Below are 72089 nucleotides of genomic sequence, written 5' to 3'. Positions count from 1 at the left end.
GCTTGGGCACTATCCCTGAGCTTTTTCGCTTAAGGCTAGTGCTCTTTGAGCCACAGCATCACCATCTGGTTTTCTGGGGGTTATTTGGAAATAAGAGTCTCACCAACTTTCTTGTCTGGGTTGGCTTTGAACTGCAATCCTCCGATCTCATCCTCCTGAGCAGCTAGGATTACAGGCATGAGCTCCTGCTGTGATATCTTTGGGAGACCTTGAGATCCTCTTTGGGCCTTGTGACTGGGAATAGCTGAGATGGAGGTGGAGATCATCAGAAGTAGTTGTGCAAACTAAAACTACATTTGGGTAGTAGAATGAAAGGCAGTGATAACCTCGATTCCCTCTGGGAAGAGGGCAGGCAGATTCTTTCCTGGGGTCTGCTGATGGATGGCTCACCATGCTAACTACCACTTTAATGTAAGGAGCCATGACTAAGTGGCTTCCGTCATTCATAGCATTCACTGTGAGTATTGCACTCCAGATCCTTCCTAGGGACAAGACACCAGTGTCATTACCTCTGCAGACCTCATAAACATCAACTACTCACAATCAGGAGTTAGAAGTGAGGAGAAGAGAGATGTAGAATAAATTCACCAGCATAGAGAAAGAAGCACAGGTTCTCAACATTTGCTGTGAGCAATGGCCCCCTGCTGCAGAGGAGGCCACTTTAAGGTTGGAGACAAAGAGCATGAAACATATAGGGAGCAACAAATGGCTGCACACTTCCAGCCAATCAGATGGGCAATAGATATTTCAAGGTGAAGGAAGCAATGGGATTTGAAAGGCAGCTTGTGGTTGAGCCACATATACCATGGGAACTTTCTTCTGAAGGCAGCAAGGAGCCAATGAAGGTTTTCCCACTGTGTTTTAGTATCTCTAATAGCGTGACATTTCTCCCTGTGTTGGGAAGTGGGTAAGTCCAAAGGTGGGAAGGTGAATGAAGCAGCTAGTATATTGGAACAGAAGGGCTGCAAATTAATACCTCAGAATCTACCAATTTCTGTGGTCACCTTCATGACCCGCCAACAACCGGGGGCCTTGCAGATGGATGGGTTGGAGAAGAGGCTGGAACATCCTTGTGGAGGAAGGAAGGATCTAGCAAATATGAGAGAGAAGCCAGCAAGAAATGTTTTCAATCTCAGGAGCCGTAGGAAGGAGTCTGTCTCTCTCTTTCCCTTGACCTCTCTTTTTATCTGCTTTATTTGCAGCCTGAGTATCAGATTCTGCAAATGCATCAAGAACAAACAAACACACAAAAAATCAATGCAAACTAGGCAAGAGACCTTTCTGGGCTGGAAAGTGAAGATGGCAGTAGGTACCTGTTAATTCCCTTTCACGTGGATGAATGAATGGGTGGGAGTGGGAGTTGGGATATGTGAGCTTTAATGGAGCCTTCTTAGATCCCTTGAGCAAATTCATTAACAGTACTGAGCCATATTTCCCTGTCTAAACATGTGATGGTCACCATCTTATGATGCTGTGAGCTTGACTGACAGTCATGATAGAAATATCCATAGGGATTCAAGTGTCTGTCCAGAGCTGCTGTCTACAGCTCCCCAAAGCACCTTCTGTGTGTGAAGGGGGAACATGTCCATTTCTCAGTGTTCCAGATACTGACCTCTAGAACAAGACTCCTTGAGTCTAGGTCCTCAGTGGATCAGCACATGCAGTGGCCAGGGCTATGTGTCTCTCCCCAAAGAGCCCCAATGAATCAAGGGGCAGAAAGCTATGGAATTATCAACCCTGAGGTTGGGTACCATGGCACCCTATGGTGGCTGTGTATTTTTTCTGTCTGTCAGGTTCTGTCTATAAGAGAAGAGTATCTCTCTCCTAGCCAATGCAACCAAGTGTCCTAAGTAGGGTAGTGAAGAGGTGTGAGGGCTTTGGAGAAAGAGTACATTTGTTCAGGGCTGCTGTGTTTTGACATGACATGTCCCCTCAGAAGGCTCATGTAGTGAAGGTTTGGTTTCATGACTGCGTCAAGAGGGAGCTGAGCGCATGAGTAGGTTAATCCATCAATGAGTTTATACTGAATGAGCTACTAGGAAGTTAGGCCTAGTTGGAGGAAGTAGATTACCAGGTATGGGGGAGGAGGAAATGTGCCTTTCAAGGCTATATCTTAACTACTTCCTGTCTCCTCGCTGCCATCAGATGAGTAGCTGTCTTCCACCACACCCTTCTGCCATGATGTTCTTCTTCACCCCTTTCTACAAGCAACAAATCTTGCCAGACTGGCAAAGTGTCTAACACAAAGACCCATCTTCCCACACTCTAGCTCTGTGTTATAGGGAAGGTCATATAACCTCTCTGGTCCTCAGTTTCTTCTTGTATACAAAAGGATATGATAGTAACACCTGTAGCTTCAAATTGGTGTAAGCTTTAAATGAGTGGATGTAGTAAACATGAGCAATGCATACATATGTCTACTCATGGACATATAGATACATCCTGGAAAGATGTGTATTCCTACCAGAACTCCATGAATTCAGCCATGATCCTTTGTTCAAAATTACACCTTGCACCCTGAAGATCTGTGTGTGATACTGCTAGCTTTTGTCCAGCAGATATATAGTTAATGGCCAAAGGACTCTTTAAGTGGGGCTGGAGGCAAGGGGTACAGGAATCAGACAGATGAAAACAAGGACCATGCAACGGGTTGGAGCAAATGGGGGAGCAAATTCTGGGACAGGACTTGGCATGCAGGGTGTTTAGTAGAAAATGTTCCTGAGAATGAAGGAGTGGGCAGAGGGAGGAGGTGAGTTATTTTAGCCTAACAACAGCTCCAGCTGATGCTGATGCATGTAGCACATTGGGTCCCAGAGCCTGTTAGTGCTGTCCTGACCTAGAGAGAGGGCAAGAGGGCTTCCTTCTCTGTTGCATCAGACACAAGTGGATGCAGGGAAGAGGCATGGCCCCGGCCAAGACCATGCTCTTAAGCAGGCAGCCACTATCAAGAAGAACAGTTAGCTGAGTGCATCTACTGTCAACACTCCCAGCAGCTGGCAGAATAAACCTTTCATTCTGACAGGGCCTCTAGCTCAGTGGGGCTCTTTACAGACCAGGCCTGGTAGGAGATTGCAGGAGCCACATTTGGGAACCGTTTTCTAAATTTATTATTTTTTACAGTACTGGTGTTTGAACTCAGGGTCTTATGCTTTCTAGGCAGGTGTCTTTCACTTGACCATACTCCTAGTCTTTTTAAATTTAGGGAATTCTTTTTTCAGATAGGGTCTCATGCTTTTATGTTTTGGTCTAGGCCGCCCTTGAACGTCCCTCTTCTCTCTTCCTCCTTTATAGTTGAGATTACAGATGTGCAGGACCTTTTGTTGAGATGGGAGTCTTGCTAAATTTTTGCCCTGGCTGATCTCTCACTTTAATCACCTATGTCTACCTTCAAAATATCTGAAGACCTTCTATAATCATCTTTGCTGGCATCCATGCAGACTGGAATCAGATTCCTCAGCAGGGCCTGTGCTTGTCGCCATAATGGAGTCTGGTCTGTTATTATGTCTTTCCTTTCTCTCCTGACCCCAATGCTTTCCATACGAAGAGCTTTTCAGAGAAGCTTCCATACTTCTGCACTGTAGCATCCAATGTTGCCCTGCCTTTCTAGAGCTCCCTTTCTTATCACCACTTGGGAAACTCATCCTCATTCTTATAGATACAGCTTGAGCATTACCTCTCATGGTCCATTGCCTTTTGCACACCTCTCTCTTATCCATCCATTCTGTCACTCAATACATCCGGAGGCGGTGTCTGGAATGTGCTGGGCTTTCAGCTGTCATTTCCAATACCATCCATGCATGTGGCCCTCTACCAGGTAGTAAAGGTGAGGACTGCACTTGATTCATCTCTGTGTTCTGAACATCAGCTTCTTGTCCAATAAATAAAGACAGAATGCAGTGAGTTGAGAGCTGGGCCAGATAAAGCTACGCATCCCTCCAGCTACAATCACCTATGGTTTTATAGGTCTCAGGCTGATGGGACATGGTGGATCATGCTTTGTTTACTCGACATTGCTGAGCACATGCTAGGTCCTAGGCACTGTACAAAGCTTGAGAGGCAGTGATGTACCTGCTCTTGGAAGATGACATTCTGAATGGGAAGATACCTGAGATGGGACAAGCTTGCTTCCTCAAGAAAGACCCAGACACAGAAATAGAGGGACAGAGGATGAGCAAATGCGGACGTGGTACTCACTAGACACTGTGTTAAAAATGAACTGTACAACTGTGTGTGGGGACAGGAAGGAAAAACTGGGAGAGAGCAGAGGAGGGGTTGTCATTGTCTGAAAAGAAACGTACTCATTACCCGACTTATGCAACTGTAAACTCTCTGTATATCATCTTTAAAATAATGATAAGAAAACCTGCAAGTGAAAAAATACATTGAAATAAATATATACGAAAAATAAGAAAAGTTGCTGGGTGCTGGTGGCTCATGCCTGTAATCCTAGCCACTCAGGAGGCTGAGATCTGAGGATCTCAGCCAGCCTGGGCAGGAAAATCCATGAGACTCTTATCTCCAATTAACCACCAGAAAACTGGAAGTGGTGCTGTGGCTCAATTGGTAGAACGCTAGCCTTGAGCTGAGGAGCTCAGGGACAGTACCCAGGCACAGAGTTCAAGCCCCCCCCGCCCCCTCCCCCCACACACATACAAAGGAAAGTCCCAAAGGCAATGCCTGTGATTTGGGAGAAGGCTTGCTCCTATCAGTCTGGCAGAAGGGAACAGAGAAAGATCTGTGGAGGGAAGTCAGTGAGCTGAGACCAGGAGCATGGGAGGAATATAAAGATGGAGACAGGATGCTCTGTAGGAAGAATTAACAATTCACTTTGGCTTCCAATAATTAAGTTAATTTTCCCCTTCACACAAAACTGATCTAACAATCTGTGAACATCACCCCATGTTTATTTTTATGGAAAACAGGTAAAGGTAGATGTTAAGAGACAATGTCCTTCATAAACATAATGAGTTCCATAGGCAAATAAGCTAGGTAAACCTGAGCAAGGGTTTTCTCTGCAGGTCTTTTCAAAGCCTTTAAAATGTTGATGAAGAGAGAAAGAGAGAGAGAGAGAGACAGACAGACAGACAGACAGAGAGACAGAGAGACAGAGACAAAGATGACAGAGAGGTCAATGCATCTTGCTGAAATGTATAGCCCAAGGAACTTGGAGAATGCCTTTTCTCTCTCTGTCTCTGTCTGTCTATCTGTCTGTTTGTCTCTCTCTCTCTCTCTCTCTCTCTCTCTCTCTCTCTCTGAGGTGTCAGTGTAGGCACTCATAGCCAGAGAGAGGCCAATTGTTAGGGGTGCTAGAGTAAACTCAAAACCTCACTTTCCCCATCCAATGCTGTAAGGAAGGAAGCAGCAGGGCCTCCCCTTGGGAGAATGGGTGTCACTTCTTGTGCATCACTCCACAGGCAGGCATTCTTATCTCTGTAAATAGAAAACAAGGACAGACTCCCAAGCAAAAGCACTTGCTCAAGGTCACACAAGTAGCTGCCAGAGGATCAGAGCTAGAACCTAGACCTGTCCACCCCAGTGTTGGGGCTTTCTTTGTCCTTTGTAGTTATAGGTTGTTTGAGACAGAAGCATTCCAGATCATAGAAGCAGCCCTGCTGGTGGGAGCCCAGTCTTCACCGGTCTTTGAAGAACTCCCTGCTTTCAGAGCCTTCTTACTGACTGTGGGTGCAGTTCAGGACTCCATCCTCCTATCTTTCCCTCTCCTTACACCTCCAGGAAGCCTTCAGCATGGCAGGCCTACCTCTGCCTGGTCCTGTTTCAGGTAAAGGAATTGCAGGCAGATGCCAGCTTGCAAATAGAGTGGAGTTTTGAGAGTCTTTCTGCTCCGATTTCTGCATCGTCAGAGGCTGTTTTTAAATTTTATGCTTTCCGGTATTTTAGCATTCTGCCTGGTTTGCTTGCACACTTTACTGGACAATTTTTCAAACAGCGTGTTCAGTGTTGCCAGGTTTGGGGGCTGGGAAGTCAAAGTATTCATGTTGCTAGGCTTGGGGAGGTACACACCTCTGCCTACTTGCAGGAAGCCTTCCCCGATTGCACCACAAGAATGAAATTCTGCTCCCTCTTTCTCAGTCCCCAACATCCCTCAGAGAGGCAGTCTGGCCCAGTGTGAGCCTGTGGCTTCACTGCAAGCCGCTTACTTGTTGTGAGACCTTGGCCAAGTCACTGCACCTCTCTGTGCTTTTGTTCTTCCAGTCTGTAATGAGGGACATAATAATAATATTCCCTCTTTAGGGCCACTGTGAGAAGCTATTTCCACAAAGCATCTAGATAGAGCAGAGTGAGTGCCCAGTCAGCATCAGCTAGCATAAGCCTAATGGTTACAATGAGCTGGACACCTGCTTTATATCTAATGTGATTCTCAGAGAGTAAACAACTTCCCTGCTACCATATAGCAGATCAGAGGGGATCAAGAGTGAAATCCAGATCAACGAGACCCCAGTAACTCAGCATCTGTCCTTCCTAGCTTGTATGAAAGATATTTGAGTGAATGCTTTCTGTCTGAGGTGAGAATTTCAGTCTCTAGAAAACCGTTCTACTTCACCTTTATAACTCCCATAACTCCGCAGAATAAAACTTAGTTGCATAGCTATTTGTAGACTGAGAGGGTTTCTGTGAGGAAAGAAGCTAAGGTTTATTGAGGCCCTACTATGTGTCAGCCACGGTGTCAGATGTCTCTTCAAAATCTCCGGTCAGATATTTGTTTTACAGCCAGGGAAAGCAGCAGAGCAGTCTCTGAGCTCCAAGGTTAAGAAAGGAGATTAGATTCTAGATGACCTTTTAATGGCCTTTGCAAAGATACACTTAGAAGAAAATGGAATTTTAATGCTGAAAGGAATTGCAGAGAGGCAGAGATAATGCACTCAACCTGCTCTGTCTAGTGGAAGGCAGTGTGGCGGAGAGAGAAGTGAGAATAAAGTAGCTTTCTCTTTGCTGTAACACTTTCCAGCTGTGAGACATGGTGCTCGCTCCCTGACATCTCTGAGCTACCATGTATAATTCTGGCATAAGAGTATTCCAAGAAGAATGTCCAGAAAGTGATAGAGCAGGCAGATAGAGCCAAGGACATCTGCTATGGGAGAGGATGTGGAATGTAAAGGCAGGGAATGTAAAGGCTGCTGCTGCTGCTGCTGATTATTGCCAGTCCTGGGCCTAGAACTCCAGTCCTGGGACCTGTCCCTGATTTCTTATGGTCCAGGCTAGAGATCTACCATTTGAACCATAGTGGTTAATTGAATATAGGACTCTCATGGATTTTCCTGCCCAGGCTGGCTTCGAACTGTGATCCTCAGATCTCAGCCTCCTGAGTAGCTAGGATTACAGGCGTGAGCTATCCGTGCCCAGCAATGATGCTCATTATTAAGATGGAGACTTGGTGGGGGGAGGCTGGCAGAGTCAATATTTCTGATGTGAGATTACTAAACTTTCCATGCTCATAGCATTCAACTATTGGTACTGGGAGGGCATCAGATGGAGAAGGATGCCCCAAAGATATATCAATGGAGAGTCAGCAAAGGGCAGGCTAAGGCATGTGGTGAGCACCAAGACTCTCTCCGTATCAGGTGAAGGAATCCTAGAGCTGGGAAGGATCCTGGGGTAGGAAGCATATGGAAGTCAGGATGTCTGGCACCAGGGGGAGCCAGGAGAGGAGACTGGAGAGCTGTGTCTGCATATATGGAGCCCAGTGAAAGAGATGGTATCATGGATAACCTAGAGGAAAAAGGCTGTCTGAGAAGAGTTGTTAACTCTGAGAAAAGCAAGGAAAATAATCAGGTAAGTGGGAGATAGAGAAGTCGTCGTTGGCTTGGGTAGAAGAGGTCAGAGATGACTTTGGTAAGTGCCACGTGGGGTGGTTAGGAGTGGGGATGGCCAGGCAGGAAGACCTTGCAAAGAATTTGGTAAGAAGTACAGTACTAGCTAAAAGGAGTTTAGGGAGTTAAGTAGATTGTTTTAAGGGCAGGTGACACTAGGGCCCAAGTATGGTATTGTAAAGAAAGAAATGAGTTAATTTCAGTACAACAATGACTACACAGCACTGGAGAAAATAGGTGCCTGATAAATATAAGCTGTTGCCATCATCACCTAACTCATACTGATCGAGTGCCCTGTCCTGTAGGAGTCACTGATGTAGTCATTAGCTATAGTCACCAATATCTGGAAGATGATACTCGTTGCTTCCCTTATGGAGATGCAGGTCTACAAGACCACCACTAGCCAGGTTGTTGTGAGCAGAAGTGATGTGTGACATATCCAGGATGGAACCTTTTTATGGCCAGAGTGAGGCACTCTCAATGTCTTCCTCTGGTGATATAATTCTAGAAATGCATGCCAGCACAGAACCTTCACCAGCCTCAATTATCATGAGCAAGAGTCCTGAATAGTAGGCATAGCCAGGCTGCCTCATGGAAGGAAAGTCCATAGAAAGGAGATGAATGGGGCTTGGGTAATGGATAGGGCTTTGCTGTTCTCATCTTCCCCTGAAGCAGGAAGTAGACTAAATGGAAGACCGGCAGACAGACCTCTTGTATATGAGCATAAGCAAAAGAGTGTGCAAGAAGGTAGTCCTTGAATATTCTTGGAGCACCCTGAGCTCAGAACTCCAAGTGCCCCTATTTAGTGGACACAGCCTCCTCTCCTGGATGGAAGTGGCAAAGGATGATGGGTACTCACACACACTCCTTTCACACCATCCCTTCCAACTGAGGCCAATGTTCTGTCTTCAATGCAACAGACATCTTCCAGACCCTTTCCTTTCTCTTTGCCCGGCTCACTCTCTTGGTGATCTGGATTCCCATGAACTCTCCTGCTTGAAATGTGAAGTGCTGAGAAGTTTGGCCTGGGTGGGAATGCTTGTTAGGTAACTGCTCCACTTAACGTGTTTTGCTCCCACCTCAAGGCCTGCATGAGAGAGGTGTGAAATTGAGCAGTGCATTTCAAGCCCACATGATCTAAAATGTGTTTCCAATTTTAACGCGGCCTTATTTATACAATTTGCAGTTACTTTTTATAAACGAGAAGAGAATAGCAATGAGAATCCTCTTTTCTTTTTGTCTCTTACACAGACTTCTCAAAGTTAGGGCTCTGAATTCTCCCATCCTCACTGTGTCGTGCTGGTCCAGTGGCTAGAGAGGGACAGGACGTTTTGTAGGTTTGTGACATGGTGACCATTGTTCTCAGTATGGGGTGCTGATGTTGCCTCTGAGAACCTTCATTTATGATGGATATGTCCAAGTTTGTAATCTTTGAATTTCAGATGGGGAAAGTGCATTTTGGTTGGAGCCAGTATTTCATTAAATACTGATTGAAGCATCATTGCTAAAGTCCACCAGGGAACTTCATGCACACATTCATTCATTTCACTTATATGTATTGAGTACCTAGGACTAGTGCTACTACCTAAGGCAGGATGCATCCTGGACCCTTACAAGACTTATATTCTATGTGTCTTGGACCTACTCAGTATCCAAGTCAGCCACTAAATGTTTTTTACAGTCAAATTTATTCTACCCTGGTAACTGGAATGTGTTTGGGAAAACACAGAAAAAAGGTTTTGGCTTGTTACAGATCATGGATTTACTCAACAAGCCTGAACTCTGTGCTGGAGAAAGCAGTGGAGTGGAGAGATGGAGTGTGAGCTCTGGAATCAGTGCTGTGGGAATACTGAACACATGGCAAATGAGTTGAGCAAATGTTGGCAAGCGATTTCAACTCCTTGAACTCTACTTTGCTCATCTCCAAAGAAGGATACAGAGATGCTAAAAGTAGGAATGTACTGCAAGGACAGTAGCTTGTATTCAATAGAGGTAAGCTCCAGTGTCCTCCGTGCTGTCCTTTAGCACTGTGCTGGACAAGGTAAATGGATAAGTTGGAACTCAAAGCATGGCTTGTGAATTCCGAATGTGTCCTTAGTGCTCAGCATTGTACTTGGCCCACACTCCATATATGGTGAATAGGTACCACTTACTGACTCAATGAATATGGATGTAGAACAACAACAACAAGAAATCCAAGGTAGCAGCTACATTAATGCTGGTGCTCCAATGGTAACTACATGACTAGACCCAGGAAGAGGGAGGTGCATTATATATGATGTGGAGGGTAGTAGAGGTTGGAAAATAGGAGATGAGGCTGGCAGGTAAGGACAAGGGCCTGGAGGACTTTGAACTTGACTCTGTGATTCTGTGGGTATCACTCCTACTTACATTTAGAGGTGGAAAAAAAGTCAGATTTCCAGTTTACTAAGATCATCTGGAATGAATAGAAAGGATGCAAACAGAAGGAGACTGTTTCAGGAGGCCCAGGGGAGATAGCCATGCAGGTCAGGGAAGAGGAAACAGGGCTGAAGGAAGATCCAAGAACACTTTGAATTATATAGTCTCTAAGACTCAGCTGTGGTTCTATGGCTGGTGCAGGCGTGGGGCTTGGGACCTTCCAGGAACAAAGAGTCACCTTTTGATGCTGCCCCTGCTGAGGGTGATGGCCAGCCTCCTGCTTTTCTTAGTGAGGGCTGGGGCCACTATAGGTCCCTTCCAGAGGTCTCTGCTGAGAGCAGAGGGATCATTCTGCCATCCCTTTCTTCACCGGGCTGTCAATCTGGTAAACAAAGGTGTTGTCAAACTGCCTTATTGAGAAGTAGTTTAAATTAGCCTTGACAGGTGGATTAATAAATAATAAGGTCTGAATGGCTTTTAAAGAAATCAATTATACTATAAATTAAAAAAAAAAGCACGTGCTCTGCTCCAACCGAGTGATGCTATGGCATTCTTGAGTAATTCCAAATGTGCCCAAACTCCATTCCAGGCAATTTCATTATTGGGGAAATTGGACAGAAGGTATTCAATGGTGCAGAATGCTGTACATTCTGGAATAGCTAAGGGATATTTAGTGGGTGAGGAAAATTTGTGGAAAAGAAGAAAATTCACCCCCGTTCTTTACCTGTAATGAGTGGCATATAATTTGGGATTGATTCTCTTTGCATAAATTCCTGAGTTTGCCTGAGCTGGGAAGGCCCCCAAGGCCATGTGACCCAATGGCGCTCAACCCTTCCACACTAATATTTTGTGATGCTCCCTTTATGATTCTGAAATGGGATTCATAAATCCTATAACCTACCTAGACATCTCATTTTAAAAATCTATATAATGCACCTAACTGCAAAGTAAATGAAAAATAAAAAGAAATGTATAATAAGATGTGTGTTGATATTCGGAGGAGTGGATGGGACGGGGCTGGAAGACATTATAGCAGACAGATGATTGTTTGATGGAAGCTGAAATGAATGTGTGGAATTGGCCACTCAAATACAGGAACAGCATGGCCTTTGGAATTGTGATTTTTCTGAAACAGTGCAGATCAAATGAAACAAAGCAATCTCACCTTGATTTGCATGGTAGTTGCCTCCTGGAGAATCAGGTGCATATTAAATTTATGCAAAGATCTTTTCTGCTGTGAGAAATGGGGTTAGACTCTAGACCTGGATAATTGCATGAATTCTTCACTTACACATCAGGTGAGATGTTCTAACATTGAATGGAATGTTGTCTACCAGAATGCTCATTGAGCTTTCTGGTCGTTCAAGCTAACACCCAAAGGGCAGAGTATCCTTTCCATCTGTTAAGAGAATTAAAAATGCCCTGGGAATGTCCAAACTATTTTTTTCAAGGCAACACTAGCTGTATTGAGATTCACAACACTTGTCTAGTCTTCTTTCTAGACTAGATGGAACTAAAGAAAGCTAGAGAAGAAAAGGGAACTTACAATCCTGGGCAAGGAGGCTAAAGCCTATGGCTCCTCTTTGATGGACAGGAGCTGGCCTGCCTCTCACCCGCACTCGGCATCCTCAGAGGAAGGAATGCCTTTGTCACTGGATCTGGGGAGAGATTTGTTTGCCCAGTGGAAGCTCATCCCTGAACCTGACTAGTTGTCACTTCCGAGTGGATTCCGAGTCAGATTGCATATCACTGAGGTAAATATCCCAAATGGTTGAAAGATGGAAGATTTACCTGACAAATGATTTACAAGCTTTCAGTTCAAGGTTGCTTTGGGTCTGTGGTGAGGATGAACATCTTGGGAGTGGGAGCATGTGTCAGAGGAGGCTCTTCACCTCATGGCAGGATGAGAGGAAGAAAAAGGGGGAGAAAGTGGCCTTGGTCAAGGTGTATGCCTCCAATTCAGGTACCTGCTGATCTACCTCCTCCAATTAGGCCTCAGCTTACATAGCTCTGGCCCCTCTGAATAGACAATTAAAATTTGAAACTGTCAATGGGCCAAACCAATGATTAGGTCAGAGCCCTTATGATCCCATCACCTCTAGAAACCCAGAGCTATGTTTTACAAATCTTGTAGGCATCTCCCAGTCGTCCCACGAAGATGGCAGTCATGATTAACCATGTCACTGTGTACATTGTTTGGGTAAGACTCGACTGCATTTAAATGTATTGCTGAGAATAATAATAAACAGCTAGATGTTTCTTTTCTTCTATTGTCTTTTCTAAGCAAAAGCAGGTAAAGGAATTTGGATAACATTATGCACCTCATGACCTATGGTTATTTTGGGGAAACTACTGGGCTTTCCTTATCTTCTGGGTGTTTCTTCTGGTGCTCTGTAGATAGCGCTCAACTCTTTGACAGACGGTGAGGAACCATATTGGCCAGGTGAGACTCTGTGTCTCCAGAAGGCTCTGGCCAACTCTACAGGGTGATGGTTTCATCCTGAAATCAAGACAGCAGTCTTAGAAACATGGAGGGAAGTACATGAACTCTGCTGAGTTTTCAGGATGATTCAAGCATGTACAGGAAGCGTGGAGGTGGCTTGTCAAGAATTATTCTCAAAAGATCAAGGGGGGGGTACAAACAGGGGTAAGTATTTCTTATCTGAAACACTTAGGACTGGATATCTTTTCCAATTTTGGATGTTTAAAAAATAGTAATACTAAAAAATAATAAATACTAAAATAATACTACATAATAATAATAAAAAGTAATACTATATTACATATTGTATAATATGTATGTATAATATTACATCTATCTGTCTATATAAAGGTATCTTTGGGATAAGACTAAAGTCTAAACATGAAAGTTATGTTACATATACGCTTTATACATATGGGCTGACAGTAATTTCATAAGCTATTTTAAAACAATTTAAGCATGAAAGCTTCATTCTGTGGGATCTTCAACTTGAGCCATCACATCAGTGCTTCAGAATACCCATGCTTTGGAGCATTTTGAATTTTGGGGTTATGGGATTAGGGCTGTTTTACCTGCAGGTGGCAGAGCAGATCTCCAACCCATCTGTCCTAGCCTGGCTTCCTACTGCAGCGCCGGCTCCAGGGAAGACATAAGGAAGTAAGCAAGGTGGCTCTTATAGCCACAGATAGCATCACTGTCCTACAGAGGTTCCCTGTTCCCAGAACTCAGTGGAGCAGCCTTCTGTCCTTGAAGCCCCAGCTTAAGTCTTTCTCAGTAAGATCCTCTAGGGATCACCTCCCTGGGATCTCCTTGCCCCCAGGCTCACCCTTCCCATTCATATGCCATACCAGCTGGTGAAACTCTGACCCACTGATCCCTGACCCCTGACCCCTGACCACTGACCCACAGCTCCTTTCTTACAACCCCATGGAAGCTTCCTATCATCCATTGACTCAGGGACCACTTGTATCCTTTCTGATCACACGTGATGAGATTTTTCTCTGTCATTGTCTTAAGTTCCCTATTGCTATTATAACAAATTGCCATACACTTACAGGCCTCAAATGCAAATGTATTCATTTATAATTTTTAGAAAATGATTATAGGTCAGAAATGAAAACACAATTGGTCTGATTGGACTGAAATAAAAGTTTGAGTTTGGCTGCTGTCTTTTCTGGAGGGTCTAAGGGAAAAATTGTTTCTTAGCTTTAAAAATCATTTTCTTTCATATTAGTGTGTGTTAATTATACAAATAAAAGGATTTCATTATGAAACTTTCATACATGTATATAATATACTTTGATTATATTCAGTACTTACTTGATTACCTCTGTTGTTCCCTCTTCCTCCTTCCCCTTCACCCCTTCCCACTGGTTCTCTTCATCTTCTCAAAAAGCTCCCCGGTGCTTTCACATCTTTTCCTTCTGAATCCTTCATATGAGAGAAAACATGTGATAATTGTCTCTCTGAGTCTTGTTTCCTTTATTTAACATCATGATCGCCAGTTCCATCCATTTTCCTGAGTTCTTTTAGCTTCTGGAGGCCACTTCCATTCTTGGCTCATGGATCCCATCTTCCACCTTTAAAAGCAATCTGGGCACTGGTAGCTCACACCTATAATTCTAGCAATTTGGAAGGTTAAGAATGGGAGGAGTGAGGTTCCAGGCCAGCCCTGACAGAAAAGACCAGAAACTCCCCATCATTGGAGAAAAGCTGGATGCAGTTGTATTTGCCTGTCATCTCATCAACAATGGGAAGCCTAAAATGAGTCATTCACTGTCCAGGTACATACCTAGGCAGGAAGTGGGATCCTATCTTAAAATAACAAGTGAAAAGGCTGGAAGCATGGCTGGGTAGTACAGTACCTTCCTAGTGAGCACAAGACCTTGAGTTCAAACTCCAGCACAAACCCATAAAACAAACAAACAAATCTAACAATAGCCAGTGGAAGCTTTCCTATACCACATCACCTGGACTTCCTGGATGTTCCTCCTCCACTGTTAGAAAGCCATGTATGTATGTCCACACTTGAGTCATCAAGGATGCTCTCACATATCAGTATCTTGCCATGTAAGACGACACAGTCACAGCTTCTAGAAACTAGGCCTTATAATTCTTTTATTTATTTTTCATCAGTCATGCAGCTTGAACTCTAGGCCTGGGTGCTGTCCCTGAGCTCTTCAGCTCAAGGCTAGCACTCTATCACTTGAGCCACAGTGCCACTTCTGATTTTGTGGTAGTTAATTGGAGATACGAGTCTCACCGACTTTCCTACCTGGGCTGTCTTTGAACTGTGATCCTCAGATCTCAGCCTCCTGAGTAACTAGGATTATAGGCATGAGCCACCATTACCCGGTGACTTAGAATTCTTTAGGGGGCTATTATGGAGCCCTGACAAGGGCACCTTGATTTATTCAGTTGCTTGCTCAGTACTGCCTGACATAGTATTTGCATTCAAGAAGAGTTTATGGAATAGGAGAATGAATATAGCAAAAGCAAGAACTTGGGAAGCCTACTATATTTTAATTTAACTTGGATCATTTAGATATTTTTAAATTTAAAGTTCCAATTTTCTGTTAAATTTCAACTTCCCAGTTTGATTTTGAAACATCCGTTCTCTAGGATTCAGTGCTTTCAACCTGCAGAATGAATGTCAGGAACTATTCTTTAATTCCTGTTAGGCTCAGCACTTGAGCAAGGGCCTAGTGGGGTGAAAGTTAAGGTCTAAGATGAGTTATTCCATAGAGTTCCCAGGGCCTTTGGCTCCTTCTTAGTCACCCCGTACCACCTCTACGACGTGTACTTCAAGATCAGGAAGAAACTAGCCATACTGTCCATGTTTGCCACAGAAAGATGGAAGATTAAGTTCAAGATAGCTATTTTGACATTGGTCCTTGATGTGTGGTGTGTGATGTCAGACCATCAAGAAGTCTAATATTAACACGTACCCACTGTGAGTATCAGGGAAGGAGAAGGGCTTCATGCTAAGGCTGCATGATTCTGACTGGCCAACATTCTTGTAATAACTTTTCTTTATTCCTCTCCTTCTTAGCTAATTGATCTAAGATATTTGTATTGAAAAACTGACTTTACAGATTTGGGAGCCAGTTCCAATCTACTACACATCGGGTAATCATATATGCTGGTTTGCCTGGAAAAGTTCTGGATTATGCCTATGGTCTTGGTGTTCCCAGGTTGGATGATAAATTATACAGCCACCCTACCTATAAAGTTTATAGTTTATGAGAAAGGCAGGGAAGAGTGGCTCATATTTGACTCTCATGAATATAAAATTTACAATTCAGGATTTTTAAGGTTTGGGCCAGAGGGAAATAAAGGACATAGTGTCAGGATGTAAGATACTTTGAGTATCAATATGCATGGGATGTGGCGCTTCATAGATAATATCTCCTCTCTCTTTCTCTCTTACTTTTAAAGGTTCTATCCATTTGCCTCAAAGACATCGCCTTGGTTTTTCCATAACTGTAGTCACTTCCTTCACCTGTATTCCTTCTGTCTTCTTCTCTGGTTTTGTTTTGTACATACCTCATTTCTACCTTTGAACTTAGTTCTTCATTAGCTCATATGTTTATTTTTTCCTCAAAGCCTCTGCTGCGAAGAATCTAAGTCTCATTTACTATAGAATTTATTTTATGCATTTTTGTTTCCCTGGTGTCTAAGCCTTTTACATTTTGTAGTACTGAGGATAGGGAAGTTTCACTATGTGAGGCCCATACTTTAAATGATGGGTGGCTAGATGGTTGAAAGAGTGTGGGTTTTTTGTTAAGAGATAGAGGATTGGGAAGAGATTTAGAAATTACTGAAATCAAAACTTGTACATTATTTATGAAGACATTATCTGCAATGGACTGAGGCAAAGCCTTGCCTAATTTCTATTATTTGGAATAGACCCACAGGACAATGAAATCCACAAGGACATTTACCAATCAAAAGATAGTCTTTCAGGGAAAGATTTCTTCCATTACTTGTATCATTTGTCTTTCATTTACAGTTGTGCAAATGCTATTGTATTCATTTTTGTTGTTGTTGTTGTTACCAGCTGCAGAGTTCCAGAGACCTGATGGTTCAAAAACACAAAAATATAATCTCTCCTAATTTTGCAAGTTATAGATCCAAAGTCAAGGTGTTAGTGAGGCTATGTTCCCCATGAAGGCTGAGGAGAGATTTTCCTCCTGTTTGTTTCTAGCTTCCTGTGGTAACTGTCAATCTTGTAGTCTTTGATTTGTAGACACATCACTCCACTGTCTGTCTCTGTCACCACGTGGCATTCTTCTAGTGCATGTCTCTGGGCTTCCATTTTCCTCTTCTTAGAAGGACACAGGTGATTGGATTAGAGGCTACACCAATCTATTTTGACCTCCATTAAACTTAATTGTATCTGCCTTCTCTCCTTTCTCCCTCATTCTAGTAGAGGGATGCTAGGAATTTGCCAAATCAGGCTCAGTCCATTTGGCCCTGAGCAAGTTCCTATACTCTGCTTTTCCACTAGTCCACTCTCTGAGTTGTCAGTAAGAAGTAATGGACACAAAGCAACCACTTGCCAATGAAGAAACTGGGTAGAGAAGTTCCAAAGAGATGTCTAAGCATGTCTAATGCTTCTAACATCAAAGTCATTATTATTGCACTTTCATTTTCTCCAAATTTCCAAATCCTTTAAAAAAAGGATCCAAGGTACTGTGAAGGCAGGGTGGTGATTAGATTGACCTCAAAGAACTTCAAAATCATTGCTGCCAATCAAGTGTTACTCATGCCATTGGGCATATCATGGTTCAGACAGTTGCCATTCACCGATGAGAGGTAAAGATCATGAAAAATATGGTGGTGTGACATCAGCTGACCTAGCTCTGCTATCCACCAGAGGGTTTAGCCTCTGAGTCTGCATGTTCTAATCTCTGACATGGGCACTGGAACACTTATCATTCTCATCCCAAGTTTGCCATGATGATTGATTATGTGAACAGAGACCAGAGGAGGCAGATAACAGATGATATTTATAAGCCTCCAAAATCATCTGCCTATATGAGTTCTGGATATTTTAAGACAGAAGAAAAAGGACTACATACACATATGTACTGGAATTTGCACTTGGGCTTCATGCTTGCTACTGCAGGATCTTAACTCTTTGAACCATGCCTCTCCCCACCTTGATTTTTCACCTTAGTTTAATTTTCAGATAGAGCCTTGCAAGTTTTTTTCCAGGTCTGGCTGTGTCCTATGATTATGATCCTTCTATTTCTGCCTCCTGAGTATTGCTGGCGTGCATCACTGTGTCCAGACCTTAATGTTTTTCATTGGGAATGAAAAAGCAATGTAAGCTTTTAAGATTGGAGGCTCAGAGAGGTGAAATCTGCATTGAAGGTAGCACTCGTAAGCACAGGAGAATAATCATCATGCTGCCCCCATTTCTTGGTTGTCTCCTCAAATTAAGACAACTAAGTTGGCATTCCTCTCTTGCTGTGAGTCCCGCTGTCTTCCTCCCTTGCCTCTTCCCACCCTTGTTTGAGAAATTGCTGATAACAGGGGACGGCTTGGCTTTCCAGGCAGTGAGGCTAGAGTGAGTTAATGGGAAATCTGTCAGTGGTTTACTTCTGTGTTGTCTGGAATGTGAAGGAGGCTGAAGTTGTTAGCTGTAACACAGTTCTGCCCAGCTCAGGGGAAGGTGGCCAAGGCTGCAGCCAGCCAGCAGGGATGGTGGTGACGTCTGTTGGGGTCTTAAACCCTAGGCGAGAAGATCTCAGGCCACTAGTGTGTGTGTGTGTGTGTGTGTGTGTGTGTGTGTGTGTGTGTGTGTACATGTGCACATGCTTCTTTGTCTTGTTTCCCCCTGTCTTCTGGGATTCTTCTCCATGGGCCCACACATTTTAGAGTCTTCAAAATATTTCACATCTTACATTCTGTGTAATACTCTCAATAAGCCCCAGGGAAGTTGGTTTTATTTTCCCTACTTTGTAGACTTAGAGAAGGGGCCCCATTTGGGAAGGAATGTGCTCATCGTCAATGTCAGAATGTGGGAGTCTCAGGCTTTCCTCACCGCGGTAGCGGAGGCAGCCCTGTCCTGTGAGTACCATACCTGCAAGCCTGCCAAGAAGATGCCTCCCCATTCCTCTCAGGCACTCAGCCGAATGCAGGAGCCCTGCTCTCAGGGTTGACAGCTGTTTGTATATTCCCCAGTCCCACTTTTGCTATACCTTTTCTCTGCAAGAGTCACCATTCAACCTCATGACCACGACAATGATTTCTATTTATAAAACTAGAGCTGCTGGGAGCATGTAGCTGAAGACTGTAATCCTACCTAATCAGAAGGCTGAGATCTGAGGATTGAAGTTTGAAGCCAACCTGGGCAGGAAAGCCTGTGAGACTCTGATCACCAATTAACCACGAAAACAACAACAACAACAACAACAACAATAAATGCTGTAAGTGAAACTGTGGCTAAAGTGGTAGAGCATCAGCCTTGAGCAAACATGCTCAGGGACAGCACCTAGGCCCTGAGTTCAAACCCCTAGACCAGTACACATCCAAAAAAATAAAAAGAAAGCAACAACAACAAAAACTAGAGCTTAGGAGCAGATATTTATCTAATGATATAGCAGTCCTTAGAGAGACAAGGGTATATGGAAAGCATATTTGTTTTCAACACCTTGTGTCACAGAATTCTGAACCCTCCATACCTACTGAGGAGGAGAAGGCTCAATGGAAGGGCGGGGCGGCAAGTGATGCAGCCAGGATTTGAATGCAGTACTCAACTTGTATGCCCTGCACTGTACAGCTGCTGATGCATGAACATAGTTCAACTGAAAGGATGGTATCTAGAGAAGCAAGGAGGTGAAGAAATGGAGGATTGCATTTCATCTCAGCATTTATATTTCCCCAGAGTAGATCCCAATGCATTTCAGAACCAGCGCAAAGCACTTAATTGAAATTCGTAATTCCAGCCCTCATTAATAACCAATCTCAGGAAGCAGAGAGCTCCACGACCATTAATGATGAGCATGATGCAGACACGGGCCTTAGGAGGGGAGCAGCAAGTCCCTGCTTCATTTTACAGTTGATTAGAGTGAATTAAACTTTGCCCCCCTTGTAAGTTGTATATTTAATAGGAGAAGTTGGCAATATGTGAACTTATCAAAATACCACAGGTGCAATGGCAGGGCTCCAGCCAGCATTGCTCATCCTAAACTACGTGGAGACCCCATGGTACCCTGAGATACATCTCAGAAGATGGATAATTGAGTCTAATAAATCCCAGAGACAGGAGATCTTTGACCAGCTGGTTGCAGATTTGCAAGGATCCTATAAGGCAGATGAGCTGACCACAGGGTCCTCAGACTCATCACCATCCATAGGTGTGAGGGGGAGTGTCTCTGGTCCAGTTCTAGCACCCGGGGTTTGATATTACTGTTACACCATGTGTCCCTAGCAGGACTTCCTCTTCCTCTGGGACTCAATTTTGACATCTGTACAGTGAATTGACTAGGTTCAATGATGTCAGATTTGTGGTGCTGGGTGGATAGCTCCAGAGTCGAGTCTGGTAGAAATGCTGTTCCTTAGACATGCTGGTGGATAGTTGTTTGTGTTTCTCTTATTAATGTCAGCCTTCTGGACATTTTTCTTCTGTTTTGAACATCTCCATCACCAGATATGATATTTTCACATCTATTTATATGCAGCTATTTCATTTTCCAGCTATGTACATCTCCTGAACACTTTTTTCCTTCTGTGCCATCTACTTTTGGAACTCCTTCAGACTTTGGATTTCACCTCTATCTGAGATATTCTTATTTATCCTTAAACATCTATCTCAAAGACATGACTCAATTGGGACAAAGTAAAGAATCTTATACTTGATGTCTTTAGACACAGTTTTGAACCTTGGATCTAACACTTAGGACTTCAGGCCAATTATCAAAATTACTTTTTAAGCCAGGCACCTAGGACTTATGCCTGTCATCCTAGCTACTCAGGAGGCTGAGATCTGAGGATTGTGATTTGAAGCCAGTCCAGGAAAGAAAGTCCATAAGCTACTCAGATAAGGTCAAAGTGGGAAGTGGTGCTGTGGCTCAAGTTGTAGAGCACTAACCTTGAGCAAAAGAAGCTCAGGGACAGCATCTAGGCCTTGAGTTCAAGCCCCATGGCTGGCAAAAAACAAGACAAAACCCAAAACGCATTTTTGGTGCCACTATTGAGGCTTGAACTCAGGGCTTGGACTCTTTCGCTTAGCTTTTTCACTCAAAGATAGACTTTACCTCTCGTGCCAAGCACCATTTCCTGTGTAGTTAGTGGTTAATTGGAGATAAGAGTTTCACTGACTTTTCTGCCTAGGTTGTGTTGAGCTGCAATCCTCAGATCTTAGCCTCCTTAGAAGTCAGGATAACAGGTATGAGCCACCAGTGTCTGGCTATCAAAACTTTTGAAACTTCAAATTCATTGACTGCAAAAAATATATAGGTTCATCTATTTCAAGAGCTCGATGTATATGAAAAGCTAAAAAATTCTCTGCTTTCTTGGCATTGATAACATCTATTTCTATTACAGGAAACTGCAACGTGTTTTTATAAAGGACCACATAGTGAATGCTTCCTGCTATGTGGGCCATATGGTCTCTGATGCAATAACACAATGGAAGTGTTGTAGTCATATGTCATTAAGTTACAGACAAGATATAGATGAATACATGTCTTGCATTCTGATATAACTATTTACCAAAACAGGAAGTGGGTTGAATTTGACTAGTAGGCTACATTTTGTCAGCGCCTGCTTTCTATAGAGTTTTGAGTAAAGAGTCAGCAAATTCAGTAGCAACTGATGGCTTATGTGTTTATCTCTCCTGCTGGTTGTGCCTTCTTCGAAGACAGGGTCACTTCATTTTTTTCTACAGCTTTATGACTAGTGATTTATCACATTTACTTCTCTTAGCAATAGATTGACAATCTCTTCCTACTCTTGCTCTCCTCACTCTTCCCCTGCCTTCCTCTCCCCTCCTCTTTCTTCCCCCTCCTTTCCCTTCTCCTCCCCTCTTTTTCCCCCTTCTCTCCTCACACTTACCTTTCTTTTTCTTCCTCCCTTCCCTGCTTTTTCCTATCTTTTCTTCCTCCCCTTCCACTTCCTTTCTTTTTCTTCCTCTGCTCCCAACCTTGCTATTTCCTTTCCTTTACTTCCTCCATTCCCTAACCTCTAGTCCCTTTCTTTTTGAGAGAGGGATCTGCTATTTAGCTCTACTTAGCTCAAGCTGGCCTGGAACTTCCAATATTCCTTTCTCCTGGGAACTTGGATTATAGGTGTATGACATCCTGCTGGGCAATATCCCTATTTTCTAGTTGGGGAAGCAGTAGCACAAAGAGGTAAATGATTTTCTTGTTAAATGGTAGAAGCAGCTAGCTCCAGGGCTCTTATCTCAAGCACAACCCACAACAGAGGGACAGGAAGATCTGACAGTCATTAGCTAGCTGAGTACTGAGCCAGTCATGCCATCAATTTTTCCATCTTAAATTTTGTGGGTCTGGTTTTCAGGACCCAGAAACAGGACTTGCCATTTTTTTTCCCACTCCTTGTGCACATCTGCTCTGTTAATTTCTTCCCTGTTGGATTTGGCTCATCTCTCATACTTGGTCAGGTCTTTTTGGACCTTGATGGTTTTGTCTAATGTGCTTGTCCCCTCTGTGTCCTGCTTTGGAACTGACCACTGCTTTTTCCTGGAGTGGCCCCAGCCAGAGATGACTGTTAATTAATTTTGTATCAGTGAACAAAGACCTGGATAGAGATTGGGTTAGAAATTGTGCTGTTTTTTAGGATGATTTGCCAAGCCCATTTCCTGTGGATTAGGTCCTAAATCCCTATAGTTTAAAAACAACAATCTGTTTACTTGGCAACTGAAGGACTGAGAGCCCTTGAAATTCTGGTCCAACCCTGGGTACTTACGGTCAGAGTCAACAGTGTTTCGGCTTGATTTTGCAGAGGTGTAAGAGGCAGGCAGTGGAAAGAGAAATGTTGTACATTTTAGTTTTCATTTGTGGTACTTAGCACTTTGTAGAAAAAAGGGTCTGGACAAAGTGCTTATGCACTTACCTTCCTCTAATATTTCCTGAGAACCTCAGGGTATGGGACATTAGCTTCATTAGAGGTGGGGAAACTGAGTCATAACATCTTACCCAAGGTCACAGAGGTATTTAGAGGTGAAGCCCAATCACCTTTAAAGACTCTCATTTCAGCTCCAGTCAATCAGCTCTTCCCCTTCTCATCTTGCCTGCTCAGAATAGAAGAGAAAGGAGCCTGTGTCGACTCCACTGCTATTGGGGTGGGAGCTTGGCATAGATTTACTCAATGTTGTCCTGTGTTATGCAAGTTTCAGTAGATTTGGATGCTCCAACATCTTGAAATGACCATGATTTTATTTCTGGTTTTCTATCATAGGACATGGGTGTTCTTAGAGTTCTCAGGGCTCCCTCAAGGTTCCTGGACTGCTCAAAGAGGAGCCATGTTGAGTTCAGAGACATCTGACTCCAAAGACCGACTTCTCCTGGGGGGAGGATTCTGTCACCCTTTGGGAGCCTAGGAAATTTTAAAAAATAATAGAAACATCTATTCCTTAATCGATTGAGACATCTAATCTAGTAGACACATTTAATCCTGGAACGTTTTGACTTTCTGGAAGTCAAGGACAGAGCCTATGTGCATCTAGCTTTTTACAAACTGGAAGATATGGAATCATTCCAGATACCCCACAACGGAAGAATGGATCAAGAAACTGTGGCATCTATACAAAATAAATTTTACTCGTCCATTAGAAAGAATGATATTGTACCATTTGTAAAGAAAGGGGAAAACTCAGAAAAAAATACATTAAGTGTAGTAAGTCAAGGCCAGAGAGACACAGGATCCATTTTTCCATATATATGGAAGCTAGATTTACCTTATAAACTTAGAAGTAAATATGTTGGGTGGTATGCCACTGCAAATGAATATATTAGTGGAAATGTGGCAGATTCAAGGGAGCTCTCAAACCCTGTAATTCCTTAGAAATCCCAAATCAAAGCTCAGGAAAACAGAATACCAGGAATCAGGTACTTGAAAGGGGTGGAGGATGGGGTTAAGAAGAAAAGGGTAGATAAACGAAGAGGAGAAAAAGGGGAGAATGCATTTAAGAATCAAATATCTATCTTACAAAATTAAGAAGGGTGAGGTAGGGATGGGTGAGAATATTCAAAGGGGTGATATGGATCAAGATACACTGTATTTATAAACGACTTTGTTAAATGGCAACTAAAGAGAATTTTTAAAAAATTGCCTCAGGAGATTCTGATGTGAAACCTCTCTCTTAAAATTAGGATGGGGCTGAATAGGGTCTGTTAGGGTGCTAGTTATTATTATAGAGAAGTAGAGCTGAAACTGTGTCATGTTGATAGTGAAAGGTAAGGATGGAGGACCAGAGATTTATCATTCTAGAGCTGCAATGAAATTCAGGCTCTGAAATCAAGGAGGCATGCAGGTATGGGGTTCCTAATGTCCCGAAGGAGAGAGAACTAGAAGAGAGGTCTGATAGAGCTTCTGAATTTGGGATTAAGGTCTCAGACCTAACCCCACGCAGGTGGCTTCAGACCCTTACAAGCTGAGCTGTCTCAGTCAATGCCTGCAACCTCTTAGCTTTCTGTGCCCATATCTGCAAGATGAGGATGAGTGTTTGGGTGTTTGCCATAAGGCTGCTAGGAAGGTGGAGGAGTACATTGCTGATGTGAGGAAAGTATAGTCCATGTTAGCAGTCACTGCGCCTGATTGCAGGCCCAGGGTTTTCTCTGATACAAGACTATCACTTAGCAATCTGAAGACATTCCTGTTCCTCACTTTGACAAACACAAATCAAACCAACTCACCCATTCACGAGAGGCAGAGCACAAACTAAGCCAGAATCCTACTGTGCTTTTCTGCTGTGTGTCCTGTTGTGGAACAGATGTAGGTCAACTGTGATCTTAGATCAGCTCCCATGTTCCTATGAGGGCCAGAGGTCAGAATGGAAAGAATACAAAGGGCTCTTGGTCCTCAGGATGAGAGGCTGATGCTGCCTGGGGCCACTGGGCAGGGAGAACAACAGGAAAGTGAGGGTGGGTGAGATTGGCAGTCCTCGCCCAGGGTGGGGCCTCACTGCAGGCCGAGAGCTTTGTACGCATTATTTCATGCAATGTTTTTCTCACATTTCCCTCATTTAAGGAAGTTCTTTCTCCTGTCTGGCCTTTTGCTTTTTTGCCTATTCAACACTTCCATTTAAGAGAAAGAGGAGCAAACCTCTTATTTTTATTACCATCATACCTTTCTGAATTAAAACAAAGCAAACGACACAGTATTTAATAATATATGTGCATATTATTATATATGTACATATTCTGGTAATATAATACTTACATGGCATATGATCTACAATATAATATATTATATTGTATATTACATCAACCGGTTGATTTCTGAGGACAGTGAAACCTCTGGCAGGACAGTTATATCTTTACTCCTCAAAAATATTTATTGAACGGAAACTCTGAAAAGCACTGTGATGATTGTTGGGAAAACTATGGTCACCCATGGCAGGGATTAGTATTTATTCTGCACTGGCTGTGCGCTGTCTTCAGGGCTAAGCTTTTGGTGTGCGTTAGCATTCAATGCACTCCAATGTCCTAGGTTTTTGCTGTTGATGAAGAAACAGTTATGGAGAGGTTTCATTCTTTTTCAGGACCCCTGTGCCATAGCAGAATGAGGGGTGAGTGTGGTAGCCATGGCCTTTACCCCCAGGAACGCACAGCCTGATGAAAGGAGAGAGAGGAGCAAATGGTTTGAATGGTGTTTGGTTGGGAATGTAGAGATGTCCAGGAAGGGGGTCCAGAGGAGGCATCTCATCCAAAAATAGTGGCATTAAGGAAGACATCTTAAAGGCAGCAATGAGAAAAAGCATAACTAGGAAACAGGAGTTGTCAGTACCATTAGGAGGGTTGGAGGACTGGACCGGTGGGTTGGATGTGTCTTCCAGCCACAGGGCATGGGCACAATGCCTTATCAGGGAAACCACTCATGGAGCATTAACAAAATAACAGAAAAGTTCCACATGGTCCCAGATGTTGAGTGGGGGTGCACAGAGCACAGAGGCTGGTGATGGTAAGTAGGGACTAAGACAGAGGAAGGTTTTTGGAACCTGAATAGATTCTCACTCATAACTTGAATTCAGAGGAAGAGCTATGACTTGCGTCTGCCCACACCAAAGTGGGGCCCAGACATGAAGATCTTCTGCTTCTTCAAGGACTATTGGATTCTCATTTATTCTCAAAATTCTCTCCAATTACATTGTCATTTTTGTGTCACTTCTGGGCTGTTCATACAACACCAGACTAAAAAAAAGGGGGCGAGGCGAGAGAGAGAGAGAAAGAAGAAAGAAAAATACCCAATTCCAATAAAGAATCAAATTAGATGTTATTCAGCAAAGAGACAATTGGAATTTATTTCACATGGGTAAAATAAATTGGCTTCTATAATGGAACGAACTAGAGCCATTACTGAGAACAAGCCCCTTTTGTAGGAACACTTGAGTTATTGGGCCATAAACCCTGACTGCCTGGCTAGGGCCAAGCAAGGAGACATTCTGGATAGATGAATTGTCCATGTAACTGAAGCATTAAGCACTTCACACTTAACAAAACAGTTTTATACCATGGCCTAGTCTCTCTTCTACCATTTATTTGAGAGCAATCCCTATCATTCATTATTATTTTTTTTTAAAAATATGCACACTACCTTTGCAATGGGAACTGCGTGATGATGTATCTTGTTTGGGAATGAATCTGTACATTCTTGGCTCCCACAAAAAAAAACACTGCACCTGTTCTTCCATAAAACACTAACTTTTGTCTGTCTTGTCTTAGAGTTGTATATTTCATCTGTTTCCTTTAGGAGACTACGGCTTTCTCCAACAGAAGGGCTGCATCGTATTTTATTTTTCTCTGTATTCTCTCTGTGGCCCAGCACATCCTCAGAGACTACTTGCTCATGAAAATCTAGGTGCAGGGAGCTAGTGTGTAGACCAGGGAAAAACCAGCTCTGTTTATTTCCAGTTTTAGGACCTAACCCCCTTCCCGTGCTCCCCTCTTCCTGTGGAGCCCTCATTGAGCCTGAACATGTAGAGCCCTCTCCCATTCCTCTGTGTTCTAGAAGAAAGCACAGCTTAGGAAAACACCCAGCCTGTTCATTAACTCTTCGAATTGTGCCACTGGGGTTGTTTTCCATCTAACACAATGAGTAAGAATATGAAGCTGGGGTAGAAGGACCAACCTTGCCACTTACTAGCTGTGTGGCCTGAAGTAACTTACTCAGGCTTTCTGAGCTTCTGTTTCATCCGCTGTAGCAGGTTGGCTGTGAGGATTTTGTGAGATAAAGCATCTAAGTGCCCAGCTGGACCCGTAGCTTTAGAGATAGTGGTATTAACTTATCCAGATCATGTTCTGAACAGATAGGATTGTAAGATTACCTAAATCTCCAAACAGGTGAGAAGTCACTCTATGCAAAGCTTCGCCAAGCTCTCTGCTCTGACTTTTCCTCACAGGACCCTGGGGCTAAGAACGCAGCTAAGTCACACAAACTGGATCCAAGATGACAAGTGTATTATTTAAACATGTATCCTGAGGCTTTGAAATCAGGCCAGGATCAAGATTTTGAAAAAGTATGAGACTTTAGAAAAGTACAAGCGATTCTTTTAAAAATTATCTTTACGTAGCTGTATAAAGGAGTTTCGATTGAACGTGTCAGTTTATGAGTACAGTGCATCTCGATCAATGTCATTTCTTCCATCCCCTCAAGTTACCCAGTTCCATTTTCATTGTACATTGGATATTACAATTGTATTTACCCAACATTCCTCCCTCTATTTCTGTAGCACTTTCCTCTTGATTACCCTCCCAGCCTGACAAAACATGTTCAAACCTCCAGATATTTATTTTGTTAAACCGTAAATTATTGTTTCAAAAGGAGTTACATCAGTAAACTCTGCCCCTGCATATACTACACTTTAGTTAATTTGTTAGTGTACATATGTGTATGAGTCTGGATATGTTTGGACATATGTTTATTATTTAGATCTTAATACACATGAGAGAAAAACATGTACCTCCCTTTGTCTCTCTGAGCTCGACTTACTTCACTTAACATAATTTTTTTCAGGTCCATCCATTTCCTTGCAAAGGATATATCATTCTGATGGAAGAATGGAACTTATATATACATATATATGTATGTATATGCATATATATATAAAACAGTATTATATATAACAACATATTTCTTGATCAATAGTAGGGTACCAGGGCTGTTTACACAACATGGTCATGATAAATAGTACAGCAGTGAATGTAGATGTGTAAGTGTCTTTATTGTGTTCCAATATGTAATCTTTTGGTTAAATGCCCATGAGTGGTATTGCTGAATCATAAAGTAGTTTCAGTTTTTGGAGGACTCTTCAAACTGCCTTCCATAGTGGTTGCGATAGTTTACATTCCTACCAACAACATATTAAGATTTCCTGCCCCCCCATCACAGCCAGCATTTTGTTGTTGTTTGCATTCTTTTTTTTTTTTTTTTTCGGCCAGTCCTGGGCCTTGGACTCAGGGCCTGAGCACTGTCTCTGGCTTCCTTTTGCTCAAGGCTAGCACTCTGCCACTTGAGCCACAGCGCCACTTCTGGCCATTTTCTGTATATGTGGTGCTGGGGAATCGAACCCAGAGCCTCATGTATACGAGGCAAGCTCTCTTGCCACTAGGCCATATCCCCAGCCCCGTTGTTTGCATTCTTAATTATGCCCATTCTAACTGGGGTGAGATGGAACCTTGGTGGTTTTTGATTTACATTTCCTTTATGGCCAGAAACGTTCAGCATTTCTTTATATGTTTATTGGTTATTTTTACTTCCTCGTCTGAAAAGTCTCAAGCTACCTTCTTTGCCCATTTACTAATTGGTTTATTGACTCTTTGGGTGTTCAGTTTGTTTTATCTCCTTTTACATTCTGGATGTATGCATAGCTGCTGAAGATCTTTTCCCATTCTGTAGGCTTAGTGATATATCTTTTGCGGTGCAGAAATTTTTAGCTAGATGTGATCTCATCTTTAAAATTCTTTCTCCCATTTTCTGGGCCCCTGGATTTCTACTCAGGAGTTTCTTCTAATCTTATCCTTCCTGTAGTAGTTTCAAGGTTCTAGGTCTAATATGGAGGCCTGTGTTTCATTTAGAATGGCTACTAGTACAAAGTGACAGCTAAGGATCCAGTTTTAGTTTTCTGCATATGGTTGTCCAGTTTTTCCAAGCACCATTTGTTGAAATAGACTGTCTTTTTTCCAACATGCATTTTTGGCTTAGTTGTCAAACATCAGATGGCTGTATGTATATGGGCTTACTTCTGGGTCTTCTAACTGTTCCATTCGTCTTCAGGTGTGTTTTTGTGCCAGTACCAAGCTGTTTTTGTTACTATGGAGTCCCCCAAAGCTTTTGAAATTAAGAACATTATGGGAGAGAATACTTTGCAAAACTTTACACCAACAAAACAAAAAAATCTAGTGGAAGTAGATGCATTTCTCAATAACCTTAACGTACCAAAATTGAGCAGAAAATATAAACCATTTAAACAAGTAATGAAATTGAAATGACAATAATTAAACTCCCAACAAAGAAAAGCCCAGGTCCAGATGGATTCTCAGCCGAATACTTTAAGATCTTTAAAGAAGAACTAATACCAATACTCCTCAAAAATTTCCATGAAGCCAGCATTACACTCATCCCCAAACTGGACCAGGATTCAACCACTACAATGAAAAGAACTATAGACCAATCTTATTGATAAATATAGATACAAAACTCCATAATAATATATTCACTGACCAAATTCGGCAACTAATAAAAAATCATACACTACAATCAAGTTGGTTTCATCCCAGAGATGCAAGGCTGGTTCAATATAGGTAAATCAGCAATGATTTCCTGATTTACATAAACATAATACAGCACATGAACAGAACTAAGAGAAAAAAATCACATGATCATCTCAACAGATGCAGGAAAAAGAAAAAAGCCTTCTACAAATAATTCTTGCTTATGAGTTTTTACATAGATCCAAGCTTTAACTATTTTATCCCCCCTAAAAGTTTTCTATTGCTCAAAATTCCCCAATTCATACTACTGGACACTCTCACTGGACACCCACCTGTCCATGTTCAGTTAGGATTGCATATTAGTTAAGGGAATACAATTAGGTTCCAACCTGCTTGTCCTACGACCATGAATGATGGCTGTATATCTCTGAGGTTCTAGTTTCTTTGTTACAAGGCAGGATGGATGGGGTCTATGCCATGAGATGTATGATGGCACTGCCTTTTTTACTTCCCACAGAGGAGAGTTGCATTTAAACTCATTTACATTAATTTAAAAAGAGATTAGAATGCCCCCAAGGAAAACATCATTCCCAGTTCCCAGAAAATGATACATCCCCACAAGCTTCCTGGGCAGAACATATCTGCATCACCCAGAGGGCAGTGCAGTGGTGAGCTAACCTTTGTTTCGGTGAGTGTTCATCTTTATCCCTCAAAAGAAGAACACAGAGAAGCTAACTTGTTTATGTACTTTGGCTCCTTCTCCAAGGAGCTTAGAAAACAGTTGAGACACAATGAAATACTTTCTCATAATGTATAGGCAGGACCTGGACATTATTATCACCATTTTATAGCCATTAAGGTCCAGCGAGGTTAAATGATTTGCTCAAGGTCACCCAGCATGTCTAGCTTAAACCCCAGGTCCACTAACTTAGGATGACCCATTAAAACACTGTACCCTGTCCACCAAATAAAGAACCCTGCGCCAAACACTGATTGTTAAGGAAGGAAAATAGCTATTGAGCTACGGAAGTTGACATTTAGCCAGCCAGAAATCATTAATGTGGCCAGGTTTAAGGAGAGCTCTATTAAACTGTCCATCAAAGTCTTTACTCTTAAATAGATTTATTGAGAGAAGGAAAAGACCAGGGTAAAGAGAATACATTAGAAGTAGCTTTTTTTTTCTTTGTCTACTGGAAGTTCATGGTGAGTGGAGAGGAGAAAGATACCCTCAGAGGAGATTTGAAAGAAATGAGTAAAAATTAGGGTATTAGTGCCAGAGATGACCAGAATGCTGGTGATGAAGCCAGCTCTGTTTTGTCCAGATAGATTCTCTTACTTCTCTCAGCATCCAAAAGTTGTGAGGGTGTATTATGATAAAACATGGAGCCTGCCTCACAACCATTTCACAATGTGCAACCACTTGATATTATTATGATTACAATTAGTAGGAAATAACAAAAGGGGACATTGTATCCCAGAAGCTTAAACAATCCAGAGCAATCAACTAAGTCATGCCTAAAATAGAAGAGGAAAAAGCAGAGTCCAAAGTCAGCTTCATCATCACAGAGACTCAGAAACAGAGGAAGGAGAATGGAGAGACACCAGAGGAACAGGAGGAAGGGAGAGCCCTAGATAGAAAGAGACATTTAAAATTTCCCTTTCTAATGAGATTGTAAATCCCAGCCTTCCTTCTGGCATGGAATGCCTAGATAGTTAGGCAGCATCTCTCCTACAATGCATGCTAGCCACTGTCACATCTGCTGGCAGCTCACAAAGCTTCTGCCCAAATTGCCATCAGGATCATTTCCCTGATCCTCCTTCCATCATCTTTGTTTCAACACAGAAGTCCATTCTGATTGTGGCACTTTTGGCTGGCACATTTTATTCCTCATTCATGAACATGGCATAAGCTGCTAAGTGAGGTGCCCAGGTGAGGCAAGTGTGGTGACTGAGGTGGGGGCTATGGATACACCTAGGGAGACCCTTTGACACCTGGAAGTCAGAAGCAGGTGACATGCTCATAGAGAGTGATAGGACCCAGATCAAGGACAAAAGGAAGGAGGTGGTCATTGACAGAAAGGGGAATAATAGGAGCCCGGCACAGGGTTCAGATGGCTCCATAGAGATTCAAGTTGTTGGAGGTTGCTGAAGGTCTTCAGATTGACATTTGGGCTTAGGTTATGAAAGATATTGTGTATGCTAATCAGAAAGCTGAGACACTTTTTTTCCTGGAGGGCCAGTGAGGAGGAGTCATGGAAGAGTGTGTGTGTGTGTGTGTGTGTGTGTGTGTGTGTGTGTGAGAGAGAGAGAGAGAGAAAGAGAGAGAGAGAGAGAAATAGAGAGAGAAAGACATCATGGCAGATTGTATTTCCACAGTTCCATGAATACCCACATTTTGGAGGAATACAAGAGAAAGTAGACAAATGGCCTAGTGCCCTGAAAGATGGCATCAGCTGGAAGAGTCGCTTGAGTTCCTGAGGGACTGAAGAACAAATAACTTGTCCTCGAGGGTCAGATCCAGTGCCAGTTCCACCCTTCTCTCCTTTCCTGCTTCCTATCTCTCTTTCAATATTGACTTATGCATAAGTGTTCATGGTGTTTGGAATCCTTGCAGAGGAGCAGTGGAGCATTGAGGCATTGGACGGTGGGTCATAGGAAAGGATGGGATGATTACATCCAGGTTAAGAAGAGTGTTTCAGTGGATGTGGTACAAGTGGTGCTGGTTCTGTAGTTAGGGAGTCTGTCCTGGAGCCAGAAAGCACGAAAAGCATTTTGGGGAAAGGGGGTTGTATAAGCTAAGCTGGAGTAGTATATCGCAGGGCATATCAAACACTGGAGCTGTAGGACACAGTGGATTGTTTGCGAGACTAGCACTCTAGGGGCCTTGTTCTATATTAGAGGTGGAATTAGTCTTTACTCCCATCACTTTCAAGCTGTGTGAGCTGGGACAATTTATGTGACTTCTTTCAACTATGGTTTTCTTATTTGTGAAACTGGGGGGACTTGATGCTTAATTTGTAAGAAGAAAAGAGATAGTAATTGGAAAGTATCTAGCTCAGTGCTCATTCAGTAAATGATAGCTATTATTGTACTTATTTTTTATTCTTGGTGACTAAAGGTTCAAAATAGAATGTAAATTTGGTAGCCCAAAGCTGTTTCACTTTAAATGCCAGTTCTCATTGATCGGTCCTGGCTGTTTGGAACAGAGATTTGTGCTGAGATGTTTTGTGATGTTTTTTATTTAGAGCCCCAGGAAGAGGTGCTGCAATCAATTAGTAAGAGCTGAATAGGGTAGGCAATGGGAGTGATGACAACAGAGATGACCAACTCTAAAATAAATATTGTTAAAGAGCTAAGAGGTAAGTGCAGGGACTGCTGTGTAATGGGGATACACATGAAGGGGAACAAATTTTGAATCATTCTTTTAAGGATGGGCAGATATGGGACAGGTAGGAAGGGGTGCGGGGGGACGACAGTCGAGTGCAGCTGAATCTGGGTTCATTTTGTTGGCAACCTAACATTCAATAGAATAGGATCCTAGCATCACAAGCCAAAGGGTGAGCCATTCATCCCTTATCGACTGGCTGCAAAACAAACACATGTCATCTTTCTTGGCACTGCAGGATTGCTTAAGCAGAATGAGTGAGGAGGGTGAGAGGTATGTACTGTATAGAGCCCTTCCCCTCCCCCCCTCCCAGGTCTCTGATAACTTTCCGGAATGCTAAGCTGTTTATTTTGGGAGTCTTTAAGCTTAGTCAGTTGGTATTTAGAGACAGCTAGGAATTTTGGATTTCACTCCCCTTCCAATAGAAAAAAAAAAAAGAATGAATTTAAATGCCTTCCAAATACTGGTAAGTCAAATGAGGACAGCTTGGCACCTGTCAGATCTCCTCCCCCACTCTCTACCCCTCCCACAAATCTATGGAGAAACAGAAAGAACAGAAGAAAAGTAAAATCATAAATGCACTGAGCCACAAGTTAAGAGTTACTACGGAGGGTGCTAGACAATGGACTGTCCATATTAGTGGATGCAAAAAAAAAAGCACCATCAAGCCAGGCACAGGTGGCTCATGCCTATAATCCTAGCTACTCAGGAGGCTGAGATCTGAGGATTGCTGTTCAAAGCCAGCCAGGGCAGGAAAGTCCGTAAGACTTTTATCCTCAGTTAACTACCAGAAAACCGGAAGTGTCACTGTGACTCAAGGGGTAGAGCGCTATCCTTGAGCTGAAGAGCTCAGGGACAGCACCCAGGCCCAGAGTTCAAGTCCACCACCTGGAGTGGTGAGGGGGAAACACCATCAGAGCAGGGAGCTAAGGAAGCCAGCCAGGTCAATGCACAGCTAGAGTCTCCAGTCCAGTGTCTCTCCTGTCCTTCATTTGGGTCATTGATACAGCTTTTAAAAAGCTTCTAATAGCAATGGAATTGATCTGAGGAAAAGAATTAAGTTCTGTAAAAAAAAATCTTGAGGATAATGTACAGAAATGGAGACATATTAAGTAGCAGCATTTAAGTTTATAGTCACAACTATGTATGTGTCTAAGCTATACTTAGATACATGTTGATTATGTCAATCCTTGTAATTCTTAGGTTACAAAATAATCCTTAGTTACTGCCATGGGTTACAAGCCTTAGTCCATAAATTCTCATTTCCACCATGGACAGTCAATCTTTTTTCTTGTAGCAGGGGAGATCAAGTTGACAGTGGCTCTAACTTTCATCAACCTGCAACTCAAGAAAGCACTTGCCTCTCTGAAGGCTCCATGAGGTGTGATGTTTCCCCATCTCTTTGGCTTCTGTTCAGAAGCACCTATGGTCCATGGTTGTCACATCTCCACTCTTACCCCTCTGCATCCTGACTGTGAAGTCTCTTCAACACCGCCAACACTTCCATGCGTCTGCGTTCTGTATGCTCAGGTATTTGGAGTGTAGGGTTCTCACCCTAGCTCAGACATCTGGACATTTCCCTCCATTGTGGTTGTTGAGCCAGATCACCTTGGTGACCTTGATCATCCTCCCCTGGTCTGTAATTCTGCAAGTGCACTTGGGGTCCAATCACTGGACCCCATGTAGACTTCCTGGCTGGCCCCAAGTTCTTAATCATTCCTGATATCCATGCTGTTTACACTATTTGACTTTGGAATTCTTTAGCTAAAGACAGTGCATTATCCTCCTCTCTGCTACGTCTCACCTCCACCCTGGATGGCTTTGAGATCAGCCTTGTGACTTGGTTTGGCAATAGAATAAGGCAAAAATAATGGATTTAGGTTGGGTTTACACTCTTCTTTTTCATTCCCCTTCTGCTTTCCCCATCACTGAGAATACTTTTCAGCCTATCTTTGTGTTTGAGGAAGACAAGAGATACATCAACTCTCACCTGATTTGTAAAACTATGGACATGGGATCTTATTGTAATATGTCATTGGGGTTTTGTAGTTGTTATACAGCATTTGTGTGGTAGTGAATAACTGATACACGCCTACACTCAGAGTTTATCTCAGAAGGCTGAGACCTGGGAACTATAAGGTCTGTTTCTCCTCTGGTCCCTTCCTCTTGTTTTTCCACCAGCCTTTAGTCTTCTTTCTCAATCAAGGCCAAACTTCAAAATATATTTTTTTTGTTTTCTCTTTCTGTGATATGTGATTTCAACTTGTTCTGGTTTTGGGGATTGATGAACAAAGTTAATCAAATGCAGTTAATCTGGGACATCAAATAGTCCTCTCTTCAGTTTGTGTACACTTTGGATTTCTAATCACTAGTCTAGGTTATGTAGTGAGAAAAGAAATCTGTCTAGTAAGACAAGTAACATCTTGGCTTAGTCACCTTGCTTCTGAGGCTACTGCACCTGGAGGAGTATCTCCTTTACTAACTACCTGCAGTCTAAATGATGGACTAATTAGGGAGTCACCAGTGGCTCACACTTGTAATCCTAGCTACTCAGCAGGCTTAGATCTAAGGATCTTAGTTGAAGTCAGCCTAGGCAGGAAAACCCATGGGACCCTTATCTCCAATTAACCACCAAAAAACAAGAAGTAGAGCTGTGTCTCAAGCGGTAGAGTGTTAGCCAAGAGTAAAGTGTTCAGGCACAGTACCCAGACCCTAAATTTAAGCCTCAGGACTGGCACAAACACACACAAAAAGATAGAAGAGTTATGTGGCACAAAGTAGACCCAATGAGCATAGGGCCCACTATATCAGACTAACATCCTACCACAAATATGAATACACATGCAGTCTACATTATCATCACCAGCTCTGATTCTGACATCTGCTGAAGTTTCCACGGATGAAAGAACAGTGTATATATTTGTGGGATACCATGTGATGTTTCAATACACAAATATATTGCAAGTCAGGATGAATATACTTATCTCCTAAAGCTATGATCGCTTCTTTACATTGAAAACATTCAATATCCTTTCTTCTAACTAAAAATAAAATCTATAAATATCACCATTTTTATAGTTACCCTAATATGTAATGGCATAACGAACTTGCTCTTCCTAACTATAACTTAGTGTTCATCAATCAACTTTTTCCATTACTTTTCTCTCCTGTACTCTTCCCATTGGTTTCTGGCAACCAATTCCTCAGCCCTGTTTGTTTGTTTGTCGGTCCTAGAGCTTGAACTCAGGGCCTGAGCCCTGTCCTGGCTTCTTTTTGCTCAAGGCTAACACTCTATCACTTAGGCCACAGCACCACTTCTGCCTTTTTCTGTTTATGTGGTGCTGAGGAATCAAACCCAGGGCTTCTTGCATGCAAGGCAAGTACTCTACCACTAAGCCACATTCCAGGCCCCAACCAATTCCTATGAGGTCAACTTTCTGTGTTTCTCATATGAATGAGATCATATACAACTTGTCTTTCTCGCTTCACATGGCAAACTCCAGTTTCACCCATGCTGTCACAAATATTTCATAATATTGCATAATCTATCCTGCACAGGTACCACTTTTTAAAATTCATGTTGGATTACTGCTCATGGGCACTTACTGCATAAATGCTAACATGGCAGATGCTTTTTCTGTTGGTTTGGAACATACATCACATAACATTTTAACTGGTTTGATTAGAGAGCGGTGCTAGGTTATCCAAGCATGGGAAACAGCTAAACACTTTCATTTGTCACAGTGTTTTTATGTGGAATTATTAGCATTCCTGTTGTCCCTGTAAGACACATGAACAAAATGAACTGAGAGAGGTTAGTTCATGTGCCAAGGTCACACAGAAATTGTCTTGAAGGTTAAATGTGCTCTGGTACCTCAGGGCTGTGAGGGGTCTTAGAGAGCATGGAGTACAGTTGTCTTCACTCTTACCTTTATAAACGGTGCTCTTTTTCATACACTACTTCTCATGCATGTGCTTATGCAGGAATGCACTCATGGCTTCAGTCTCAACCATGTTTCCATGCTATTTTCCATCCTAGCTGTTAGTGCTCAGAGATCACAGGGTGACCTGGTTCACATATTGACCTGAATTGAGCCACAGTCATGTGATTACCCAGTAGGATACTAACAGAAACAACAGCAGCCAAAGCTGCTTGCCCGGTTGGGCTTGCTTGTCCATTTGCCATGTGGTAGACATGGCTGTACTCTTCTATGGGTTGCCTTAATTAGGCTTATAGAGGAGAGCCAGATCACTCCAGACAAACCAGATGAGATTAACCAACCCCATCATCCTAGCGCACACACACACACACACACACACACACACACACACACACACACACACACACTTTGTCGAATACTCTCATGATGATGAGTGAGCATGACCAAGACACAAAACTTCCCCTCTTCCATGTTGATGAGGAAGAATGACCACAAACTTCCTCATTTAGGCCAAGTGAACCATGGGATATGGGAGAGACCCATATTCCATGCTCATTACTGAAGTCACTGAGGTCTCATGGCATTTTTTGAACTAGTAACTTTGTGGCAGTAGTTAATTGACACAAACCTCATTGGGAAGAAACACATTGAAAATGGAGATTCTCTTGTTGACATGCAGGAAGGAATCCAAGAGCCTCAGCCACTTTCCATCCTTCATCCTGTGGCTAGTCTTGAAGATACGTGCTAGGGTTGGGACATCCATCCAGTGTACCCATCACTCTTAGTTCGTGTCATCTTCCTGGCTTTCAGTTGATCCCTTTTTTTTTGATCCTCACGTAAATGTTTGAAAATGTTTGAGTCCATCACAGTGCTTTGTTAGAACACTTCCTTCACAGGGAGATTATTCTTTCTCCATTTCCACCTTTGGAGAAACTATGACTGTTGATTGGCAACGATTCGATTCCTTGTTTCTGGAGCGTCCAGGACTATAATAGAATGGGGAAGGCTCACAGCAGGGGAAAAATGGTTTCCACCCTAGTTTATGCCACAGAAGTGGCTGACATCTTAACCACTGATTCCTCTTTTTTAGACTATGTGGCTATGGGCTTCTCTTTGAAGGATCAGTAGTCCACTTTTCTTAATAATAATATGTGCACCTCCCCAGAATCTTGCTCAGTGCTAAGCATGCAGGTGCACTATTTCTAATTCTTTGAGGTAAGCACTACTAGTGACCTAATTTTGTTGACAGAAGAATTGAAGGGTGGATATGATGCTGAGTAACTTATCCATGGGTCTTGCCACTGGTCATTGATAGAGATGGCCTTTGAACTCAGGCCTGTTTACTCTAACAGTGGCACTCTGAAGTGCCACATATTTAGTGGCAATAACCACAATAGCAAACACGATGATGTGTTAACAGCTAACCTTCAGCAATTGTATTTAATCTTCACAAGAAAGTCTGCCAGGGAGGTTATTTCTCCCACTTTTAGTTACATTGAGATACTTTTATCATGTAGAATAGATTTATTCCTTACTTTAATGAGAACGTCCATGTCCTGGTCCCTGTGGCTGGAAGAATGTTCTTGAGGAGTGTACTGAGCAGTGAGTTCTACCCAGTAGCCACTATGGAAACTTTCATTACCTGACTCCCAGCTTCTTTCCCATCCTTATCACTTCGAGGTTGTGAGCAAGAAAGGAAGAATCTCTTTCCCTTGCTACTGTACATCAGATACTGACTTGAATCCCACATCATCATTACTTTGTTTCAAGTTCTCACCACCTTTCAGTTTCCTCTTCTTGCTGTTTGAAGCACTTGCTACCAATTACTGATTGCTTTACAACTGTCCTTCTCATCAGGTCGCTATCTTCAGGAAGGCAGCACTCTGTTTATTCTATTCCACTCTGTCATTCATTTGCTAAGGCAATGGCGGGGACCCAAGCTCACAGAAGTATGGTTGACTTTCAAGGCAGCCATGGTGGATAAGAGCAAGGCTTCTTAGCTCAAATCTCTGCTCTTTTGCCTAACAGCCCTGTGAACATTGTCAAATATTAGCTCCTCTGTGCCTCATGGTTGCTGCATGTTTTAAAAGAGAAGTCAGGCACAGAGGTAAGAGGGGCCTTTGGTAAGACACGCTGGTTAGGTTCAGGTCCCTGCACTGCCCAATAGCAAGGACATCAGGGACAAAGCATGGGCACATCTATTTCTGCCCTGAAATGTAAATAGGGATAATAATAGCTCCCATCACATGCAGCTTCTGTGGGGACTAAATGATCCAAGCCTTGTAAAGCACTCTGAACAGGCCCAGACACAGGGTAAACACGGCAGTCTCAAAGTCTCCAGCTAGTTAGCACTCTGGTCACCTTTTGAGTTCACCTTTATTGCTCTGTAGAACACCCTCAAGTTTTGAGATAGGCTCTGTGCTTGACTTTCTTCTCTCCCAACACCTTGAAGGGAACAGGACTTTCCCTCATGCTAATTCTCCAGTCATCATCTTGATGTATTCAAGTATCTTCTTCATCTCTGGAGACATGTCTATTTTCCATTCAGGGAGGGGAATTGGGCCTGCCTTCTAGAAGTGAGTAAAAAGAGTCATCACAAAAGAGGCCAGTAGAGGAAGATGAACAAGGAATTAAAATATGAAACATGTCATCTTTCCAGGATTTCAATTTTGCTGTCGCTTAAAGGGAGGAGTGATCCATGTTTTAATAGTGAGATACTTAAAAAAATCAATACATAAGATTGGAATACATGCATCCTATAAATGGGGACAGGGTGAGCACTCCCTGGGGTAGACAGGCTCTCTGAGTGTCACAGAGAAAGGTGGCTACAGTGTGGGTTGTTCAATAGGCCCCTTCTGGGTCTGTGACCCAATGTAGGCTCAGGAATGAAGACATAGAGTCCAGAAGGTTCTCTTGTCAGTTATTACATTGGTAGGCTGGGATTACTTGGATCCCAAGTTTCTTGAGCTCTTGTTCAGCATTCCTCTCAAGCATCATTTATTCATCCATTTATTTAAATATTAGGCATTCATAGTCCTCTCCTGGGCACTAGGCACTCATTGTGAAAGGAACAAGATTAGACTCACATTAGTGATGGCAGCTCATCTCTGTTTTGTGTTTTCTGTTGGTTTTGCCTATCCTTACTCCACTGATAACTTGTTATGTTTTTCCTCTATGTGTCTATTGCCTGTGAGCGTTCATCCAGGCTGGCAGCCAGTGTCCACTGAGTCCTACTAGAACTCTTTGCCTCTGACTCTGGGACTGGACTCTTTCTGTCCTGAGTAAGGGGGGTGGGGGATGGAGAGGGGAGGGAAAGACTTCTACCACTCCAGGGAGCCTAAGTCAGTATCCTCTTGTGTACATTAATTAACTCCTTGAGTCAAGGTGAACATTTGCAAAGCCCCAGAGGGCTGAGGCCAGGGAAGAGCCGGAGGTTGAACCCTTTGACCTCTATATCATTCATCTGAACAACATACATTTGCTGATCAACTACTGTATGCCAGGGCCTGTAAATAGCTGCCTAAGGATGTATCTGCAGCCCAATTGGGAAAGGTATTCCCCACAGGCAGTGGTATACAGCTGAGGTAAATAAAACTGCTTGTTAACTTAGGGATCAATTCTGAGGCCAATAGTAGTGGCCTTAGAGTTGGCTGGATTTTGTTTCTCAGTAGGACTGGAGTTTGAACTTGGGGCCTAGCTAGTCACTCTACCTCTTGAGTTATGCTTCCGACTCCCACTGCCCACCCCCTTCTGTTCTGTTTTGCTTTTATTATTTCTTGGGTAGAGTCTCAAAAATTTTTCTGGAGCCAGCCTCAGATTGTGATCCTTCTACCTGCATGTCCAGCATAGCTGGGAAGACAAGCACCTGCCATCGGGACCAGCTTGTTTGTCAAGAGAGGGTTTTGCTAACTTTTTGCCCAAGCTGGCATCAAACTACAGTCCTCCCATTAACTGGTATTGCAGGTATGAACTGCTATGCCTGGCTCAGTCAACTAGACTTCACAACTGAAGGTGAAAACCTTCAGTTTGCTCTCTGTGCATTCCAGCTTCCTATTTTATAAGGCACATGAGATAATGTTCGTGAACCACCTAGGACATGGTAGTCCCTGGTTGATATTGATCAATGTATTTCTCTGGGTATGTACTATTAATAAGACATTCACTCCTAAAAGATGGTACAGTCTTGATGGTGGCTCTGTGGCCCTGGACTGAAAGTGATCAGCTTCCTTCCTAGAATGGCTGTGAGAATGGCTAGGACTTGTTCAGGAAAGTATGGCACCAGCTCCCAAAGTATGAGAAGGTGCTCACTGTCAGAGTTTAACATACAAGTGCAAGGGCAGCATGGGATCTGATTGTGAGCACTGAATCAGCGTCGACATAGCAAAGTAAGGAGCTCAGGGCCAGGGCATAAAGTAGCTGCTGCTTTTGGCAGGGTGTATTTGCATAAAAGAAATAGAAACCCATTTAAATGGTTTCTAGACAAATGAGTTAATTTTGAAAGATATATGCAAAGCTAACATAGGAGAATGAAGTCCCAAGGACTCCCTCAGAGACTAAGAATGATGCCAGGTGCCTAAAGAATCAGATCCTTAGAATGATATCAGGTGCCAAGGAGGCTGGAATGGGGGAGGGTGAATGGCAGGGGTATGGAATGGTTCTTGGCCATCCTATGGCAATTCAGGTCCCCCATGCCTTCACATCTCTGAACCATTGTCTTCCCTTTCCTCCTGTTTCTGCAGTCTTAAGCCTCACTCCTGGCTCTCACTAGATTTTCCCCTGTCCATGGCTGCCTTGTGGCCCTGAGGGCCCCTGCTCTTCTGCTACTTCATTTCTTGGATATGTCCCTCTGCCTGTGTGCTCTGATCTCTTCTTATTACCCTGTCCATTTTTCAGGATGTGGCTTCACTGCTATTTCAGTCAAGAGGCCTCCCCTGGTCCCCCATGCCATTTAAGTAGCCCGTGAGTCTCTCTCAAAGCACTCTTTTTGTAGCTACAACATCTGTGCTCAGCATCTGTCATTTCCCACTAGTCTGTCAATTATAGGATGGCGAGGACTGATCTATTTTGCCATGGACTCTGCCTCTAGTGTCTGGTACAGGGTTTGGCCGTGGGTGGCTCTCCATGAGTGTTTGTTGAATGCAGGAAGAGTCCTTTCTTTGCAATACTAACCAGCTCTCCAGGTGGCTCCACCTGCACTCCATCCCATGCCACACTCTGCACCATTTGCTTTTTGCTGCTTCTAGAATTCTTTTCAGTTCCTTTGGCCAGGATTAAAGCTTGCTCCTGGGCCCTTAGCAACTCCGAAGCCCTCCTCTTTCTCCTTCAGCTGCAGATACTGACATCAATTGGCATCTATTTAGTCTCAGCTCCAATTGCCTAGAGAAGAAATGTGAGTGCCCCAGATCACCTTGTCAGGGGAGATCATAGATTCCATTCCTTGATGGATGGTCAATCTATAGACCAGTTGCCTTTGGGGCAGGAGGCCTATTAACCCTGCCCTCTCTGTGTCCTTACCAGCCAGGTATGCCTGTTGAGTCCTTGAAATATGGCCAGTGTCACAGGTTGAAATGATAATATGTCTGCTTAGTGGTTAAGTCAAATAGATGGTTAAAATGAATTTATTTTACTATTGCATCTAGTGAAAAGTCTAAACATCCCATGTATGGTTCTAATTGTGTTTCTGTTGGGTAGCACTGACCCAGTGAAAAATTTTTATTGTGGCCAAATTGATACATAAAGTTGTACAGATTGGGCTGGGAATATGGCCTAGTGGCAAGAGTGCTTTTCTCGTATACATGAAGCCCTGGGTTCAACTCCCCAGCATCACATATATAGAAAACGGCCAGAAGTAGTGCTGTAGCTCAAGTGGCAGAGTGCTAGCCTTGAGCAAAAAGAAGCCAGGGACAGTGCTCAGGGCCTGATTTCAAGGCCCAGGACTGGCCAAAAAAAAATAAATAAAGTTGCACAGATTTAATATATACAATTTATGGTGACTTTTAACATGTGTTCATAGCCATGAAGCCATCGCCACAATCAAAGAAATAAACGTGTACATCAGTTCCTTAAGATTCTCTGTGTCCCTTCTTGCTGTGTGTGTTTATTTTTTGCTTTTGTTTGTGGTACAATGAACATGAGATCTACCCTCTTATATGTTTTCGGTGCACAACATACATTTCTTAGGTGTGAGCCCCATATGTACAGAAAATCTCTGGAACGCTTCATGTTGCATCACTGAGACTTTGTATTTACCTAAATCAACAATTTCTCCATTTCCAACACTTAGCAGCCACATACTACATTTAGCAGCCACAGTACCCTTATTCTGGATGAGGAAAAACCCTCAACGCTAAGCTATGATACCTTACAGAACCAGGCATCAACTCTATACTTTAAGACCCCGCCCCCATCCCATCCTACATCTTTTGCAGGGCAATTCAGAACATCTAATGCTAATAGTACCTTATAGTGCACATTTGCTCTGGACTGCACACTGTTTAACTCATTTAATCTTTACTGTAATCCTACCTAGTAGAAATGACCACCACTGCAACCTGACACTCAGAGATGTTGAAACAGTTGTCAGGGTCACAGAACTTGTAAAGAAGAGAAGATGAATTTAGACAGCTCCTATATTTTTAGCCAGTGTGCCTACCTCAATATAGATAGCACAGACTTAACAATATGCTTTCCCCTTTTCCCTTCTAGTAGCTTGGGCTGGAGATATAGCTTATGTCTTTAATGATAGAGCACTGGAAAAAAGGAAAGAATTGGATAGAGGGACAGGGATCTTGAGAAAGAAATAGAGGGCAAGAAGAAAATGAATAGAGAGAGGGAGAGAGGGGGGAAGAAGGAAAGAAAAAAGAAAAGGAGAAGAAGGATTAAGGGAAGAAGGAAAGGAAGGAGGAGGGGAAAAGACAGACCAAAAGACAAAGAAGGTAAAAAGAATGAAATGAGTAAGGATGTGCACCTGATCATACAAAATAATATTTATTGAAATGAACTCCAGGAAATGAGAACAAGAGGCTTTTATTTTTTTTTGCTGTTTTTTTTTAAATTTTCTTCCCGTTTTCTTCTCTATGTTCATTTACATGTACCTGTGAGTATTAGAGGAGACACAGAAATTGAGGGACAAAAGGCAGATGAATGTAGCAATGGTACTCACTGGACACTATGTTGAAAATGAACTATACAACCTGTGGGTGGGATCAGAGGGAAAAACTGGGAGACAGCTAGGGAAAGGGTGCCATTGTTCAAAAAGAAATACACTCTTTACCTGACTTATGTAACTGTAACCCCTCTGTACATCACCTTTATCTTAATAAGAAAATTAAAAAAAAAAGAAGTGAGAAAGAGATGGAAGAAAGGAGGAAGGCACAAAAACAGGCAGGAAGGAGGAAGGAAAGAAAGAAGGAAAGAAAAAAGGGAGAAACAGAATAGAGGGGCTGAACTGTACTTAGAACTCAGGTCTTTTCCTTCCTTCAGTCATTTTCATCTTTCAGAGCTAATGTTCTTTAGATGTCCCTGGGTGTTCTGTCCCTCTGCAGGCTGGATGCTGGATAATTAAATCCTTTCCCCCACCCTTTCTCTCTCTTTCAACACTTTGTAAACTGTTTTTTTTTTTTCCTGGTTCTATCCTTTCAGCCTTTCGCAGCTGCTCATTTGGATAAGATCTGGTAGCTAGGAGTTTCTCTGATGAGTAACATCACAACCCAGCCCCTTCCCAGGGGAGGCCAAGGGAGAGGACAGGGAGGACAGAGAAGGTTTCCCATTAAATTGGCCTCCTGCAATCTATGGAGTTTAATCTTAACTTGAAAGTGTTTTTTGATCGCCTTTCAGGCTGCTCCTTCCTTTTGGGCCCACCCCTGTCTTTGGACCCAGCAACCGCTCTCTCCTTCCTTTGCATTCAGAGACATTCAAAGTTGTGTGTGATTAGAGGTGGGGAGGGGCCTGAATGGTCCTTCTTTTATCTCCATCTTCCAGCTGTCTTTCTGACCATGCAGAAGTGTTAAATTCTGTTCCATGTCTACAAACTTAGAATCAGCTGCTGTATTGAGATCTGATCTGGCATCCATTTCTAAGGGATCTTCTACCTGGCAGCAACCTCCTCCCTCCCTCTTTTCCTCCTCCTCAGCTCCCTCTCACCCCTGCCTTTCCGTTTTCTCCAGCCTGGGATCCTGGAGTTATTCTTTGGCAATTGTTTCTGCATGGTCCTTTCATGCTTTGGGAGGAATCATCCATTCAGCTCCCTTGCCAAACAAAGCAAGGTCTAATCTCCTTCTAAATGGTCCAGGATGTGCAGGGAAAAATAATGTCCCCATCTTTTGAAGCTCTCATTATACATTCCTTTGGCAATATCAAAGTAGGGTTTACAGGGAGAGGGAGATGGTTGATTACTCCAGAAATGAGTTCCTGGTGAGGCAGTATTCCACCCAAATTGAAGGGACCTTCAGGTCTTCTCCCCAGGGGAGCCATGAGGCACTATGGCTCTAAATTAACCAAATGCACACTCACACTTGTGGGGTACAAAAACTCTGGGCTAGAAAAAGCTAGTGGCATCTTTGGTGTTTACCAGACCTAGATGTGAGATGTAGTAATGTCTACTTCAACATAGGAGACCCAGGGCAGGTTTGTTACCTCTCTGAAACCTGAGCTTTCTCTTCAGCAAAGATGGGATAATGAATGATAAAGAATGATAGTACCCATTTTCTGGTTCGTTCAGGAGACTGCATGAGATGATGTCTAAAAGTTTCACCAGACCCTAGAAGGTGCTGGATAAAATCAATTCTGTTTTCCTTTCTCTGGGATCAATCCAAACGAAGGTGTCTAGAGTTCAGAATCCAATGCTCAGCCTATTGATCCCTTCCTACTTTGAGATACATGTACAGTTTTGAGGAGAATTCTGCATTTGGTTGCCTTTTGAGGCTTTTTTTGTCTGCAAAATAAAGATAATTCTATCTCTGATTGTGATGAGAACTCAATTGCAATACAATCAGCACACGGTAAGCACAAGTCCATTTTAAACAATCATGTCATGTTGAAGAAAACAAGTCTGTAGTGTTTCCTAGTTTAAAAAAAAACATTTTTTGTATGAATCCATCTTACTTGATCTGAGTACTAGAAAAAATCATTTTGTCTTCTACTAATTATAAGACATTCTTTTTAAATTTAAATTTTATTGTAAAGATGATGTACAGAGGGGTTACAGTTACATACATTGGATAATGAGTACAATTCTTTTTGAACAGTGTTAATCCCCTATTTTCTCTTACATTTTCTCCTCCTGACTTCACCCTCCACAAGTTGTATAGTTCATTTCCAACATAGTGTCTAGTAGTATCACTGATGAATTAGTTCATACTTTGTTCCAACAGTTCTGTGATTCCTCTCCCCTCCCCAAATCAGATACACGTAAATATAAGACAAAGGGTACAGAAAGAAAAACAAACAAACAGTGACAAAAGGGAATAAGCCAAAGGAAAGAAGAAAGAAAAACATGGCTGCAAAAAGTACAATAAAACCTCACATTTCCATTTCTTGGAGTTCATTTCAATAAACATTGTTTTATATATCATATGCACATAGCAATTGAGCCCTTGTTACCCTCTCCTAAGAATATACTCCTGGGCTGGGGATGTGGCCTAGTGGCAAGAGTGCTCGCCTTGTATACATGAGGTCCTGGGTTCAATTCCCCAGCACCACATATACAGAAAATGGCCAGAAGTGGCGCTGTGGCTCAAGTGGCAGAGTGTTAGCCTTGAGCAAAAAGAAGCCAGGGACAGTGCTCAGGCCCTGAGTCCAAGGCCCAGGACTGGCAAAAAAGAAAAAGAAAAAAAAAAAGATCCTGAAGCAGATAAAAAAAAAAAAAGAAAATACTCCTTTGTTCTCACTATGTGGATGTTTAGAGTGCTGTTGTTTAGTTAATCATGTCCAAGTGTAATTATTTGTCTTTTATTATTCATTGGGTTTACTTATAGATTTAGAGACATATTTTAGTTATTACAAATGATGGAAATGATGCAGCCTATGTTTCTTTGGATCTGGATTACATTTCTTTATATAATTTTTTCCAAGTCTTTCCATTTCCTTACCAATGGGGCAATGCCATTTTTTTCTGAGGGAAGCATACAATTCTATTGTGTATATATACCACAGTTTCTTGTTCCACTCATCCATGGAGGGTCCTCTGGGTTCATTCCATATCTTAGCTAGGCTAAATAATGCTGCAGTGAACTAGTGCTTCTTGGGACAGGTGGAAATTTCCTAAGTAAAGATCCAGAATCACAACAAATCACAGAAAGACTGGATAAATGGGATTGCATCAAACTGAAGAGTTTCTGTATGGCAAAGGATATAGCTAGCAAGATAAATAGAGAGTCCACAAAATGGGAGAAGATCTTTAATAGCTATGCCTCAGACAAGAGCCTCATATCTAAAATACACTTAGAGCAGAAAAAATTAACCCCTCCAACAAATCTTCAAGGAAACAACAACCCCATTAATAAATGTCCTAAAGACTTACAGAGAGACTTCTCTGAAGAAAAAATAAGAATGACCAATAGAGACATGAAGAAAATTTTCAACATCTTTTGCCATAAAAGAAATGCAAATCAAAACAACATTGAGATTCCACCTCATCCTAGTTAGAATGGCCATTATCCAGAAAACCAACAATAACAGATGCTAGCAGTGATGTGGCCAAAGGGAAAGCTACTACACTGTTGGTGGGAATGTAAACTTGTTCAGCCACTCTGGAAAGCAGTATGGAGGTTCCTCAAAAAGGCTAAACATAGAGCTTCTCAATGTCCCAGCAATCCCACTCCTGGGAATTTAGCCAAATGACCACAAACCAGGCTGCACTAAAGAGACTAGCACAACCATGCTCTTTGCAGAATTATTTACCATCACTAAGATATGGAATCAACCCAGTTTCCCCTGAGTGGATGAATGGATCAAGATTAAGCCATTCTTGCATGTGCATTGAAGCTGCTTCCCCCATCCCTTAGGATACCTCTCTTCTTTCAGGCCAAATGAGTCTAATACATGTGATGATGTCTTTTGAAAAAAAAAGTAATCTCTCACTTCTCTCTGTATTGCTCTATCAAGCAAAACGTTTCACTAATCAAAAATATTCACAGATAGGTATATGCATACATATATATGTGCATATGTGTTCATTGATATAGATAGAAAGAGAAAGACAGATTTTGAGATTTTTGCTGATCTAAAGGAAGTAAGTCATACTTATCTTTTCCTGCAAATTCTTAAGAGCAAACAGGACAGCAGAGGACAGCAGCAGCGAGGGAGGGCCCCAATGACTCTGCCATCTTTTTGTCTGCAATTGGGCACTGGAAATTTCGCCATTGTAACTGCATCATCCAATTCCTATCTTGGATTCCCCCATACGCAGGCCTGTGTTGTTGGCAACACATGTGATTATGAGTCATTCCTACCTAGGGAAACATGATATAAAAAGCAGTTCATTGTGATAGGAAATGACAAAAGCAAGTACAAAGGGTATGTTTAGAAGCATAGGAGGAAATATTACTAAGTGTAAAGGAGCTTACATTTCTGAAGACTCACTTGTTTGCTTGAACCATCCTACCTTCTCATTTCACCTTCATTACTTTCACCCAACCCTCATGCAGTTTACCTTGATGGCATCCTTTCTGCTCTCTCTCCTCAGCTACAAGGTCACCAGCATGGACATTCTGAAAACCCAGATCTAATGATGAGAGACAAGAATCACTTCTTTAAAACATATTTTTATTATCTTTAGTTGTACAAAGCAGTTGCTATTCAACCAAGCAGAAAAAATGCAGTGCGCCTTCATCAATGTCCCCCTTTTCAACATTCCTACCTATCTCTCCCAACCCACCCCTTCCCTCACTTTTTTTCCTTAATTTTGTGGGATATACATTGAAGTTCTAACTGCATTTCTCTCCCTTCTTTTCTACATTTGTCTATCCTCTTCACTTTCTATTTTTAGTATTGTTTGCCTCAATGCAGCATCTCTAAGGTTGCTTTTACCTCTGATAACCTAGTCTGGTTCTTGGCAACTGCTTTCATGGGCAGTATTCACAATAGCGATTCCTTGATCTATAGGGAGGGTAGGAGAGATCTTGAGCTTGATCCAACCATCATCTGCTCTATGCCACCTTAATTTTCTGATTTACAAGACTCTTTACTTTTAATTCTTGGAGTTCTCCTGATCTTTTCAATCTTTTTCAAAGCTGCTGACAAGAGTCTAGGCCCGGAACCTGTGCACAAATAAACTGTACAATCTGCATCTCCATCATCTTCTGTGACCACTGAGTCCTATCTTATATGTGGGGTGGAGAAGAGGAAAAACAGGAATAAGTGGTTGGTTAAATAAACATGCCATTAGTGGTTAAGGTAACACATGGGCAAGCTTAATATCTACTGGGACCTATTAAAGACCTTTGAGTTGCAGTGGAGTGTCTCATTTTGAGTCTGTCACTTAACTTGGACAAATAGTTGCCTCTCCCAGCCTTCCGTGTTTTTGGTAAAACAGATAAGGGATGGCTGTGGTAACCTCCAAATCTGAGCTATGGTCTTTGTTAAGTCTGCAGTACACCATATTGATAGGTTGTTTTTATTTTTTTGCTTCCCCTCACATTCAAACATTTCTGAGATTGATTTGCGTCTTACGATCAGTGGCATGTCATAGATTAATTGGCAATATTATTCCTTTGTGGGTGATGCATAAAATTATAGCGTGTCGTGAAATGATGGCATTCTAAATCAGAGGAATAATGTGACATCCTTTAGTCTTTCTTCCTTTCATAAACATGTGAATCAAATAGAAGAACCGAGTCTTCCAAAAAGTAGTCTCTTTTTTCTGCATTGCTTCTCAAACAAAGCAATCTGGTTTTATGTTAGGATTAGGACTAACTGCATAGAAAGAAGACCCCCCCCCCCAAGGGGAAAAAAAACCCCAGCAACTTTACACGCAAAAATTACTTCCTTTCTTTCTCATAGGCATACAAGAATACATGAGTTCCAGAAGAAGGCAAGCAGAGTCATTGTGATGCTGTCTCGGGTTTGAGTTTTTTTCTTTGCCAATTAAAGGATGAAAAGGCAAGACAATGTTTCAAGCAGACAGAACAGGTTTATTTGAAAGCAAAAGAAACAGCAAGAGTGAGAACAAATGGAACGGTAAAATGTATTCTTTGTGCTATGAAAGGTTTGGAGCTGGGTTGTTTGGCTCCTCCCCCTTAGGTAGTGCTCCTGGTATGATTGGTTGATGGGTGGACATGTGCCGCAGGGAGTCTCATGATTGGTTTCTGTATTTCTGCTGAGTTATCCCTTACCTTGGAGGTTGTCCACTGCCATGTTTTACCTAGTCAGGAAGGCCTAACTTCCCCTAAGTAGGATGGCCTCAGAATGATCAGAGGGCCCAGCTTCCCATCATACTCCATCTGTCTGAGGGTGGATACAGCTTCAAGTGTTCATAACCAGGGAACAGGAGGGAAGAATATGAAAGACCCGTCATCATGGATTCTGCTTCTTTTAGAAGAACTTGGAGTTGTTGCTTTCTGTCCAGAATTTGCTCAAATGATTAACCCTAGTGGAAGAGGAGGCTTGGGAAGTAAAATTAGGTGTTGTTTGACAGGGTGTTGCGTCTTCTTCCAAGTGTATGTGTGGAGAAAGGCTACTGGGCAGGCAACTGGCAATCCGTGTTTCATGAGTGATGTGTAGGCACTGTGGATCTGGGCTTCAGGAGATAATGTGTCTAATTACATCTCTCCTTGTTTGGCCTCTGTTTTTTTCATACATATAATGCGGTGAATGATGTTTCTATCAAATAGAAATAATTTTCATGCAAATTATATGAGGCATAGTTATGAAACAGTTTCTTTAACAAAAATTTCTCTCCAAATGAAGGGATTTGGCTTTCCTAAAAAAAAAAAACTTGTCAAGAAAATCTTTACTAAGATAAGGGCTATTATCCGTAGTTCTGCTTTTCACTTACCCAACCTCAATTTCTGGATGTTTATCTTCAGGTATGAAAAGAGGTCTCCAGGTCTTCTAATCTGTACCTCAATGTCCAGCCAGGATCAGAGCCAAACCTTCTGGGTTTATGAGCAGCTTATGTCTTTGAACATAAAGTTGTCCTTATTTCCCTTCCGAGTCCTTCCTGCCTCCATACCATTTTCTTTCCAGTCTAATTTTTATCTCTCATTATGTAGCTTCACTCCCTCCCACACTTTTTTTTTCCTTTGACAAGGGACACACACCTGTTACATTGTCGCTAAAGCTGGGAGTTTTCATATGAATGCGGATGGAATTTTGAGGACAGGGTAATGTTGGAAGACTCCAGTTGCCTGGTTGGATGTTAGTGCTGGCTTGTATAGCTACAGCACTTCTAAAAAATATCACATTCCCCTCACTATCACTGTGTAGTGTCCTTAGTGGAAACATGAGCTTTACTGGGACTGTAGACCACTTTGTAAAATATGAGAGTAAAGTAAAAAAAAAAATACTTGTCCAGGTGCAGCCCCTTGACCAAGAGTATGTACTTTTTGTTGATCTGGTGTTGGAATAGAGAATGTGAAAAGTTAGAGCCCAAGGAACATCGATTTTCTTATTTTTTTAAACAGAAAGAAAGGTTGGAGAGTTGGGAATAGCTTTCCTGTGGTCACAAACTTGGCATAAGTATCAGAGCCCAGACGCAGATCTTACATACACATGCCCACTTCTCCTCACATTCAACTCCAAACACCTTCTAGCTTATAACTTCAGAGCTTTAAAACCTAACAAACAGTACAAGAAATGTATCCAATGCCTAATGTATGAAACTGTAACCTCTCTGTACATCAGTTTGATAATAAAAATTTGAAAAAAAATAAAACCTGCATTAAAAATTAAATGCTTACTTTAGGAAAGAAGGCACAATCCTCATCCAGTGGCATGCATCTGGCGTGAGTGAGAGAAGCCAGTTATGGTAGCTGGTTGCTTTCATCTCTCTCACAGCTCCTGAAGTCATCTCCAGTGGCTGACAGAAGCTAGAGAATGTCCATGACACTAGCCTGACCTGCTGGACTGGAGGGTCAGGGTGAGGTTGTCCCCTGACAAGATTCAGAACAAGGCAGATGTCCCCAGGCATGGCTGTCCATAGGGTGCCAACAGCTGCCTCTGTGGGGAAGTGCTGGACTCCGAATGATAATGAGGTAAAATCCTGTGACAGCCCTGGCTCTCCATCTCCATCCAGGCCTGGGCTGGAAATGCCTGTGAAAATAAATGAAATCTGGGATGCTGCTGCAGGGAGACAGCTTTACCCTGCTGGGTGTCTAAGGAGCATCCACAAAGTTAGAGACAACATGGTCATGAATGCCTGGCACTCACTAATGACTACTGACTGCTGTTCCTCAGATCCTCCTTCAAAGAAAGACCCAAGGCCCAACTCTAGGGCCCGTGCTTAGATGACAGAAGCCAGTGGCTAGACCCTTTGGGCACCTGAGCTGTTGATCTGAAGTCATGTTCTTCTTGGATAGCCCTTGCATATATATCATATATACATATATATGTATATATTTCTCTTGCCTAGTATTTAATTAATGCAATAGACCTTTTAGCTCTGCTAGATATGTGGAATAATTAAAGGCAGAAAAAGTGTAGCTGTATCAGAGGAAAAGACATATGGTAAACTGAGGAATAAGATGTGGTAAAGAAGTCACAGCCCCACCTGCCCGAGGGAGCCTGCTATGGGTACAAAGAGGAAGCTCAGAACCCATGGCTGCTCATAGCTGTGATGCAAGAAGGGAGAAGGAGGGGTACCAGCTCCTTCTCCCAAGAATTGAAAGGGCTTTTTTGAGTGTGTTTTCACTGACTTTGTAATTGAAGAAGCAGACTTCATATTCCAGAAGTGGGGGGACAAATGGTGGGTAAAATGGGGTCAATCACATATGAGGGGTGGATGTGAAAGAGGTTATGTCCAGTGGTTAGTGAAGGTAAATTGTTCACTCTGCCATTTTGTTTGGAACTAAGATGAGGCCTACCTAACTCTCCAACTATTCAGCCCCCCTGTGGTCCTTTGTCTTTAAATTCTACCCTCATTGTTTTTATCAGTTCCTCAGTGTCTCAGCGAGTAATGTGCTCTTTCGGACCTCATACTGATTTCTATGACTGAGACATCTCTCTTTCTACCTCTTACTTGAAACTTATTGTAGCTCAGTTTAGATGTCACTTACTTGAGGATGGTTTTCATCACTAGATATGATCTATTCCCATGTTAGACATACTAATCACTCTTTAATTATCTGTTGGGCATCCATCCATGCAATAACAATTCTGTCTCTGTTTTCCTTGACGTATATTGAGCCTCATGAGGACAGTTCAGCTATCTGTTGGGTCATCACAGTTTCTCCAGTATCCCTCATGGTCCCTGGAACAGTAGGCATTCAATTATTATTAGCTGAGTGAAAGAACAATAAGAATAATCTTGGACAGGTAGGTGGGTGATATTTCTTGAACATTCCTAAAAACTGAACCAAAGGGATGAGCTTTCATTGTTAAACAATGGATAATCTCATGCTTATTCATTAAAACATAGTCCTGCAAATCTCCTTGTTAAGCATTAATACTATTTTAAATCTCCATGGTCTTTTTATTCAGTTCTCATATCTATATCTATTATCTTATTATCCTCTTAATGGTTCCTTGAGAGCATCTAGGAAGCTCCTTTTATCCTCAGGAGGAAAAGTCTGAACCTCAGGGAAGTTAAGTGGGTAGCAAGGTCATATAGCTAGGCCTTTGGAAGAGTTACATTCAATTTGAGATCTAATGATTGCATATTCTTGAGCCTTTTACCATATTATGCTAGTTGGTGTTCTTTGTTAGAAAAAAATTATATTGTATAGTGGAAACAATTGAGAAATCATAAAATACATTAAATAGGAATAAAAGTATTGTATGTTCTCAGGGGCCTACAACACAGGACAGATCAAAATTACTAAGAAGAAAGTTGGTAGCCTCTTGGAGTGAGTTATTACTTGGACCAGTCATTCCTAAGTCAAATAATTGATAAATGTTTGAATAGTCAGTGACAAGTAGGTAACAATTCCTTAAGCATATAGGGCAATAGGTGTTAGGTATGCTAATTCTTGGTTTCTTCTACTGTTGTGCTTATATTCTTCATGTCATTGGTGATTCCATTTTGTTTGGGATAGGAAAGGAAAAATGCAAAGCTATAATAAATCAATCCATTAGTGAAAAAGGTTTCAGTGTGCAAATGTTAAGCCTACAGAGAGAAGATACTTAGAAAAAGAATTTCGAAATGCATTTAAAAGTAGAGTTGCTGTTCTCTAGATTTGCCATCAGGTTTTAAGAGGGATGATGAACATTGGAGTCAATTCTTTCAGAGGCAGAATAGGGATGGGATTATGGACAAAAATTCTTTTGGTTCATCATTAGAATTATCTGGAAGTAGCATTTAAATTTTCTTGAGAATAGTATTTTAAAGTAAGTCACTTTTAGAGACTTAGCTTCTGCAAGTCAGGAAAGAGATGCTGGAAATCTTTTTTTAAACTCTTCCTTCATCAAGTGAGTCTGATGGTAGCTATATTTGAGCCTCCAACCACAAGGGAAAGAGCACAGCTATCAGACTTCATTTTCAGATCACTAGTGTGTAACATGTGATAGCACTCACTACAGGTGAGGACTGATTTCACTCCCAAATAAACCAGTATAGTTCACTATATTAAATTACAGTATAATTCACTATATTAAAATATAGAAGAAAAATTCCACGATTCTAGCAATTGCTAGTGCAAAGAATTTAGGGAATCAAAAACTCATTTATCATAGAAGCTTTCTGTAAGCTCAAATTAGAAGAGCATATCCTCAAGTTGATATAAAGCACAAAAACTTAAAACTAACATAGCACTTAATGGTACAAAACTACTTTTTTCTAAGATTAGAAATAAGACAAAGGTGTCCATTCTTTTTCAGTACAGTGCTAGAAATGCTAACCAATGTAATAAGACAAGAACAAATACATTTGGTAAAAATAAGAAATTGTTTTTTATTTATAGAAGAAAACTTAAGAATCCATACACATATATAAACATAACACAAACAAGAAGCCATTAAGAGATCACCTAATTAGTAGAGTTAGCAAGATTATAAGATAAAAGGCTACAGTACAAAATAAAATGCATTTTATATACTAATAAACATATAAAAATCAAAATTAGGATCCCAATGTTGAAAAATTTGAGACAAAAATAAATCAATAGATAGAAATAATACAGTACAAAGGACTAAAGGACTTCACGTAATAAATTTGCTGTACTCAAGATATAAGACATTGACAGAAGGATAAAGGCATAGAAAATTAGAACTGAAATAAATTGAGTCCAGAAATAGTCAGAGTATAGCTACTGGAGTTTTAACCAAAGTGCATAATAAATCTAGTATAAGCAGATTATCATTTTCAATAATTTGTTCTGGAACAATTGTATCTCTTAGACAAAACACACATGCACATATACACTCATATAAACCAAAACAACCTGATAAATCTTCACATATTGTGATGATTAACCTTGCTCATTAACTTCAACAGGTAGATGGCTAAACTAGCTTTGGTATATGCAGGCGCTGGATACAGGAACCTTTACAGGTGATAAGTAAAATTTCTATAGACAGCAATCAACAGGAGTATGCACATGCATGCACACAGATACAAACATCCTAGAACAAGGAAAACTGGCAGAAATAAGAGCAAGTTTGGTGGATCCCATCAATGCCAGTCCTCAAACTGTGATGCCACATTACAATATAAAAATGTTTCAATATACAATGTAAAATAAAATGTTAGCAGAAGTACAAAGAATATTTTCTTGGTTTTCTTTTTATGGTTACCTGTAAGCAGCTTTACAAAGGAGTTGCTGTTTAACAAAGCAGTTTATGAATATAATGCATCTTGATCAAGGTCATCCCTTTCAACATTCTCACTCATCCCTCCCCTTCCCTTCCCATACTCTTCTTCTTTTTTTTTTTCTTTAAAAAAATTCATTGTCAAGGTGATGCACAGAGGGATTACAATTACATACATAAGGTAGTGAGTACATTTCTTGTCAAAATTGTTACCTCCTCCCTTATTTTTCTTCCATCCTTCCCATACTCTTCTTAGTTTTGTAGGATATACCTTGAATTCTTGACTTCATTCTCTCTCCATCTCTTCACTCGTCCACCCCTTCCCCCTTGACTCTAACCCATCCCTTTTGAGTACTTCCTTCCTGGTGTTTTATTTTGCTGAAATTGATTTTTTTGCCTTTCTAAGGAATTACACTATTGTATCTCCCTTGAATCTATCATGTCTCAGTTAATATATTTGTATATACTTGCATTGCAAATGTATGTGGGTCTATAATTATCTCTAAGAACATTTCCGTTAAAATAGAGGTTTAGTTTTCCTGACTAGACCAAGAAAGAAAAACACATAGCTATAGGATAAAGTTAACATGATAGAAGGCAGAAGAGAAACATGAAGAATCCCTGGGGTCCACCAGGGCCTTGCTGAGCCTTTGATTAAACCAACTCTGATGTTCATCCTAGTGGTTTCCCTTCCAGTCCTACAAAGTAGTGAATTTCCTTATTGTTTAAAGAACTTAGACTATGAAGAAAATTTTATTCTTTCTATTACTGGGAATATTCTCAATCATGCCCCTAGAAAGAGAATTGAAGACCAGTTGTTTGAAGCTTACATTTGTAAAGCATCAATGAGATGGTAGAAGAACAGTACTCAGACGATGACTTCAACTTGGAGTTCTTTTTTTTTCCCCTGGTCCTAGGGGCTTGAGCTCAGGGCCTGGGTGCTGTTCCTCAGCTTCTTTTGGCTCAAGGCTGGCACTCCATAACTTGAGCCATGGTGCCACTTCTGGCTTTTTCTGAGTAGTTTATGGGAGATAAGAGTCTCATGGACTTTTCTGCCTAGGCTGGCTTTGAAATACAGCCCTCAGGTCTTAGCCTCTTGAGTAGCTAGGATTATAGGTGTGAACCACACACACCTGGCCAGTTTGGAATTCTTTAATGGCTTGTTGACTTTGATCAAATTACTTATGCTCACTGAAGGGGCTACTGATATTCATTGGTTTTTGTAAAACAAATAATGAAGTGTCTTGTGTAGGTTTTGGGGTAGTGAGTTAAGTCTCTTCCATCTTATGGAGATTGTTTTCTAGCTCGGGGCCACAAACAGTAAATACATAACCCAGTTTGCAGTCTCTTGTGAGATTGGGAAGGGGTGTTCAGGTTTACTAAAGAGAAAATCAGCCCACAGCTTGAGTCATATGGAGTTGACTGAAGGAGGGTAGTGGATAATATTTTATTGGGTAGTCAGGGAAGGTATGAATTATAACAGGATATCTGTAAAGAGATTTGAAGGAACTGAGGGAGTATGGGAACTATTGGTCTGTCTGTTAAAAGAGAATTTCAAGCAAGAAGCAGAAAACATGGCTTGTTCTTTGGACATCTGTTTATAGAGATATTCGAGATGGATTAGATGATCTCATGACTCACACTCATAATCCTAGCTACACAGGAGGTTGCAATCTGAGGATTGCAGTTCAAAGCCAGCCCGGGAAGGAAAGTTTATGAGACTCTTATCTCCAATTATCCACCAGAAAAATGGAAGTGGCACTGTGGCTCAACATGACAGAACACTAGCCTTGAGCAAAAGAGCCAGGGGCAGGGCCTAGGCCCTGAGTTCAAGCCCCACCAGCAACCAAAAACAATATATTTTATAGACTTGAAATGTAGTAAGAAAGTATTGTTTTTAAATTAAGACTGCTCTTTTTTAGCTGGCTTCATATGAAAAATCGGGCTCTGACCCACTTGGCTCAGATAGAAAAGAAAGCATGAAGTTCCTTATCAAGGTTAATGGCCTCAGAAGTTAGTTTTTTTTTTTCTTCCCAACTCAGGGGAACAGCAGCTAAGTGAGTGTTAGTGGACACGAGTTAAGAGATGTCTGGGGCCACTGTTTTGCATGATCAAGAAGCTGTAATTACAAGGTTAACTTTACAAGGCTACAGATGTGAGAATGAAGTGAGGATCTGCAGGAAAAGGTCAGAAACTGTCTGAAACCTCTCTAATGAGGCTCAGGTTAAGGACTCTTGCAGATGATTGGATTGCCTTATTTAAAAAAAAACAAATAACATGGCTTGTTATGGAAATAAGGTAGGAAGGTGGATATAAAATAAAGGTGTATGATGCTAAATGGTGTACAGACATAGGTTATTATTAAGTGGCTTTGAGGATGCATTTGCATACAGGCATGTATTAAACTCATATATGAGTTTAATTCTGTGCTTCCTGGGATGGTGAAGAAAGATGCTGGTTCTTGTTTGTGAAAATATACACTGTACATTTGAGCACAGGTGAGAGGGCTATGTCTGCATTTAAACTCGTGTGTGTGTGTGTGTGTTAGAGCTTGTTGGAAGTGAACCTTTGCCTATTGAATCAAGGCACCAAGAGATAATTATCAAGAGATAATTCTGGGGCTGGGGATATGGCCTAGTGGCAAGAATGCTTGCCTCCTATACATGAAGCCCTGGGTTCAGTTCCCCAGCACCACATATACAGAAAACGGCCAGAAGTGGCGCTGTGGCTCAAGTGGTAGAGTGCTAGCCTTGAGCAAAAAGAAGCCAGGGACACAGGCCCTGAGTCCAAGCTCAGGACTGGCAAAACAAAAAAACAAAAACAAAACAAAACAAAAATCCAAAGAGATAATTCTGGTAGAGAGCAGGACCTGGCCTCAAGTAAGTATGATTGTCTGAAAAACCTTTTCTAGGCATGTGCATAATGACCATGTCCAGAATCATGTCTGCTGATTTTCTGCAAGTTGTAAAGTAAAAAGCAAAGCAGAATCCTCCCTTTGGTCTTCAATTTTGTACTTCTTTTGTTTCTTCTAGTGATACAAAGTCAGGGAATTAAAAAAAAAAGAAAACACTTCCTGCAGGAAATGAATTCCTCCTGTATTATTGGGTTTTCAGGAGAGGGTTTAGACTTCATGGTGACAAGAAATCCAACTTGGGAGTTTTAATCCTGTTTCTACCATTAGTGGTTGACACACCCTGGAAAAAGGCATTGAAATGTCCTGAGCTATGAATTTTTCATTATTAGCATGGGGATAATATCTATCTCACTGTATTTTGGCATTGTTAAGAGTATTGTAAGAGATAATCTGTACAGTAATTTGCAGAGAATAAACATTTATTTTATTAAAAGTAATATTTCACATCTTACAACAAAAATTAAATCCTTGAGAGAATTACATAGTGCTTTCTTTCTGGTGGTAGGCTTTCTAGATGAACTTAGAGAAGGAGCTTGGGAAATTGTCACCATGTATTTATTGAAAACAGATATTTGTTCACCAATTGCTTTATGCCAGGCACTGTGTTAAGTGTTAAAGATATAGTGACAAACAAATGCAGTCACAATCCATATGTAAAGGAATTACAGGCATTCATCAGGCAGACATATGAATATAAAACTCTTAGGAGGGGCTGGGGATATGGCCTAGTGGAAAGAGTGCTAGCCTCGTATACAGGAGGTCCTAGGTTCAATTCCAGCACCACATATACAGAAAATGGCCAGAAGTGGCGCTGTGGCTCAAGTGGCAGAGTGCTAGCCTTGAGCAAAAAGAAGCCAGGGACAGTGCTCAGGCCCTGAGTCCAAACCCAGGACTGGCCAAAAAAACAAAAAACAAAAAACAAACAAAAAAAACTCTTAGGAGCACTAAGGGACCAATATGGTGGCACATGCCTATAATACCAGCTACACAAGAATCCATAGGTAAGAGGATCTCCTTGGTATAAACATGAGACTTTACAACTAACAAAAGCAAAATAGGGCTGTGGTAGAGTGTTGGGCCTAGCAAATGCAAGGCTCTGAGTTCAAACCCTAGTACTGCCAAAAGATGAACAGCAATACTAGTGCTAAGTATGTGAGTAAATAATAAGAAGTATATAATTTAGTTTATACCATCATGAATGGCTTCTTTGAGGAAGCAGCTCTCAGCCTGAGCTCTGCAGGGGATTGGCTGAACTAGGGAGAAGCTCAGTTTGGTCCCCATTCTGCCTCTTAAGATATGCTTTTCCACACTTTGATTCTGTGGGATAAACATGAAATTAAATTCCAATGCTATGCTGGTGAGTAAGAGAAGGCATGTGTGTGGGGGAAGAGATGTAAGGAGAATATTAAGCGATTAATCTTATTTTCATATCTTTCATATCATAGCCTCTTTCCTTCAAACTGTTCCTAATCCCCTGACTTTTGGTTCATAAATGGATAGGATTTTCCCTTCATGTCATAGTTTTGCCTCAAGACAACGAGTGATTTCACAACAAATGATTTATGTACTGAAATCTGAAGAGATTTTACTCACAAAAATAACTGCAGTCATTTTTCTTGATCATCTGATAGAGCAGAGCCTGGCTTGGATGCCTCTGAATTAACTGCGGATTAAATGATTTAAACCAGTTGGAAAAGGCCAGTGGAGGGGAGGTGGACTAACAAAGGCTGTTCATGGCTGTGACTTGATCCTTATCCATTTAGAAGGCCAAAGGCTTCCCACTGCTTGTTTGAGGATTAAAAGCAGGAGGTTACAAGAGATAGATGGGACCGTGGAGTTAGAGGGAGCATGCACATATTCAAGTCATTAACACACCACACACGAGTAACTTACTTATTGAGCACTTACTATGTGATAGATACTGAGGATGCTAGCTAGGATGCACATAGCAGAGGCAGCATTGTTCCCTGGTAACTTACAGTCTACTGGGAGGATGTGATAAATCAAGCAATGTATATACTAATATATCTCCATCACAGGGACACTTCAACTCCTTGGAAATGAAATATGAGTCAGAGTATTTCAGTCCAGATACCATGAATTTGTCCTCTCTGCTATTTCTCACTCTGTGTATTCATTCAATTAGCTACCTACTATTTGAGGATTCTATTTGCTGGGTTTCTAGTATGCTTGTTGTTCTCATCAACAGGAGCCCCAAGAGATGAATTAGATGGGGTCCTCACCTTCCAGAAAGCTCCTTATCTCACAGGTATAAAACATCATTCTTGCAGATCATCCCAGTACGAGGAAGAATTGGGTATATAATAAAAAGTTGTGAGTGTTAAGAGGGAAATGAGACATTATTTAGCTGGTGTAATGGACTCACCCAATATCGAGTGAGTGACTTACTCTAAACATTTTTTCATGTATGACTTCGTTATTTGCACAGTTACCTTGGAGAAATGTCTGTTCAGATTTCTGGCCTGTTTATAAGTGGGTTCTTTGTGTTTATTGTTAAATTAGTGATGACAATTTTTCTCTAGGTATTCTTAATATGCAGTAAGTTTCAGGTGAGGCTCAATTCAATAGCAATATTACTCAAGACTCCTATATATATATTTCCTGCTGTCCACGAGTATTGATTTCCTCTTGAGCTTGGTTCCTTTAGTGGGTAAAAAAAAAAAAAGAATGCTAAATCATGCCAGTGGCTCCGCTAATAATCCTAGCTACTTAGGGGGTTAAGATCTGAGGATAGTGGTTCAGAGTCTAGGAAGACACATATTCCCACCCTTATCTTCAATTAACAAGCAAAAAGCAGGAACTGGACATGTAGCTCAAGTGATAGAGTAATGGCCATGAGTGGAAAAAGTCATATGAGTTGCTAAGTTCAATTATCAGAAGCATCATGCACGCATGCACACACACACACACACACACACACACACACACACACACACACACACATACCTGACCCCTGACTGGTAGACCATACTGGGTCAAATATTTTCTCTTCTATGTTCTGGAGTAGAGAAAGGGAGCCCTTTTCCTGACTCTGAAAATCATGAGCTTTGCTTTGATAAGATTATTTAGGTTACATAACCATGTTCGAATCCATCTCATTGATGATAAACTAATCTTGGACTGACCTGCTCAAGATGCATTTAAAAAAAAAACATTGAGGTTGGGCTCATTTCCTTCCCCAATCCAAATATACCACTCCCATGACTGTATGTTTATATAACTATTGAATGAAAGTCTCTCCTCCTCATGAGAGTATGGAGGCAGGAACTATGTTGCTTTTGTTTGTGTTTAAAACACCATCCTTATTCTCATATTTATAGGCTTCTTAGGCTAAGTACAATGCACATGGTCAGCATAGATCATGGATATGCACAGCCAGACGAGGTAAGAGATGTATTTAGCAACCAGTAAGAGATGGAGCTGGCATTGGACTGAAACTTGAATACGCTTGATCACCTTTCTCCTGAACAATTTTTATTTTTGTAGTTTCGGGTGTTTTCTTCTGCACAAAATAGGAATTGGTATTAAGTATCTGTTGAACTAAAGTGGAATCCTGTTATAATATTTGAAAGTAAAGGCATGGATTCCTTTCCTTTACCAACTGTACTCAGATGGGAGGCCAAACTGAAGAGTCAGGCATGAAGAGCTTGCCAGCAGCCCTCCCATCACACCGATCTGCTGCCCCTAGCTGGGAGAAAGAGATCTGGATCAGATCATCTGAGGTTTCCTATGCCAGCCAGATGCCTCATTCCACTTTCACTGTGCTCTCCTCCCAGGAGGTCAGACCAATTTCCTGATGTGCATGAGTGAGTCTAGAAACCCAGATAGCAACTCTGAAACCAAACCTTAAACACCTTCTGTGATAAATAATTGAAAAGTCCTGTTGGTTTCCCCTACCCTTTCCCAGTCCTTCAAATCAAAAGGGAAATAATGTGAGATCAAAACCCCCCAGAAGAATCTAAGGAAAATATTCAGAAATGATGCGGGTGCTTCGAATAGAAAACATCTTCTTTTCCCATGCATCAAAAGAAGCTCCCAGGTTATCAGACGTTTTCACTTAGCTGTAGCACATTGGGCTGAGAAAGAAGGCACTGCAGTGCATTCGAGGTCATTAGACTGGTAAAGTCAGTAGAAATAAAGCTCAATCTTGTCTTTCCTTTGAGACAAACACATTTGTAACAGACTCCTTTTTATCAAATCTATGACTATTTTCTAACTTTTATCCCATATTTGGGAGAAAGATAAACTTTTAAAGTGTTAAGCTTTCCTACATTTTTTTTCTAGACACGTTTACTTGTATTGTCTCATCTGATTCTTATGATAGGGAATAAACTTCCCTTTTAAGTTCTAAAAAATGTTTTTTTGTGTGTGATAGGTTTCATTTTGTAGTCCAGTCTAGCTTTGAACTTGCTTCCTCTGACTTCTGATGGCTGGAATGATAGGTGTTTACCATTACAACCTAGCTTAAAATGTCCATTTTTCATGTTTTTATTTGGAAGTGTTGGGGACTAAACCAAGCCTACTAGGCAAGTATTCTACCTGTGAGTTATATCCCCTTCCCTCTGCATCCCTTTTAATGTAGGGAGGCTAGGATTATTGGTCTCATTCAACAGAAGATAAAATTGGGACTCACAACCATACATTGAGATATCCAGTGTCAGGTTGGTGATGAGGAGCAGAGATGAAATTACATTAAGATCTTTGACCATGCATGTTTTGAAAATTAAAAAAAAAAACGGTTTAGGGAGTTTTAGGAAATCCAGACATAGACTCAAATCTTATATCACTATTCTAGCTGGGTAACTGATCAAGTGACATTATGTTCATTCTCATCAGCAGCAGCAGGATAACCTCCTTCATTGCAAGGCAGTGGTGAGGGTTAAGTGAGTGATGTATGAAAAAAATCCAGTGTGTATTTGTGTGTGTGTGTGTGTGTGTGTGTGTGTATGTGTGTATGTGTAGGGAGAGGGGGGAGGGGGACTTAAAATAGTTAATAATCAGTGTTCCTCTTTCCTGTCTACAACCTGAACTGGTTGAGAAATAGAATTACAAAAGTGGTCTGGTGGGAAGAATGTCCTTAATTAACAGGAAATGAGTACTTAACATTAAAACCTGGAAGTAGGAAGTCTTATCACTGAGTCATATGTAACATTTGCTGATTCAGCAATGAGGCCATAGCAAATTCCATTGTTTCTGACTTAACATCAGTGATGATTGATATTCTTGGGGATACAATCACCAAATATCAGTTTATCCCCAAGTCTGGAAATGTGGCCAAATAATGGAGATCTCTAAAGAATGCATCACACCATGTCACAGAGAAGCCAGGTAAGAGAAAGCTAGAACTAACATCCCCAACATCTGATGCCTCAGAAAAATTTCTCTCAGTGCACTATACTGTCATTTCTCAAGAGAACTAGGGAAGGGAAAGGGAATATCAAAATCGAGAGACAAAGGATAAAAAGACAGACCATTCCAAAAGCAATACTTACAAAACCATTTGGTATAAACCAACTGCACAACTCTTGGGGGGGAAAGGGAGGGGGGGAAATGAGGAAGGAGGTAACAAGTTGAACAAGAAATGTACTCACTGCCTTACATATGAATCTGTAACCCCTCTGTACTACACTTTGACGATAAAGAAAAAAAGTAAAAAAAAAAAAAAGCTGGGTTCTAAGAAATGGCTTTGAATATTTTCTTTGGCAAAACATGATGCATAAGTCTTAGCCATCAAGCTAATTATATAGTCCCTTTCTTCCCTTTCCTTTCCTTCCCTCTTCCTCCCTCCCACTCTCCCTCTTTCCTTTCCCTCCCTCCCTCCCTCATTCCCTCTCACTCATTCTCTCTCTTTCTTCCTTCCTTTCTTTCTTGCTTCATTTCTTGCTTTTTTCTTGCTTGCTTGCTTGCTTTCTTTTCCTCCCTTCCCTCCCTTCCCTGCCTTCCCTCCCTCCCTTCCTCCCTTCCTCCCTCCCTCTCTCCCTCTCTCCCTCCCTCCTTTCCTTCCTTCCTTCCTATTTCTTTCTTCAATTTTCATTGAGCCTGCTGTCTAAAAGACATTTGCTTACATAGTTTTCTTTGCTAGAGATCACACATCAAATAAATCCTCTTGTCACGTGAAGTACTTTCTGGTGGCTTACATAGAAAATGGCAAGCAAACAATATATGCTATTCCAGATAGTGATGAAAGCATATAGAAAAATGAGAGGCAGAGGAATATTGTACCATCTTCCAGAGGTAAAGATTTGAGCAGAGAGTTGAAAGGTGAAAAAGGTTGGCTTATAGAAATATGTGGAAGAATTTCAGATGGAGATACAGAAACTTCAAGGCAAGTACAAGGTTCCTGAAGCACGAAGATGATTGACCTATTTGATAAGGAGGCCACACTGTGGCTGGAGAAGGAGAGAGAGAGAGAGAGAGAGAGAGAGAGAGAGAGAGAGAGTGTGTATGTGAGAGACAGACAGACAGACAGACAGACAGACAGAGATAGAGAGGACAGAGATATAAAGAGAGTCAGAGAGGATGAAGAGAGAGGGAGGAAGCAAGAGAAAGAGAAAAAGAGAGAAGAAAAAGGAAGAGAGTAAAGACTGAAGGTAAGATGACAAAGGAGCCAGGACTGTATTGGTCTTTGTGGGAAATCATAAAGATTTGACTTGTATTCATGAGGATATTGAATCAATTGAATCACAGTTTTGGAAAAATCATTTTGACTGCTATGTAGGGAATGACTGGCAGGTTTTGTGGGGTGGAAGAGGCAAGAATGAAAGTGGGAGACTAGTTAGAATGCTACAGCAATGCTTTGGGTACCAGAGGAAACTAGTAGCTTGGAGGAAAGATGTTTAAAGAGTGGAAAGGAGTTATATTCTGGAAGTGTTGTGAAGTGAAAAGAACAAAATTTTCTAGATGTGGAGTATGAGAAAAGGAAACCAAGATGTCATCTTTTTGTTTTCCTGTGCATTATAAAGAATGGGGAGGGTTTGGCCACTGATTCCTGAGCTACAACGTTGTGGGAAGGTGAAACCTTAGGAATCTGAGTTGGGATCCCATGAGTCTAGGATACTTAATGGACATCCAAGGGGCCATGGATAGTAAAAGGTTGGCTATTTTATATGGGATTTCAGGACAGAAGTCAAGTGGGCACTGTGAACATGGAGTCTTGGTCTGTAGATTATATTTACAGCCATGATGCAAGGAAAGCTCACTTGGCAAATGGACATAGCCAGAGAAAAGAAGACACCACAGAACAGAAAACCAGGGTAGTCCCCAGATAAAAATTAGGTAGAGAAAGAGGATTTGGCAAAGGATTTTAAGAGGTAGAAGGAGAAACAATGGGTGTGGGGGGGGTATACCGAGAATTCATTTTTGTGTTTATTCATTTTTGTATTTGGCTAAATGAGGATAATTGTTTACAAATAGGAGCAATTATGGTAAAATAATCAGATTCTTGTTTGGTTCAAGAAAATCAAGGGCAGAGAGATGCTGTAAAGACCATCAAGTATAGCTAGTAAATAACTGAAAAGGTCAATTCTTGTAAGACAATTAGCTGCTAAGAAAAGTTTATAATTATTCTTGAAGTCAGTGATTGCAGGGAGATTGTGTTTGCTAGTGGGAATGATCTAGTAGAGAGGGAGCACTGGATAGTTTAGGAGAGAGTGGGAACTATTTGAGGGAACATTACAGGGAATGGAAGCTTGGTGTGCTAAGTAGGACCAGGATGGGGTCAATCATGGTAGCAGAAAGAAGTTGAATGTGTGATCAGGTACAGAAAACTTAATAGGTATGATGATAAAACAAGTAGGGCATTCCCTAGGTATTTTCTCAGAGGCACAGGAGAAAATCTGAGACTAGGAATAAGCCAGAATGTGAGAGAGATCTGAGGAAAGAAGAGAAAGTTCTGAGAAATAATTAGGGCAGTGAGAGAGCCATTGAAAGAAAGAAGCATAGCAGTCCGTAAATACGACGACTGTAATTTAAATTAGAACAAAACACCAAGATGATACGTTTTTCTCTTATTCCATTTAATTCTGAGAGTACATGTGAGGATGAGGAGGAAAACATGGGTTAGCTAGGGTTGTAATTTTTTCCAAGTCAGTGTGATGAGTAAAGGTGAAGGTGGCTAAGACAGAAAATGGAAGGGTGAAAAGGCAAGAAAGAAAGTGCAAACCTCTGGGAGAAACAAATCATACTTCACTGTAGGGGCAAAGAACGTTAGGAGTACTGGAACCGCCTACTGTGAGCTAGAAAATTACGCGAGTCTTGAGATCCTAGAGATGCTGAAGTTGCTTTAAATCATGAAGCATGTATACCCATGATTGAATGGTTGAATGATTGAATGATTGAAATGAGGCATAGGACATTGACATTGTAAAAAATATGACCAAAGACTTTAGAGTTCAGGGTACAGAGGATCATATGAATGTATATATCAAAGTCATTACATGGGAACATAAGCATATGTCCATGTTAAGATAGTTTTAAAGCATCATTAGTGTTAGGGGAATGAAAATCAAAACCACAACTGCAGAAGAGAAAGAAAGACAGGAAGGAAGGAAGGAGTGAAGGAAGACAACAGTTAGTATTAGAGAGGATGTGGAGAAATGGAGGCCTCATTCCTCTATGGTAGGAATTGAAAAACATTGATTCAAAATGGATCAAAGATCTTCATGTAAGACCTGAAATTTCAAAACTACTAAGGAAACCAGAATAAAAAACACTTGAAGGCTTACTTAATGTATTTGTGAACAGGACTTCAATTGCTCAAGAAATAACAGTAAGAACAGACAAATAGGATTACATCAAATTAAAAAGCTTCTGCCTAGCAAAGGAACAGTTACCAGGATCAAGAGAAAAGCCTCCTAAATGTGGGAAAATCTTTGGTAACTATTCACTGGGGGGAAAAAAAAACCCTTAATATCCCCTACATAAAGAGAGCTCCAAAAATTAAATAGCAGAAGAAAAAATAATCAAATTAATAAACAGGTGATCAAATTGAACCACGAGTTCTCCAAAGGAAAGTACAAAATGGCTAATAAAAGCATGAAAAAAGTGCTCAACATTTTTAGCCATAAAAGTGATGCAAATCAAAACAACCCTAAGATTCCAACTCACCCCAGTAAGAATGGATATCATCAAGAAGACAAACAAAATAAACAACCTAAAAGGCCATTAAGTGATGAATAGAAAGGTAGGAAAAGTTCTAGAACCATACTGGAGAGATTGTTGAAAAACCATGAATATTGTAACTATGTTTAAATTGTGCATTTTAGAAAAGTCATTTTATGGCATATGGATATCATCCCAATCAGAGCGTTATGAGAAAGGAACTACACCAGAAATAATGTCGAAGAGAATGAAAACAATCTAAGAACTAAGAACTGTAAGGAATAGAAGACAGTGACTGGAGAGTTTGAAAAAAAATAGGAATAAAAATTTGGCATAGTCTAATGATGTTAGCTTCATTATAATGTATGTGTTAGTAGGAGGAAAGAATGGTCTAGGAAAGGTAACAGAAAAAAAGAGACATGTCTTCTTTATAGTCAACCTACAAGATATGTCCTACTCTGCTAATTGTGCACACTAATAGCTTTGAATTGTTTCAGATACATTCTGGAGTTTTCCTTTTAGTAGTGGAAGAGCAGAAACTACATGATAGTCTTTCACTCCCCTGGTAGTTCATCACCACAAGATAACTATCTCCCATCAGAAATGAGGTCATCAGCATGTCTTCCAACAATGTCTTCTGCAAGTTCAATCCTGAGCCTCTTCCAGTATAGTGAAAGAGGACACTTGAGAAAACATTCCCATGGGATTATGCAATATTGGGGGGACAACCAAGATTAAAAAGAACTGAGAAAAGTAGTGGAGTGTAAAGGATCTGATGGAAGATCTTGATTTGTAGAGTGCTCTGTGGGAGAAGTGGGGCATTGGAAAGAGGGATGAGGTTTGGGGACATCCACAACAGAGTGGAGGAGGAGTCTGGCTATGAATGATGGCTTGTAAGTTCACTGACCTTTTACAATGATTGTTATAAACAGGGATTCAGTGCATGACAGGAGTCTTCTTGAAAGGTCTCCAAGGCAGACAGTGACGAGGAGGCTGAGAGTATTGAAGAGAAGAGGTCTTGCTCTCTCTTCCTTTTTGTTGAGGACATTGTCAAGATGAGGGGAAAGGGTGAGCTTACCAGGGACTTAAGTGATTTACTATGTGGAAGCAGTGTGTACCTGGGCAGTGGAGGAAAACATGAGGAGTGACAGAAGCAGGCCTACTTCAGTTCAGGAATCTGAAGTCTTCCATATTTGATGGTCTGTGTTAATGGAGCCTCCAGAAGTTAGCTTTCACAGTGGGCCTCCCAGGTGACTATACTCAACTTTGTGTGCAAACTTGGGTAAGTTATTCACTAGAAAACAGTCAAGGCTACATGGTTTCTAAGGTAATGGGATTTCATCTCTCTACAGAGCTCTGCCCTGCATTTCTCACTTGCTTGGTATATACAAAGGCCTGGCTTCTTGAATCTTGACTTCCTAATTTGGGATCCCCCAAAGTCAAAGATGGGATACCAGGAGAATATGATCACCAGCTGCTTCCCTTGAGTTGATGTAGCTCTCAAGTAGCGAAGGCACTTGCTGCATTGGATCCATTACATTTCCACAAAAGGGATTTTTGTACAAGAGAGTGAGCCGGCTAGAGGCCTAGTGCTGATGATTGATTGCTGAGAAACTGCAGAAAATGTCCAAATGCACTCACATCCTTGATACCATAAGGTGCTTCTGTTGATGGCGTGAATATTAGACTGGATGGCCTGGGCCTTCCATAGCTCTCCAAGGCAAATTTTTGCACAAGAGGAGAAGGAAGAGAACAGCCCCACCCATTGGGTCCCATGGTTTACCTACTGTGTGTGTCTGGGACTGTAATTTGCACTCGAAATGCTCCTTCTCTTCACAATAAACCCACGGAAGAGCTATTTTTCAACCCATTCCATATGCAAGGGGCTTTAGAGTGGTGAAAGCATTGGCTAGTCTATCCTTTAAGAGTAGAAGCTCAAGTCTAAGTTGTTTGCATCTAGCCAGGTGATTAAACATCACACTAAAGATCTCTAATCACACATGGGCTTATCAGTATCTCTTCCAACTCAATAAATTGGCAAGGATTTGTTCTGCACATAGTGTCTTAAAGACAAGGATGCAGTAAAGCCAGGCACTGTTGTAGGCACCCTAGATGGGCTTTGATTCTTCTGTCTACTGTTAAGAGGTAAGAATCAGTTGCAATGCTGACTGTACAGAGGAGAGTCACCAGAAGTTCTGGAGAGCAAACTACTTGCTGAAAGTCCCATTTCCAGTTCATGGCAGAACTAGGATGGCTCAGGATTTGAATTTGAGACTGGTGATGTTTCCACCTTATGTGACATCACTTGCCACTCTCCCTCATCAATAATCTCTAGATGTTCCTAGGTCTAAATTATCATTATAATGAAATGCTAACTAACGAAACAACTACATATATATTACATAGTTTATATATATATATGTTATATTACTATATTAAAGGAATCATTGTTCACTTTGGTAAACAATTGGGAGGACCAAATTGCACAAAAATAGATGTGTTTAAAACAATTCATAAACCATAAAAGGTTGTGAGCATGCTATTTTTTGTTGTTGTTTGTTTTATGGCTACTATCATTGTTACAAAATCCAGCTGCTCAGCTGGGAAGAAAGTATGTAGCATTGCTGGAGAAATATCAAAGACAGACTTCTGTCTTTTTCACCTCTTCTCTGCTGACTTCACCAAAGTGAAGACTGAGTTAAATGGTACAATGTTGAGTTCAGTTCAGTTGAAGGGACCATGGGACAGAGGCAAGGGGAGAAGGATTTTCTCATTGGAAGCAGACAGGGAAGTAGGATTTGCTGGTGGAGGTGTCTTGCAGTTCTTTTCATCCATGCTCTCTCTCTCTCCTTTCCCTTGCTCTGTACACCCTCAGAACTTACTACCAAGTATAGAAAAACCTGGACAATTATATCAACAGAGCTTTTGACATTAGACAGAACCTTGTGAAGAAGGTAATAGGGTGACATTGGAGAGAAGGGTAGGGGTGTGCCCCAATTAGTCCTAATGTTTCTTAGCCATAGTACAAGTTCCACAAATAACTTATAAAGAAAGCTTATTGAGTTCCAATTTGTTTAGGTTGGGTGAATATAGTTGGTAGCTTATTTCCCACCTCTGACTCTCATTGCTTGTTTATTTTAGAAACTGTATTATAACTTTCTTTGTGAAGTTGTTGCAAGAATATCAGGAAAAACTATATGTAAAATTATGGTCACTAAACTTGACACAAGGTAAGTATTCTGCAAACATTAGCTGCAGTTATGTCACACAACCATCAAGATGTATCCTGTCTCTAGAAACATAAGCAAAGAAGCATTGTCAAAAGTTTCAAGGGCTTCTCAGAACAAGGCACATAAGGAAAATACAGAAATGGGAAAACATAGATGGATGGGAGGATAAAGGGAGGAAAGGAGTGTGAGGTCCTTCCCTGTGCTTATTCAAAAGATTAGAAGGTTGACAGTCAACAAGGCTGGTGTTCGAGTCATGAAGCAAATTACTTAACTTTGTATAGTCTCATTCTCTTCATACATAAAATGGAAATTATAATGCCTTCTTCTACAATTTAAGCAAATCAAAGATCTGGCCCCTCTTTAATTCCTGGCATCAGACAAGACTGTACAGAGCTGGAAAAAATAAAGTAATATTTATTAGGAGTGTACTGAATGCTAGTTATGAAGTTTGCTAGAGATTGTCTCTTTTTCTCTTTTGTGCTAGTGTTGGGCTTGAACTCAGGAACTTACATGCTCCTTTTGATTTTTCACTTGAGGCTGGTCCTTTACCACTTGAGTCATACCTTCACTTGTGATGTTTTACTAGTTAATTGGAGATAAGAGTCTGTTAGTTTTCTCTCCCTGGGCTGGCTATGAACCTTTACCTTCAGATCTCAGTTTCTTGAGTTAGCTAGGATTTTAATCATGGGCCACTGCTACCCATCTGAGATAGTGTTTTTCTTTAAATACCTGGCATATAACAGATGCTCAAGAGAAGATGTTGATGCATTGGAGTGAACTTTCAGCAAGAGATCCCAAAATGCTTAGAACTTACTGTGTCATTTATTTTTCCTGCCTTCGGGTTCTCTACAGCAAAACACTAGAGTTTGATGTGTCACATTATTAATAACTGTATTAAAACTTGATCTTATAAGTAAAGACTTTCTGATACAAATGAGATTTGAGCACATGGCCCAGGCTACAGACCCACACAGAGCTCCCTTT

General features: G+C 41.4%; 1 long non-coding RNA gene across 1 annotated transcript; it reads left to right on the top strand.

Annotated features, from left to right (window-relative positions):
- The first annotated feature begins 26608 nt into the window (after positions 1-26608).
- On the top strand, positions 26609-44166 carry LOC125356285. Its single transcript, XR_007211851.1, has 3 exons — positions 26609-26620; positions 33259-33266; positions 44043-44166. It is a non-coding gene; the product is annotated as an uncharacterized LOC125356285 (long non-coding RNA).
- Positions 44167-72089: the final 27923 nt, after the last annotated feature.

The sequence above is a fragment of the Perognathus longimembris genome, chromosome 1 (assembly GCF_023159225.1).
Source record: "Perognathus longimembris pacificus isolate PPM17 chromosome 1, ASM2315922v1, whole genome shotgun sequence".
In the NCBI taxonomy this organism is placed as follows: Eukaryota; Metazoa; Chordata; class Mammalia; order Rodentia; family Heteromyidae; genus Perognathus; species Perognathus longimembris.
The sequence above is the reverse complement of the archived record's forward strand: the minus strand, read 5'-3'. Positions and strand labels throughout refer to the sequence as shown.